Genomic DNA, 64,457 nt, shown 5'->3' on the forward strand with positions numbered 1-64,457 from the left:
ATGAGGGAATCTGGTTTGTTGTCTGATCGCTGTGGATCCATTTGTGTAAAACGTGTTTGTCACTTGAATGGTTGGTGTGCCCGGAGTATGGTCTAAAAGGGTTGTACCTAGTCTCTTAATGAGGCATAGAGTGTTTTGGGCATAAAGTGCAACAAACCAATCAGAGTTGTATCTCTCATTCCTTTTAAAGGCCAGTTGCGTTCGCACCAAAACTAAACTTTTCTCTAGCGAGGAAACGGATCTGCTTGTCCAATGACACCTGCTTGGCCGTCATTATTGCAAATAGTTGATTTTTAGTTGACACGTGATTTCAGCAGTTTGACACGCAATCCGAATCTTGAATTGATACGCTGATTCATAAAGCTCCGAAGCTTCACAAAGCTTCTTCTTCTTCTTTCGGCTTTTCCCTTCAGGGGTCGCCACAGCGAATAATCTGCCTCCATCTAGTCCTATCTTCTGTATCCTCTTCTCTCAGACAGACTACCTTCATGTCCTCCTTCAATACATCCATAAACCTCCTCTTTAGTCTTTCTCTTGACCTCCTGCCTGGCAGCTCTAACCTCAGCACCCTTTTACCGATATATTCACTCTCCATCCTCTGAACATGTCCATACCAAGCCTGCAGTATCCCTCTCAGAAACGAAAGCTTTCGCGCCTCGATCGCCCCCAGGTGACCGGTCCCAGTATAGCCGCCCCTCTGTGTTTTCTAATAGATGTGAGGCTAACTAAACAATAAAATTACACTTCCCAAAGTTAGTTTATGTCATTGAAGGCAGTTATCATCACGATGATTTAATTTCTAGTGTTCGTTTTTAAAATAAGTTTAGTTTTAGTTAGTTATTTGATCCTATAAAACTGGGGGGGGGGGGTGACGTCATGATTGACAGCTGAGATTGACATCTTCTCTGAGTGAAGTTGTCACTGACCCAGCCAACATTGATATGTGGGGCCCATATGGGTTATACCTGGGCAGCATGGGTTCTATGTGGGCATGGGCTACAAATGGGCAATTTATGTGGGGCCCATGTGTGTTTCATAATGTGGGACCCATATGGGTTTGAACATATGGGACATTCATGGGTTCTATGTGGGCATGGGCTACAAATGGGCAATTTATGTGGGGCCCATGTGTTTTTCACAATGTGGGTCCCATATGGGTGTGAACATATGGGACCTTCATGGGTTCTATGTGGGCATGGGCGGCAAATGGGCAATTTATGTGGGTCCCATGTGTGTTTCATAATGTGGGACCCATATGGGTTTGAACATATGGGACCTTCATGGGTTCTATGTGGGCATGGGCTACAAATGGGCAATTTATGTGGGGCCCATGTGTGTTTCATAATGTGGGTCCCATATGGGTTTGAACATATGGGACCTTCATGGGTTCTATGTGGGCATGGGCGGCAAATGGGCAATTTATGTGGGTCCCATGTGTGTTTCATAATGTGGGACCCATATGGGTTTGAACATATGGGACCTTCATGGGTTCTATGTGGGCATGGGCTACAAATGGGCAATTTATGTGGGGCCCATGTGTGTTTCATAATGTGGGACCCATATGGGTTTGAACATATGGGACCTTCATGGGTTCTATGTGGGCATGGGCTACAAATGGGCAATTTATGTGGGGCCCATGTGTTTTTCACAATGTGGGTCCCATATGGGTGTGAACATATGGGACCTTCATGGGTTCTATGTGGGCATGGGCGGCAAATGGGCAATTTATGTGGGGCCCATGTGTGTTTCATAATGTGGGTCCCATATGGGTTTGAACATATGGGACCTTCATGGGTTCTATGTGGGCATGGGCGGCAAATGGGCAATTTATGTGGGGCCCATATGTGTTCCATAATGTGGGACCCATATGGGTTTGAACATATGGGACCTTCATGGGTTCTATGTGGGCATGGGGGGCAAATGGGCAATTTATGTGGGGCCCATATGTGTTCCATAATGTGGGACCCATATGGGTTTGAACATATGGGACCTTCATTGGTTCTATGTGGGCATGGGCTACAAATGGGCAATTTATGTGGGGCCCATGTGTGTTTCATAATGTGGGTCCCATATGGGTTTGAACATATGGGACCTTTGTGGGTTCTATGTGGGCATGGGCGGCAAATGGGCAATTTATGTGGGGCCCATATGTGTTCCATAATGTGGGTCCCATATGGGTTTGAACATATGGGACCTTCATGGGTTCTATGTGGGCATTGGCTGCAAATGGGCAATTTATGTGGGGCCCATGTGTGTTTCATAATGTGGGACCCATATGGGTTTGAACATATGGGACCTTCATGGGTTCTATGTGGGCATTGGCTGCAAATGGGCAATTTATGTGGGGCCCATGTGTGTTTCATAATGTGAATCCGTATGAGATTGTATGCAGCATGCAGGCCTTTTATCAATTATTTTAAATAAAAACAGTAATTGAATTCTAATACAAGCAACCCACCAACCCCCCTCCCCAAATACTTTTTTTTGTTTTGTTTTATTTTTTTATTTATTTTCCATTTTCTTTGTTTTCTTCCATATATTATTACAATGTCAAAATCTAGTGCTAAATCAGGATTTGTATAAAAGTGTAAACATTTGTATTGGAATGTTTTTGTTTCTGTGCCAATTAAAAAAAATAAAGAGAATGTATAAAATAAAATAAAAAGTTTTTTTAAACATTTAAAATATTTTAAATTAACATTTGTGAATTATCAATATTAAAATGTTACCCTGCCTATGCAAAAATGCATTTTTCTTTTGCTTTACCAGGGACAACGCCCTTTTTTCAAACTCAATCGGTCTCACGGCCATGGGACCTATACTGTACACTCTCGTTCTGACAACTCCGCTTGACAAAGTAGTCCTGTATCACAATTTTAGTTAGATTTTTTTCCCACATAATATCATATCGTATAATATCATATGTCATTGATCTCGGCTGAAAGTATGCGTACATTTTAATTTATAACTGTAACGATTTTAAATATTCGAACAAAAAGAATTCCCGCGCTGGCGCGTGGATACAATCTCTTCTAAGCGCAGTGGTGCGGCAGCGGCAGCGGCAGCCTGGAGGAGTTTCAGTCTTCAGCAGCAGAAGTCGAGACAGATCGGAAAAGCAGGTAATATGCATTTATTTTTTTGAAATTGTTGAATTATCCACGGTTTCAAGTATTGAGAACACTGTTTTGAACGTTTAAATTACCTTTACAATGATATAGCCTTGAATATTATGATGTTATATTGTTTTTTGGCCGCGTAAGTAATCGCTAAAAATGTAACGTTATAACTGTTAAAGGCAAACGTTTGTTGACGGTAAGGTGTAGTTTTGTTCTTGCCAGCCTTTAAAGTAAGATATTATTGTTCATTTATGCTCCACGTAACGTTACACATTTTGTGACCAACGTTAGCCGCTATTTTTACCTGAGTGGAAACTGGATTTCCTCACAATTAGTAATAACCGCGTTTGAATGGTAAAATACTTAGTTTTTAAAGGGATAATCCACTGTTTTTCATACTAAACTGTTATTCCCTTAACTAAGACAGTTAATACAGTGCATGCACTTAATCGCTCAAAAACTCTCTCTCACACACACACACGTTTGTTTTTGTGAAAAGTGGGGACATGGCCAATGTCCTCATATTTCACCCTCTCCTTGTAATAACTTACCTGTGTCATACCAATGTCATTATACACATTTGTGTCCTGATATTTCACAAAAACAAGCACAGTCACAAACACACACACACACACACACACTCTCATTCACTCTCATTCACTCACTCACAAACTCACACACACACACACACACACACACACACACACACACACACACACACACACACACACACACGCGTTTGTTTTTGTGAAAAGTGGCACATGGGTAATGTCCTCATATTTCACCCTCTCCTGTGTGAAATACCCATGTCATTATACACATTTGTGTCCTCATATTTCACAAAAACAAACACACTCACACACACTGACACACACTCACTCTCACTCACACACACACACACACACACACACACAAACTCACTTACACACACACTCACAAACTCACTCACACACACACACACACACACACACACACACACACACACACACACACACACACACTCTCTCACTCAGACTCACACACACACACTCACACACACACACACTAGAGGATGACACGGGAGTGGATTTTCACTCCTGTCCCATCCCACTCCCAGACCAAAGTTTAAAAAAAAATCCTATCCTGCTCCTGGTAAATTGACTCCCGCTCCAGTAACGCTCCCATATATATTTTTCTTCAATTAGTGTTTAGTTAATACATAGAATTTGCTAATACATAGCAAATAAAAGAGTACATCGTTCACAACATGTCTACAATACGTAAATGAAAGGTTAAGATTTTTCTCTTTTTTATATATTTGGGTTTTATGTTTATAAAAAAAAAAAATGTTTAGAAGTCCACGACCCCATCTTAAACAGGGGTGTCAATAATTTTAGAGGGCACTGTATGTACACCTCACAAGGACACAGTACAAGGTAAAAGTATGTAACTGGACATTTCAGATGATTATATGTGTAAGCTTTTGTTTTATAGGTGGTCTGAAGAAGAATGCGATGACCAAGACTGCGAACCAGAAAGACATAGAAATGGCACTCTCAAAATGGTCCACGGGGGCTAGAGGCAGGGGCGGAACGAGAGCAAGCAGGTCACAGCAGTCTTCAGGACTGTGATCAGTTTTGTGTCCATCCATTAAAATTCTTGAGACCAAACATTGTAATACTGTATTGTAAGTTAAACTGTTTTGTCGTTGAGGTTTTAAAGGGATAGTTCACCCAAAAATGAAAATTTGACATTTATCTGCTTACCCAAGGTGTAGGTGTGTTTGCTTCTTCAGTAGAACACAAATGAAGATTTTTAACTCCAACTGTTGCTGTGTGCCAGTCATATAAATATGTCAACAGGGTCTAATTCTATTAAATAAATAAAAAACATGCACAGACAACTTTAAATTAAAACTCATTGATGTCTTAAGACACGAATCGATCGGTTTGTGCGATAAACCAAACAGTATTTATTTATATAATTTTTTACCTAAAATACAACACCATGCCCAACAGCCCTGAAATTAAGGTCAATGTATATAATCTAGTCTAGAGACATCACTTCCTGTGTGTGAGGTCTCTACATGATCTGGCGTAGTTTACACAAACACCAGAAGTGAGTGACATATAAGGGCTGTTGGGCATGGTGTTGTATTTGAGGTTAAAAAAACTATATAAATACTGTTAGGTTTATCGCACAAACCGATCGTTTTGTGTCTTAAGACATCAATGTGGTTTAATTTGAAGTTGTCTGCATGTTTTTTATTTATTTAAAGGGTTAGTTCACTTAAAAAGTAAATGTCTGTCATTAACTCCTCTCCCTAATGTCGCTCCACACCCGTAAGACCTCCGTTCATCTTCACACACAGGTTAAGATATTTTAGATTTAGTCCGAGAGCGTATGCAAGTGTATGCACACTATACTGTCCATGTCCAGAAAGGGAATAAAAACATCATCACAGTAGTCCATATGAGACATCAGTGGGTTAATTAGAGTCTCTTGAAGCATCCAAAATACATTTGGGTCCAAAAATAACAAAAACTATGACTTTATTCAGCATTGGCTTCTCTTCCGCGTTTGTTTTTAAAGCTCAAATGAAGATTCAAAAGGTCATGAATGAGCGGATTGACTCATGATTTGGATCGCGTGTCAAACTACTGAAATCACGTGACATTGGCGATCCGAATCATGAATCAATCCGCTCATTCATGACCTTTTGAATCTTTATTTGAGTAGATCGTTCTCTGGGATGCGTTTTCATAAAAATCGAATGTAAAGAGTTTTATCTCTAAAAACAGATTAGCTTATAACACTAGTCTATGGGGCACCGGGTAGTGAAATTAAATCGCTCGTTAATACCACTAACAAGGCTCAAAATAGCCTCACACTAACACGGTAGCATAATGAGGGTCCTACACGCAAGTCGAAGCATTGAGAACTTTGTAAGAGTACAAACAGATTAAAGCCGCACTTGGTAACTTTTGCTCTCAGGGTCCCCCTACAGTTGGGAAAAAATAATGTTCTCAACTACTGCTGTAAGCTCTGTCATTCTACAACAGGGGATGCCATTGCGCGTGCATTTGTTGACATGACAACCCTGATAGCCCTGAACTAGTGATGCGCGGGTCGTCTCATAACCTGTGGACCCCGGGTGCGGGGCGGGTTGTAAAAATATATACAGTGGTGCGGGGCGGGCCAAATAATTTCATAAAAAACATTGTGAAATGTAATAACATAGACATTTTTATTTTTATTTTTTTATCTTCTCTGTTGTGTTCAGTGTTTTCTTCCGGAAACAACGGACCATATGAGATTCACAGTCACAGTTCATCACTTAGCAGAGCTCTCGTGGCTCGACTGGTCGAGATTGTTTTCCAAGATGGTGCCTGTCCGTGATCGCGAAAGGCACTATGTTTATAAAGTATCTTCTTATTAAACTGTTTGTACTCTTACAAAGTTCTCAATGCTTCGGTTTGCATGTAGGGACCCTCATTATGCTGCTGTGTTAGTGTGAGGATATTTTGAGCCTTGTTAGCGGTATTAACTAGCCATTTAATTTCACCACCCTGTGCCCCATAGACTAGCGTTATAAGCTAATCTGTTTTAGAGATAAAACTCTTTACATTCGATTTCCATGAAAACGCATCCCAAAGAACGATCTACTCCGTAACCATCTGTTAATTACCCCTAGGTTCATTTCTCACCGGAGTTGTCCTTTAATGACATCAATTTCATTTTTGGGTGAACTAACCCTTTAATAGAATTAGACCCTGTTGACATATTTATATGACTGACACACACCAACAGTTGGAGTTAAAAATCTTCATTTGTGTTCTACTGAAGATGCAAACACACCTACACCTTGGATGGCCTGGGGGTAAGCAGATAAATGTCAAATTTTCATTTTTGGGTGAACTATTCCTTTAAGTGTTTCTTTTTTTAAAAGATTGTTCACCCAAAGTATTAAAATCTTTTCTCTCTCTTCTGTTGATTTAAACCAGTGGTGTCAAACTCAACTTGATATTTATCTGTTCCATAACTTTGGTTATGTAAAACGAGCTGTTGTGAGAGAATCACCCTGTTTTAAAATAAACTGGTAATGTTGGTGTTTGACACTTTACAAAAACTTTTATTGAAAAGTATATGAATTATAATGAAATAAAATGAATATGAATTAAAATAAAGAACTTGATATACTGAACTTTTACATGTATTTCTTTTTTTTATTAATTTTTGTAGATGAGTGACCAGTTTAATAGTCAAGCAGATGAATATTGTGCGCCAATGTATGATTATGAATGTTGCCTATTTAGGCCCCACTTAGATTCTATGTGACATTTATATGGGTTAATTTGTCCGCGGGTTCTATGTGGACCCTGTATGAATTAGCCCATATAAATGTCATAAGTGAGACCAATATGGGTCTTATATGTGTTGCTCATTTGGGCCCCACATTAGTCCCCATATGGGATTCATATGGGATAATTTAGATGGGGCCCACATGGAACCCATGGACAAACCCATGTATGCCCCATGTTTACTGCCCATATGGGGCCCACATTAGCCCCAGTCAGGCCCCATATGGGATTCATATGGGATAATTTAGATGGGGCCCACATGGAACCCATGGACAAACCCATGTTTGCCCCATGTTTACTGCCCATATGGGGCCCACATTAGCCCCAGTCAGGCCCCACATGGGATAATTTAGATGGGGCCCACATGGAACCCATGTTTACTGCCCATATGGGGCCCACATTAGCCCCAGTCAGGACCCATATGGGATTCATATGGGATAATTTAGATGGGGCCCACATGGAACCCATGGACAAACCCATGTTTGCCCCATGTTTACTGCCCATATGGGGCCCACATTAGCCCCAGTCAGGCCCCACATGGGATAATTTAGATGGGGCCCACATGGAACCCATGTTTACTGCCCATATGGGGCCCACATTAGCCCCAGTCAGGACCCATATGGGATTCATATGGGATAATTTAGATGGGGCCCACATGGAACCCATGGACAAACCCATGTATGCCCCATGTTTACTGCCCATATGGGGCCCACATTAGCCCCAGTCAGGCCCCACATGGGATAATTTAGATGGGGCCCACATGGAACCCATGTTTACTGCCCATATGGGGCCCACATTAGCCCCAGCCAGGACCCATATGGGATAATTTAGATGGGGCCCACATGGAACCCATGGACAAACCCATGTATGCCCCATGTTTACTGCCCATATGGGGCCCACATTAGCCCCAGTCAGGCCCCACATGGGATAATTTAGATGGGGCCCACATGGAACCCATGTTTACTGCCCATATGGGGCCCACATTAGCCCCAGTCAGGACCCATATGGGATTCATATGGGATAATATAGATGGGGCCCACATGGAACCCATGGACAAACCCATGTAGGCCCCATGTTTACTGCCCATATGGGGCCCACATGGGCCCCATGATAGAATGTTGGCTGGGGAGGCACTAACAGACTTTTTTGGGAGCATTGGAGCTTTGGAATTTCTACATTTCCATAACTGTTTAATTCACACCAACATAATTAATTGTTCTGCATCTGTGAGAGTGTGGGCGGGCTTTTGATATCGCAGCGGTACTTCCTGCTCTACTTCCTGCTTTCTACTGCGCAACTTCGGTCCCGAAATCGCTACTGCACAGACTCAGTCCCAAGATGTCAGCGCCGTGCAGGCTGCCTGAAAGCTTCAAATCTGGCAAGCAGAAACGGATGAGTCGACCATATTTTTTTACGGTCTATGGTCTAAACCATCTCAACCTGGCCTCTCTAACCTTGTCTCCAAAACATCTTACATGTGATGTCCCTCTGATGTACTCATTACTTATCCTATCCATCCTCGTCGCTCCCAAAGAGAACCTCAACATCTTCAGCTCCGCTAACTCTAGCTCTTCCTCACGAGGCTTCACATAACACAAAAAGTGCCCATCACTATATAAGTCGTTATTTTGTTTTCTTTGGCGCACAAAAACTATTCTCGTCGCTTCATAAAATTATTGTAGAACCACTGTAGTGAGAGGTGTTTTTTAACAAGGTCTTTAGTGCCTTTTGGGGCTCTTGAAAGAGGAAATGTCATTGCTGACAATGGAGGCCTTTCTGAGCCATTGGATTTCAACTATTTATTTTTTCCGAAGATTAGTAATTAATAAAATAATTTTTAGGTGTACTAACCCTTTAGCTCTAGTTTTAGCAATGTCTAGTATTTAATGTTTGAGTGGTTTTGTTCTTCTGTCTTGTTTCTACCCTGTTGTGTTGTCTGTTTATGTCTCTGTGTGTTTGTCCTGTCTTGCCCAGCCTTATAGACTCCACTGACTGCTGGTCGGGCTTCTAAATCCTGTGCCCAGGTCTCCTGTCTAAGTCCTCAAGCCGTCAAGTGCTAGGAACACATTCAATTCACTGCACTTCACACACATCTAAAAACAACTTGAGATTTACTTTAGTTAATATTACTTGCATATCCAGGGGCCTTAGTGTCAGGTACATCAAGAAGGCTGTGGGATGATACAGTAAATACAATGAAAACCATTTAGTCAGTTCTTCCCTTTTATCAGTTCTTCCCCCAGTGTTGTTTGAGTAAACACAGATGTCCATAACAGCTGATGAGCTTATAGCTGCCATGTTTTCCTATAAGAGATTGCCATAGGCTATTCATTGTAGTACAAAGGGTGAATGTATGACTACATGAATGAATCTCTGTTTCCATTCCAGTAATTCAACTAACAAAATCATGCACCTGAAACTTAAGTGCTCATGAGTGCTGTTTGCATCCTCCTCACTGCAGCCTGCCACTCATTAACTGTGAGTGGATACACCTACTCTACAGTACTGAGCTCATTACTGGCCATATTTCTTGCTTGTTTGATGTATTGTGGAAAGGTGGACATCCGCAAATGTCCAGTGCTAAATGAAAGAGACATGTTCTCATCTATATTATTTTACACTAAAAATGTTAGGTTGTTTTAACCCATGTTTGGGTCAAATATGGACAAACACAACCACTGGTTTAAATGAACCTATAGGTTCAAACTATTTAAAGCAGCACTAGGTAACTTTTCAACCTTTTCAACCTTATTTTCACGACTCTTGTGATGATATATCGACTTAGAATAGGTTGAATGACATGTCTGCCATAGCCTGGCGGGGTCTGTATCGTTTTTAATCATACTTTTAAACTACGGGTTTCCGGTAGTAACCCGAGAACAAAAAGAACTACAAAATTCGAAATTGCTTTACGGCAATATGCGTCACTTCCTCCAACATTCGGATGTGCCAACGTACGTCACTTCCTTACATTCGGACGTGCGAGCCCAACTATCGTTACGTCACGATAGTGACGAACCCACCAACATACGTCACTTCCTTACATTCGGACTTGCGAGCCCAACTATCGTTTGTTTGTCGGATGTTATAGTCATGTCCGAAGCCGCACAAAAAAATAAGAAAGCAAAGGTTTTGTTGGAAGAAAGCAATAAGAGGAAATGAAAATTGTCACTAAATTTAAAGGCAGGATTAAAGGCAGGACGAGGATGAAAATTGGGCCAGCGTTTGCTCGTTGGCATGAGCTGAAGGAGGCGTGCCCGAATGATGCTGACTTGGCTGTCATGCTTGCTATGGTTATTACCTACCACTCAAACATTGAATTGATAGATTCTGTAAAACGGTAACCAATAGACTAGGCTACTATAATGACGCTGGCTTGTAAAGGTGAGCATCGCGATCATTTGGCATTTGAAAAAAATAAAACCCATGAAATTATATTCATATGACATGCTGAAACATATGCCACTGTACCTGGGATGAAGACATTTCACACGCGACACAAGCAAAACGACTGCATGTGAACTCCTCCTGCGGTGTTCAGGGTAACTGTTAGTGATGCGCGGGTCCCACTTTTATGAAATTATTTGGCCCACCCTGCACCACTATTTTTTTTTTTTTTAAACCCGCCCCGCACCCGCGACCATTAAATAGACATACGGGGTCCGCGGGTTATGAGACGACCCGCTCATCACTAGTTCAGGGCTAACATGGTTGTCAGGTCAACAAATGTGCGCATCCCCTGATGGAGGATGACAGAGTTTACGGCAGTAGAAGAGGACAATATTTTTTCCCAGCTGTAGGGGGACCCTGAGAGCAAAAGTTACCTATACTAGTGCTGCTTTAAGCCAACAACTGGGTTTACCCACATTTGACCCAGCATTGTTTAAAATTTATAAGGATGTTTAAAACAACTAAAACATCACTCAGGTGGGAGTAATTCCAGTACAATGTTTTATGCATCGCTCAAGTGTAACAATGTGCACACACCCACATACTTGCTCATTTGGCAGGTGTTTTTAGCCCCTGCTACTGTTCATTTGTTTAACATCTGATGTAGGTGGGCTGTGATATTTTCCTGGGCTGATAGTAATGAAACTGCTAACTTATTTTTCTCTGTGCTAATTTGCTAGATCCATCCCCTAACCTGATTCCAAAACGTTTCATTTCCTCTGCATGTCTTAAACAGGTCAAATAAATGTAAATGATTCACTGTAGCTAGTGATTTATCAGCAAATATTTTGTGGGCTTTTTAATCTGTACATTCTATTATATTTGGGGAAAACGTGTTCAAAACATGCAGTCATTTAAATCTGAAGTATTGTATAAAAACATATTTTTATACAGAAGATTGTAAGGTGATGTAAGTCATCTTTTTTGAAATTCCATGCATAAAGTCTCTCTATTTTTTGAGATATCACTGAAATAAGCGCTCAGAGAAATTACACCTGTTTCTGTGACAGCGCTAGATTTTGTAAACAGCAAAATGTTGTGCTTGTGTTTTTTTTTTTTTTAGCCAATCTAAAATCAAGCCAAACAGAAGCGCTCTTTGCTTGTTAAGCATTTTGCATTCGGGTTTAGTGATCTCACGTTTGTAAGATAGAGGGCTGTGGTTGAAATTAATTAGCTACAAGTCACACTAAAATGTATAAATGTGCAGTCTAGATAACAATATATTGAGGCAATGGTCACCTGCTAACAAGTGGTGCTTTGTTAATTGACAACACTGAACCTGTGCATACTGAGAATGTCTGTTTTGCTTGCAATCGATCTACAGATATTTTTATTATATTATATAAGCTTTACCAGTACTTTTGGAGGCTTCAAAAACGTGAAATGTACTTCCTGTGCCTTTTAAGTGGCATTGAGATGAATGATAAAATAACAAATAGCTTTCTCCATGTATTGCAGACCTCCTTGAATCTATTGTATATGGGAGAGCATTTTGGTTGCCAAGGGAGACTGTGCACTGTATTTCCAACCTTGAGAGCATGGTCTTTGAGAACAAAAATACAATATACTGTGTTGGCATGATTCCTTCTGTGCTATACTGTCTATTCAAGAGAGAGAAAACATGAATTCCTCTGCTTTTTCAAATATCGTTTCCATTTCAAAGTAAAAGCAAAACACAAGCTGAAAATGACATTTGACTCCACAGCTGTGAATAATCACTGAAAAGGCAAATCATTAGGAGAGTGAAACAATTGATTGTTGTACTAAGAAAAAGCCTTGAGCCCCTAGAATCAATTCTAACAGCACCACACTGAAAACGGTAATCAACAAGAGAAATCTATTAAATATGGTGTGCAAAACAACAAAATGATATCTACAAGTTCCATCTGGGATACATTGCAAATATTTATCTCAGGCACTGCTGTGAGTGTGGGCAGGCCTTATTGAGGGCCCTTATTGTTTCATAGTCATGCGTCATTATGTTGTAGCAGTAGGCAGTGGACTTCAGGGCTTGGTACAGGCAGAGTGGGGATGGATGGACAGAAGCTTGCTTGACAAAGCTTTGGACTTGACCCAACACCAGCTGCCAGCTTCCAAACGCCCCAATGCCTGTGACAGCCTGTGGCATTTGATATCAACCACTCTGATTTTGGCTTTCCAAATTGTACTTGGTTGGTGTAAAGACTCAGATAATTATTGTAAACAGCAAAACATTTTTGCCAATCAAAAATCAAGCCACACAGACACCCTCTTTGCTAGTTAATAATTTTGCATTCAGGTTTAACAATAAAAATCATATTTGTTAGATAGAGGGCTGTGGTAGAAATTGACTACAAGTCACACTAAAATGTATGGATTCATTGCAGTCTAGAAAGCAATATATTGAGGCAATGGTCATCTGCTAAAAAATGGGGCTTTGGTAATTGACAACACTGAAATGAACCTGTGCATTCTGAGAATATGCGTTTGCTTGCAATAAATCAACAAATCTATCATTATATTAGATGCTTTACCAGTACTTTTGGAGGCTTAAAAAATGTGAAATGTACTTCTTGTTCATTGAGTGGCATTGAGATGAAGGATAAAATAACAAACAGCTTTTTCCGTTTATTGCAGACCTCCTTGAATCTTGTATACGTGAGAGCATTTTGGTTGCTAAGGAAGACTGTACATCCTGTACTGTGCACTGTACTTCCAACCTTGATAGCATGGTCTTAGAGAACAAAAAAACAATATACTGTGTTGGCATCATTCCTTCTTTGCAATACGGACAGACAGACGGATGGACGGATGGATGGATGGATGGATGGATGGATGGATGGATGGATGGATGGATGGATGGATGGATGGATGGATGGATGGATGGATGGACAGAAGCTTGCTTGATAAAACTTTGGACTTTACCCAGCACAAGCTGCCCTCTTCGAAATGTACCAACAAAAAAAAATGCCCCAAATGCCTGTACCTTCACTATTTTGGACTATTATTTAGGTTAATGTTGTCATTGATGCGGTCATTGATGCGTGTTCCTTTGATATCAATATTAAATCCACAGATAGTTTGTAGGCCCTCTCAAAAATCTAATATATATCTGTTCTGCAGTCCGTAACTTTTTCTGGGTGAAAAATTGTCTCTTTACCTTAGACCAATTCATAACGGTAAGCTTGTAATAATGTGTTGTTATTTGAGTGGAAATAGGAGCATGTCTTTGCGTCACATCACGTCTGTATACATACAAAAAGAGTCTCGTCTAGTAGGTTATATCGCATGTGAGGATGCTGCAGGTGGCGGATCATTTATAACCTTTTCTCACAGCAGCTGGAATAACTGAACTGCACGGTTCGATTTAATCCCCATTGGTAGCGTGATTTATTGTAGTGCTTTTTTCACATTTGGTCAGATCAAAAGTGGCAGATATGTTACTTATTCAGGTGGCATTTTCAAAACATTCAAAGCATGGTGACTGATAGCCACACGTATTCCACAAAACATCCGATTCATCCATGCTGCATGAGGAGCTGGCACGGCCACGTGAAGATGTTTTTTTTTTTTTTTTTTTTAAATATGTCTGAAGAAAAAAAAATCAGATTCAGAATATTTGCAGGAACATGTCTCAATGCCTGTGGTGGACCTATAACAGACTCTTTCAAATGGCAAAAAAAAACATGACAAATCCCACCTGCTCTTTACTATGTTTACTTAAGGATCATGTTGTCAATGTTGACCTTGGGGAGGATTTCACTTTAGATGGCTGAGCTTTCTATCTAAAATCTCATGATCCCTTTTAGCATTGCTCAACATAAATCAAAGTGTTCTTTTACTCGGCTGAGAGACAGTACTTTTGCTTAAAGATGAGGTCAAGCCCACAGAGGATAGCTTCCTTGCTCCAGAATGTGATGAAAATGCAAATCTCAGTTTTTAATTATGTATACGGGTAACATATTTAAAACTAGCATATCTGACATAGTATCCTCAATTCATACATGAAACGAATCCCCAAATGAGTCTTCCATAAACTTTTCAAAATAATATATTTAGAATAGCCAAATCCAGTGCATAATAAAGCTACTGTAGCATAACATGGTGTAAAATAATTAGCACCTTCATATGACATCATCAAAAGATAATTACTTCCCCAAGCCTCTATGGGCCCTGTTTATTTTTATAGCATCCATTTGTATATTCTACAAAACGGTAGCAAAAAACGAGTTAATTATTCCCAGGATGTCCTTAGCAAACAAAGCCTTGTATAGTACCTTAAAACGAAGAACAGGTTGCGTTAACCAACCAACCAAAACTTACAGTTACTGGTTTATTTTTTTAAGTTCTGCTGGGATAAAACTATTCAAGGTCAAACTAACTCTTCCCATTCTCAGGAGCTACAACCGGATGTGCTGAAATGTTATAGTTTTATTCTGACAAGCCCTTCTAGAATGACAATCAGATATAGTGAGCTGATCTTTGACTCTTTGAGCTGTCAGATTGTAGAGTACAATGATCTTATCTGGAGACTACAGGATGATTCTCAGACCATTGCCGTCATATTCTGCTATGGGAAGACATTCCTTTATCTTCCTCCTAGCCATGGTGGATTCAAACCCTACATTTTAAACAGAGCCATTTATCATACAACTCCGTCACAAAGAGCTTCCAGACGAGAACAAAGGATTCATATTCCATGCAATGCAACCTTTGATGTTGATGTCGCCTCATAGATGAATTGCACCAGCCCTCTGTATGAGAGTTATTTCCTACTTATTTTAAAGACTTTTAAATGAGCGTCCACATCCGCAAACATATTACTTTTTTTTGGTCAACTTTTAGCAATATTTCATTATTAGAATCTTCGAGGAATTATATTAAGCAGCAGTGTCTCAGAAGCTGAAATGTGATCTCATTAAAGTGCGTGTATCCTTAGATCGCAAAGTGCGATTCTACCACACGTACAACTTACGTTTTCATACAAACTAAAATGTCCAATACTAACGTATTGACAGTAGACTAGGTAAACACAGGCTGATCTGCCGGCGATTTGATTTCGCCCTGCAGCTCAGTCTGGTAACCTGTACATTTATTTCTACTGCTTCTGATACACTTTTGCAGGAACCAATCACAGACTGGCTTATCCACCTGACGCGCTATTGCCAGGTTTAACACAATGATGATGGATAGAGATGGGTCATTGCTAAGTGGCAACCTCCCCCAGTTTCTCTTGAAGCCAATACGACAATTGACCAAGACATCACAACAGTATTAGACGTTTTTCTAAGTGGCAAAAGCCGACGCATTCCTATGGCAACGCTAGTAAATTGCTTGGAATTCAGTTAAAGCTACACTGTGTGATATTTTCCCCCATATAGCGGTGAAAAGGTATATGACCATCCAGCGAATATTAGTTTCTGTTCCTCTCAATTCCGATTTCGTTTTAACTCCTACGGTGGCCGATTTAGTCCAAGATTAACAAGGCTTCCAGTTCGACCTCGTCCATGGGTGCCATCGAGTGTTAAAACGCGAAAGGTGAAGCTTGAGTTTACGGGTATGTCCCTCTTTGGCTAATGTACTTTCAGGATGGAGGAGCAACATGGCGACCGGCATTCGAACCCCTCACCCGTATGTATTTTCAATTGCATATTATAAACTTATGAGAATACTTTATTACTTGAAAGAAGTAAACATACATTAATGAGCACATTATATATATATATATATATATATATATATATATTTTTTTTTTTTTTTTTTTTTTTTTTTTTTTTTTTTGAAAGAAATAAGTGTTTTTAGCTAAGAATAAACTAAAAAAAGTTACACAGTGTAGCTTTAACATGATTATTGAGGGACTGATTAACTAATTCAGGAGATAGCAATACATGAAATGCCTAACCTTTGTCTAGTAGATACAGCGTTAGTCTACTACCATCATTTTTAAATGAGCCTCAGCCTACCATTGAGTAGTTATTTTAGTGACTATTGCTGTTTGACTTATATGTTAGGCTCTGGTAGTTGGTCTATTTCCCTGTTATCTAAAAAGGCCGTCTTCTGTAGCTCAGATCGGATGGCACACACGTGAAAATTATGAAAATTATAGCATGCTGTAGACTAGCGTTACTCCGCTAACGTTAGGCATTCACTTAAACTAAACTTGCGGTGATGATGAAAGAAACCAATGTGTTCAGGGGTACACAAATCAATCATCCATCAGTCTACAACTATGTTTTGCTTTTCCTGTTTCTTCCATTGGCATTTGATCAGTAGCCTACATGACACTAGAAGTTCTGTCGCTTCCTTGTATAATACTTTTACTTCAGGCAGTGACTGGCAATGAGTTCGATCTTCAAAAGAGACCCTAAGTTTACTAATATTAGTTTTGAATTTCCCCAGCTGAAGATAACTATGCTCTGATATGATTTTGTTGATGGACCGTTGAATACTACGTTTGACGATGTCCACTTGCTTTAATCTCCTCACCCACAGGATACATGCTGTTTTTATTTGCAACAGTATGCAGTTTTAAAGGGATAGTTCTCAAAAAGGAAAATTAGCCTATGATTTACTCACCCTCAAGTCATCCTAGGTGTATATGACCTTCTTCTTTCAGACAAATAAAATTTGAGTTGGCTTAAAAAAGTCCTGGCTAATCCAAGCGTTATATTGGCAGGGATTGTTGCTCTGTGATTAAAGTCCATGAAAATGCATCTATCCGTCAAATAATGTGCTCCACACAGCTCCAGAAGGTTAATAAATGCCTTTAAAAGTGAATTGATGCGTTTGTGTAAGAAAAAAATCCATATTTAAAACTTTATAAAGTAACCTTTCGGCCGATCGCCTTCCGTATTCAGTTTAAAAGTGCCTCTGCAGTTCAAAGGCTTACGCTACCAGGTACGCTCATCAGACGTTGCGTACGCATCTTGAACTCCGAGAAGGCACTTTCAACACTTTTTCACGGAAGGCGATCGGCCGGAACTTTAATTAAAAAAGTTTTAAATATGGATATTTTTCTTACACAAACGCAATGATTTGCTTCGGAAGGCCTTTATTAACCTCCCAGAGCCATGTGGAGCAGGTTATTTGACGGACAGGTGCATTTTCATGGACTTCAAAAACAGAGCAACAATTTAGCAGTTCTCCAAATGTACCAAATATGTACCGTATGTTTTGTCTCTTTGAAAATTAAGTATTAATATCTATGTAATTAATCCTTAAATGCATGAATGTTTTGTCAATCATTATTACACATTCGAGTCTTTAAAGGTGCAACTTTTCGTCCACTGGAGGGCGCCTATTCTAAACAGCTCGCGAGTACCAGGACTTTTATTATGATGAGACGGGACACAGTCGTACTTCCGCTTTTTCCGGTGAGGTAAAAACAGCTATTTTTATCATATCTGATGCATTTAAGGGGCCAAGGGCTTCGGTCATCCGTCCACTCTCTTACCTGAACTGAAATGAAGTAGTGGGCTGTACTTTCCACACGATTGACATCAGGTTGGCTTGTCATTATGTTGCCCGCATACCGCCTCCCATGGCCGAGACTGGTATTATACGATACCTGTCGGGCCGGGGCTAGTAATGCTACTGCTAATTAAGGTTGATATCTCTACAGCACTATAACTTGACATTTTTTTAATGACATCATTGCCCTTATTTCTTCTCAATCTTTTGATGCGTGTAGGTCATTTTTTGGATATTTTTACCTCAATTTTTACAGATGCCACCTTTAACGACCCGGATCTTTATCTAACGGATGGATCTCTACCTGTCGCGATATTAAAACTCCTGATATTAGAGTAACAATTAAAGAAGGACAAAATAAAGCATATTTTGTCATCTTTTGGAGCCTGGAAGGGTTCAGTTTAAACAGATGTTTGATCCCATCATCACTGTCCTCGTCAAAGCTCATTTCCCAGTACATTCAGCAAGCATCTAGCTCATATTCACTATCAAACATATTCTCAAAACTATCATTTTCAGTGTCTTCAAATCAGTATTTTGATCACTGACAGGTTCTTGACCAGATCCGCCATCAAGTGACAGTTGGGTTAGGTGATGATTCTTCCTATTGTTTTTGTTTTTGGCCTGCTCTAACTATGAGTGGAATGTCACTTCATCATTGTGTCACAGACATTGCCAGCTTGTGGAATAAAGTTTAATTGAATCTTTGACTGAATAAATGCCATTATTGTTGTGCAGATAAAATATACTTACACTTTAAGACATCTCTGGTCATTAGCGACCCTATGCAATGTTTATTAAAAAATGAATGGGAAAACAGGCATTCTTTTATTTTTATTATTTATTTGTTATATTGTTTATAATGTATTGATTGGGGAATACTAGGAAGGTTGGTGTGTAACTTTAAAAAAATGAATGAGGAGGAGGGTAGCGAATGATATCCCGGGTCACTAAAGACCCGAGGTATGTGTTTAAGGGTTAAATGCATCTTTGCAGTCAACAAAGGAGCACAAAGCCTGGAACATCCACGGTATAAGAACCATGCAGATGATAACATGGACAGTTGCTGTCATCTCTCTTTGACTGTCGTCATGGAAACTGATCAACTGGGTATCTGAGGCCAGGTGAAGTGTCTGCTTGCCTCCAGCGAGCCATCTGAAAAATGACAAAACATGCGCAACAGATGTTTTACATCCATCCTTCTCTGACAAACGCTCTAGTTAGAAATCAAAAGATAATCAATTATAATAAGTAGACTTTGCTTAAGATGACTGATTTTCAAACTTCCATCTGCTGGAATGTTATAATAAATGGATATAATAAGACATTAATGAATAAAAAGCAGTTTCTCATTGCTGATTTTTTCTTTGAATGTATTATCATAATATTGTTTGTCTTTTAGAAGAACAGAAAATTAAATCACTTTGATGCACCAGGTTTGACATCACGGATGCTGGAAAAAAAGACATTAGTTATTGAATGCCGTAAACAAATGCAATGTGCCATCAACCTAATTTTCAGTCCTAATGTTCTTCACTCAAAGTTATTGTATAAGACGCAGCCATATAGACTATTTTTATATTTCTTTGTGTGTCTTTCTGGAGTGCTATGGAAAGGTATGGAATAGAGCTGTGCAAAGATTTATCAAAGATTCTCCTTCTGTATTCCAAAGAAGATGAGAAGAAGACAGCATGGATCTGAAATACTTTGGTGAGTAAAAAAATGGCAGAACTTTCTTTTTGTTGTTGCATCAAATTACTTTTTAATAAGTAGTGTTCAAAAGGTTATTTTCTAAATGTAATAGGTTACAGGTTACAAGTATAAAGGGTCATGAATTGAGAAATCAACTTTCCCTTGAGCTTTTGATATATATATAAAAGGTCATGGTAATATAAGAATATCCTGTAAGTTTCAGAGCTGAAAACGTCCTTGTTAGTCAAAGAAAAGCTTTTATTGACAGTTGGCTCAGCAAACGAGAGATCTCAGAATGTGCCAGGCTGTGATGTCAGAGTGTGGCGAAACACCGCCTCTACAGAATAAGGCCCTGTCCAGAATAGCACACTTCATGTACACTTTCGGTCTTGTTGACTAAAAATGGCCGCTGCGAGCGCATGTCCGTTAAGTCCACGAGACCGTAAGGTGTTCCATTCATCATTTTCGGTTTTAGAAGGGTGCTCATGATGCGCACTTCAGCTGAGCCCACAAGCTGAAGTCAAGCGCCACAAGTCAAGCGGCAGTCAAACCGGATTTACGTCATGAAACTGTAGACTTAGAGGAAGTCTGTGAGGGTTTAGGGTGCCATTTGGGACAGGGCATTTGAACAATGCATGATTCTGTAGCCCTGCCCACCGTCTTGTGGCTGAGATGATAAATAACATAGGCCTTCCTGGAGCTAAACCTGATCGAACTTTCAAGCAATAAGCATGCCGCATAAGCGTCATTCAGATTCTAATATTATCAATGCATGGATGAACTTTTTTTTTAATGAACATCCAGCTCACTTAGGTAAGCCATTGCGTGTTTGTTTATTTGTTCATTCATTTCACCAAAGATTCGTTTGTAAACAAGGGACTGGATTGCAGACAGGATGAGATTACATGAATGAATAAAGCAACACACTTGTGTGAGTAAAATATTTTTTTTATACGTGATAGTATTGCATTGTTACAGATTTGATCATGCTTTGATTTGTCTCACTCTGCAGTGAGGCTTGTGTGTGTGTGTCTTAGTTGATGCACAGTTTGCGGTTATTTCAACAGATTGGGTGGACCAAGTAATAAAAAAAAGCATTCCAATTAATGCTCGTGAGAGATAAATAATTATGTTTGTTTGATAAAGACATTTTATCAAACAACCAAATCGTTCCAGTTGCTGTTTCCACACGTGCTTTCAAAACAATCCCTCACATGTACTCGCGGGAGAGCCGAAGCTCATTAAATATGCAAAGCTTATCCAGTGCCATTTACTTCCAAGTCTTCAGTGCGGCACACCCATAAAAACGAGTGTTAAGGAGAGAGCCTGAAATTAAGAAAAAAATAGCCTGTTACTTATTCATTATGATGTTTTTGAATGTAAAAACCATGCAGACGTCATAAGTTAACCTCAGACAACAGCATAAAAAAGCCAGTTTATGATACATTTAAAATGTAAGTAGTGTAACTATTTCAATTACTTTATTAAAGTAATGTAACTGATTACATTCGATTAATTTTCTAAATTTAACAAATGTTTTAAGTGTTAATAATTTTCAAATATTTAAACCAGAATTTTAAATATTTAAACATCACCTGAATTCATTTAATTTTAAAGCATAACCATCACAAAATCAGACTTAAACAGAACTTTAATCAGACTACTTTTACTTTGAGATTGTTCTGAGGTTACAATTTTGGTCAGAATTTTTGGCACCCCTGGTAAATATGATCAAACATGACTATGATCAGACATGACATGAAAAATAGCAAAAATCGAACCTTTCATTGAAGTAAAATAATTGTAAGTAGGGGAAATCACATCATGAAATAAATGTTTTTCTCCAAAACATGTTGACCACAATTATTAGCACAATTATTAGTAATTTGAATTTAATTTTCAGAGTAAAATACCTCTGAAGTATATTCTCATTAATATTTACAATATTATTTTTGCTCACAGGTTGACTAGGAACATTAAATTGTCCAGCTATGACTTCTTGTTCCAAAGGAGTATACATATGAGGAACACAAAGGCTAAATTCCCTTAATCATCATCACAATGAGTAAAACCAAAGAATATAGTTCTGATGTGCAGTAAAATATTATTGAGCTTCACAAAATTAAAAAGTGGCTGTAGCAAATATAGCTAATGCATTGAAAATCCCCATTTCCACCATCAGCGCAATAAAGAAGTTCTAATCAACTAAAGATGTTAAGACTCTGCCTGGAAGAGGTTGTGTGTCTATATCATCTTAATGTACATTGAGGGGGAGAGTTTGAGTGGCCAAAGACTCTCCAAGGATCACAGCTGTATGGTTTCAGAGTTTGAGTTTTGGGACAGAAAGCCTAAAAAATTTATCAAACAACCCCTTATCAAAACATCTCCACATGGCTGTTTGGGAGTGTTTCAATCAAAATTCTCCTCGCTCATCTAAAAACACACTTCAGCATATTTAGTTGTCAGACACGACTGGAACTTCAAACGGGACCTGGTTCTATGGTCAGATGAAACAAAACAAAAAAGCTTTTGGCAGCAAACCCACCAGATGAGTTTAGTGCAAACAGGGATAAAAAAAAAAGTACCCCGCCTAAGGTTAAATAAACCGCTGGATCTTTAATGCTGTGGGCCTATATGTTTGCTGGAGGTCCTGGACATCTGTTTCAGATACATGGAATCATGGATTCTATACCAACAGATAAAAAATCTAAATCTTATGGCAATATAAAAATTTATATTTTTTTATCTGTATAACAGATTACACCATTACATGTAAGTTACTCCTAAACACAGTTGATAAGGCAAACAACTTTGTTGTCAATTTTGGTTGATTGCAGAAGAATGTGCTTTTTGTCCACTATAAATGTTAAAGGTGCAGTGTGTAAATTTTAGCTGCATCTAAGCGGTGAGGTTGTGATGGAACATCCCTTCCTTTTTGAAGCACATATACTCATTTTCCACCAAGCCAAAGCCTAGTTTCAAATGGGTTATTTGGATTTTGACGCCCAAAGCTTCAGCTTTGAACCAGAAAAAAATCCTTGTGTATTTTGCATGCTGAATGTAATATATATATATATATATATATATATATATATATATATATATATATATATATATATATATATATATATATATATATATATATATATATATATATATATATATATATATATATATATATATGTATTCCCTTCCTTTGAAATCAGATAACTGTGATTTCTTGTTGCATCGCTGCATTAATAGGAAGAATATTTCAATAATATTTCAAATATCAGCATCAGGGGCTGGGTTACCATGACCAAAAAGATGGACACAAACTTGTGACCGCCATTTTAGCAGAAATCGAGCTAATAGCTGCTTGATTGTAATTCGATTGTAATAACTCGACTGCGAGCGGCACGAATGCGTTGGATTCGCTGTTTTGATGCCGATAAGATCACAAAGCCTGTGTTGATTGAAGGCTTGTTCGAAATGCATCGGCCACTAATAGTGGAGTGGAACGCTGCACAGTTCTTAGAAGGCTCATCAGTTGAACTCCGAACACTAACTCTGAACCGGCACTAGCACTATATACTAGCACCCGGTTCATGCTGGTGGAGAAGGGCTAATAGAGAATCTATGGCGGTCAACAAAGGAAAAATGTCCACACCCGGAAACTTATTACTTTTTTTGGTCAACTTTTTGCAACATTTCATTGTTAGAGTCTTCGAGGAATGATATTCAGCAGCAGTGTCGCAGAAAAGGTACACATCTTTGCTGTCAACAAAGCCTGGAACTCATTTAAAAAAAAGCAAGTCACTCAGCCTCAATGACTTTAATTCTGGTTTCTGTGCACAAAGAAGAAATGGGGAAAATGGGCATATTTGAATGACTCATCAATGACTTTTTAAGGAGAGAGAGAGAGAGAGAGAGAGAGAGAGAGAGAGAGAGAGAGAGAGAGAGAGAGAGAGAGAGAGAGAGAGAGAGAGAGACTAAACAGGAAGTCTCACATAACCAACAGAACCGTTTGATGGGGAGAAATGCAGATGAATCAGTTTTCAGGCTGCATTGTGAAGGGGTCAGGGCTGTATTAATTAAATTCACCTAAGGACCGGGTCGTTTTTCTTAGCAGAATGGGAGATATTTCTATACTCTCAGTTTCTTCAAATAAGAAAACAGACAAGTCTGAAGTCTCAATTTATGCAAAAATATTCCATTATAGAAAGAAGCTACTCAGGCCATGCCATAGGCTGCCTCAGCTTCAAAGAGCAGCCACAGTGAGACTACTTTACGGGGAGTGCAAAGACCCATTACATTACATGCTAGCAGTGGGTGCCTTTAGATTACCACAGCCTGTGAAGGAATTAGGATACCGATAAGACTGCTAGCAATGCGGGCAGGGACACACACACTGCCGTCTATTCTCTTTTATCTATTGTACTCTCTTACGTAATGCCTGGGTGATGCTTTTTACTCACGGGTTACTCTGAGCTGAAAGAAAACAGCCAGTGAGTAAGAGATACAGCTTCACTTCATCTCTGACGTCGGGTGATGACGTCATTATCGCACAAGATATTTATAGTAACTGCAGCCTAACTCTTGGGACACCGGATGGGGGACATGTTTACCCTATGAAATAAATGAGGTGAAGTACAAATTTATCTCCCATAAATTATTGGAATTATGCTTACGTGCCTCAATGCAAATGCAGAGATTAAAAATGAGACTATTAGTTTTTCTGACAGATCATTTCTAAATAACATCATGTTTTGGTGTCCTCAACTGAATTGGCTCACATCAGATTCTCAATTTTTTATATTTAATATTATGGTAATATAATTAATTTTTGATACATGATACACGTTTTTATTTATCTATCAGAACCTTTAAAGTAAATTGGGTTCTGAAAAAAAGAAGCAAAAACGCTGTCTCATATTATGATCTTTCACATATGCCAATACTTTTGAATTATTATTATTATTATTATTATTATTATTATTATTATTATTATTATTATTATTATTATTATTATTATTATTTATAGAGTAATATTGATTTTGTTCATCCATATTTAATTTGAACTAGCATAAAACATTTTGTTTTAATTGTTTTAATTCAATTTGAATTTGTTTTAATTCAATGCCATGAGAACAAGGCTATTACATGGGTCATTCCTGGGATTCAGTAATATTTCAGTCCCCTAGATTTTTGAAAGTGGTGATTCACCAAAATGAAATGTTAAAAGCTTTTTACAATACTTTGGTACGTCCTTTATAATGAACACAGATAATTATTGCATTTAAAAAAAATGTTATCATTAAAAAGAATCTTATGTCTGTCTTACAGCAAGCATTTTGTCATGTCCCTGAGGTTATTCTCTGAAATTGTACTTGGAAAAGAATTAATAAAATGTGCACAGTGTCTATCATTTTCGGCAATAATGCAAGTATTTATTTGTATTCTTTGCTTTTGATAAAAAACTACTTATAAAGTTACGTCCCTCAGTCTGAACTCAACCCCGTCACGCCAACCATTCTTCGCCCATAATAATTTAGACTCCACCCATATGTGACATCATTTACAGGAATTTGCATCATTTAGCTCTCTTCAACAGCATGGTGTGGAAGAAGGTGAGTGATATCACACTTTTTATTCATTTTTGTAGGTGTATTATAGTCAGGGAGGGTACTGTCAAGCTTAACAACTCAACCCCATCACATTCAATTTTTCAAACTGCTATTTTAATCCATAAAAATCTATTATATACTTATCTCATTGGCTGCCATTTGGCCCACTCTTCTACACCACATTAAGAGCAGTGGCCATTTTGAGCAAAAAAACTCAAACCCGTCACATATGTCATTATTTCGGGGTTGTAAACTTTGTGACAGGGTTGAGTTATTCACTTAATTTAATCATGATTTAAATTTAAAAAATAAATTTCAGTAAATATATTATTACCAAAATCATAACTTGTATTTTTGTTATAGATCAGATATTTCATGTAATGTGTCCTGTCCACTTAAACTTCAACAGGCATCCTAGTCAGAAATGGCAACCACATCAACAGCAGAGAGGCAAAGGCAGTTTCGTGCATGCAGAGAATAAATATGGATAGGTTTTTTCTTTACATTTGTTAAGGTATTTTATGCAAATGTTCATAAAGTAACTATTTTAAAATGTTGTAATTGTTAAGTGTATGCAACAATCCTTTTTTATGTTGAGTTTTTGTGTTAACATGGCATTTTCTTTTTTAATGACCCACTGATTTTTACTTAGACTCACCTAAAGGATTATTAGGACCTGTTCAATTTCTCATTAACGCAATTATCCAATCAACCAATCACATGGCAGTTGCTTTAATGCATTTAGGGGTGTGGTCCTGGTCAAGACAATCTCCTGAACTCCAAACTGAATGTCAGAATGAGAAAGAAAGGTGATTTAAGCAATTTTGAGCGTGGCATGGTGGTTGGTGCAAGACGGGTCGGTCTGAGTATTTCACAATCTGCTCAGTTACTGGGATTTTCACACACAACCATAGGGTTTATAAAGAGTGGTGTGAAAAGGGAAAACCATCCAGTATGCATCAGTCCTGTGTGCGAAAATGCTTTGTTGATGCTAAAAGTCAGAGGAGAATGGGCCGACTGATTCAAGCTGATAGAAGAGCAACTTTGACTGAAATAACCACTCGTTACAACCGAGGTATGCAGCAAAGCATTTGTGAAGCCACAACACACACAACCTTAAGGCGGATGGGCTACAACAGCAGAAGACCCCACCGGGTACCACTCAACTCCACTACAAATAGGAAAAAGAGGCTACAATTTGCACAAGCTCACCAATATTGGACATTTGAAGACTGGAAAAATGTTGCCTGGTCTGATGAGTCTCGATTTCTGTTGAGACATTCAGATGGTAGAGTCAGAATTTGGCGTAAACAAACGAGAACATGGATCCATCATGCCTTGTTACCACTGTACAGGCTGGTGGTGGTGGTGTAATGGTGTGGGGGATGTTTTCTTGGCACACTTTAGGCCCCTTAGTGCCAATTGGGCATCGTTTAAATGCCACAGCCTACCTGAGCGTCCATTCCTTTATGGCCACCATGTCCCCATCCTCTGATGGCTACTTCCAGCAGGATAATGCACCATGTCACAAAGCTTGAATCATTTAAAATTGGTTTCTTGAACATGATAATGAGTTGACTGTACTAAAATGGCCGCCACAGTCCCCAGATCTCAACCCAATAGAGCATCTTTGGGATGTGGTGGAACGGGAGCTTCGTGCCCTTGATGTGCATCCCACAAATCTCCATCAACTGCAAGATGCTATCCTATCAATATGGGCCAACATTTCTAAAGAATGCTTTCAGCAGCTTGTTGAATCAATGCCACGTATAATTAAGACAGTTCTGAAGGCGGAAGGGTCAAACACAGTATTGGTGAGTGTATGTTATTATGAACTTTAATCTGCTGCAGTTTTGTTTTATGTTCCAGCACTGAGGAATGTTTTAGACACTGGTGAATGTACCATATTGAGTCCATTTGATAAAGGGTTCTGTTTGTTAATTTTATTTTGTTTTTTCTTACCAAAAATATTTGAAAGTTACTAACAACCTGCAGTAGTTTTCTTTGTTTAAATTCTCACTGCAATAAAGTAAAACCTAAAAAAACTAAATATGACTGTCTTTATTACATGGATGCCTAAAATAAAAGTGTTTTGTTTGAGTCTCAAAGAAGGATTTTCCTATTACACAAATACAAATTAAATAGGCAAATGTGTCCTTTCAACACTGTTACAGTATTCAACCCCATCACAGTATTGTCAACCCTGTCACATTAATATTTTTGCAAAATAAAATAAATATGACAATTAAAAAATAAAGCATTTCTTGCTGACTACCACCCGACATGTTACGGGCTAACACAGCACAATTGTGGTTTTAGTTAAAGATCTAAATTAAACTTTTTCTTACTAAAATAAAGAGACCACGGTCAAACAGTTTGGATATTTGTAACTTCCATCACTTAAAAATGTGAAAATTATCATAAATGTTACATTTAAAGTCATTGAATTGGTATGAGGGACACATGAGCAGTAGTAGGTGGATGTTTGTTTTATAACAAGTTTTGTGTAAAATCCTGTTGAAACTAATTCGATTTTGTCCGTTACGGGGTTGAGAATAAAAGATGTACAAATCTGAAAAAAACTAAAAATAATAACAACTCTTTAATGCCTGAGATGGGAATATATGATTTTTGAAGGTTTAATATGTGCCTAATAATGTGGGGTATTTAGAAATGTAATTATATGTAGTTCAAAAAATAAAAAAGTCCAAGTTGAAATATTACCGAATCCCAGGAATGACCCATACATTATCACATAACTGCCAGGAAATGAAAGGGAAAAAAACATAAATGCCACTGCTTTCAAGCATTACATTTTTTTTAAAAGTTTGTTCCAGAAGATTTACATAATTTAAAGTAATTTATAAAATGTGAAAACAATTGGTTTGCACCAGGTTTGCTCAGAGCCCATTTCTGTTTCTTTCTACACATTTTTTGTGCAAGCTTAGGCTTGTGTATTTTTCTAATAAACTGAATAACTGTATGATAGGTTGTTCTTTGCATTCCAAATGTCATTCAGAGTATAAAAAAAGCATATCAAAGTATAAAACTAATTTTAGAAAGTTTAGAGTTCAGCTACATTGTTGTCATAATGACGTAGGCTAGTGAGGGACGCGTGCGTAAGGAGCGCAGCTATCCTTCAGGAAGGGAGGAACTACAAGCAGACTATATTAAACATGCGCGCAATCCTCTTGTCTACAATTGTTTAAGAGAAACAACAATAATATCCATTAAGAGGATGGTTGCATGTGTTCTGTCCATAATAAATGCCTAGACGACGAGTAATTTCACCGTAGAAATAAGAGAAATATAAAATGGCTAGCAGGTGAGTCGTGCCGATTTCACTTTTACAGCGATTTCTTTCAATCAAGTGAAAAAAGAAAATGCCTTTGTAAAGTTGGGTCCGGCTCGCAAAGAGTATATTACACGTCGCATTAGGTCCATTCTGTGTATCTGGAGACTTCGGGGAAGGATATTCTAAAGCGAAAATATTTCCTGCAGAGTTGCGTCTTACAAATTCCTAACGCGCCTGCGCTAGGCTTGCAAAGCATCCTGGGATGTGTAGTGTTTGCTATTGAGGGCTTTTGAAGCTTGATACTTCAAAAAGTAAATCAAATACGATTTAATATGAAATGCATACAACTCTTTTTAAAGACGACTATAAAAAAGAACATCAAATTGTTACAGAAAAAGAATCCCACACAAATAAAGTGATTGCTTTGCACTAATGTTTGTTTTTTAAATGTTTCAAGCTGAAATTGGACATGCTGTGAACACAATGTCAAAAAAAGAAGATTCAGGAGGAAACAAACGGTAGGTATTATGTCTTTTTATTTGTTTTTTGTAATTTTCTACTACACATTTGTAATGCAATATAAAATATATTGTACATTCAAATGGTCTTTAGTGCAAAATAAACCCTCACATGAGCATGATTATTGAGATGACTTATTCGTCTTTCCCCAGTTCCCATCAAACTGAACTTTACGCAGAGGTCCCTGCGACATGCCTGCCTATTGTCTATTCCCCTGAGTACAACATCACCTTCATGGGTCTGGAAAAGCTGCATCCCTTTGACGCTGGCAAATGGGGCAAGGTCATTCGCTTCTTGAAAGGTGTGCAGCATCACTGCAGGTGCAGTTTGCCAGAGAGGCACTCTGACCAGTGTGTAAGGTGATCTATGAAATGCGATACAAATGAATTGGCGAATCAAAGAGCTACAAGTCAGTGCAGGAATGGAGGGTGGAGGGAAGTGTATACTGTAGGTGAAGGGATGTAGAGAAGGATAGAGAGAGGAGCAATCAGTGAGGCAGAGATAATGAGGGAAGCTGAACTCCCCTCGGGAACAGGAGCAAGAGGATGTTGGCTCTTCTGCTGCTGCAAGGTCAGGGGCAAAGTGTAACTCTGGCAGCTCTTCAGATAAACTAGTCAGCAGCGCAAGCTCTTTTTCCTCATTAGTTCACTTAATGGCACAGAATGTCTACACTTCCTAGAAAATTTGCTGAGCTTCCACTGCTCACAGTGTATTTTTATTCAAGTGTCAGATATTCATGTTCACATTCATTTTGCTTTCATATGATGCATTGATTTGTTTCCAGAAGAGCAGTTCATCACGGATGAGATCATCGTTCCAGCCCGGGAGGCCAGCGAGGCGGATCTTCTTGTGGTTCACACCGCACGTTACCTGAACAGACTCAAGGTAGAGATGCAGTGTTTGCTCTGTCCATGCCCTGGCCTGTGTTTTCACCTTTTCCTGGCACCCATAATTCCATATACTGATGGCAAAAGGTTACTATAAGCAATACAAATCATAACAATTATAAAAGCAGCATTCTGATTTTCTAATTGGTTCGTCCTTTACCTCAAACTGGCTGGCAATAACTGTAAATGTACTTACTGTAGACCTTCTATGAGATCAGTGCCAAAAGAAGAATCAATTTGAATCTATTATAGTCCCATTGTGACTGTTTGGACATTCCTTACTTTATCAAAAAGACATCTAGACTTCCTATTTCATCTCACCAGCAATGAGCCAGTGATGCACAGGGGAAGTGTACAATAGCAAATTGCACTGGATTACTCAGAGCAGGCCTTTATTTCATTCCAAATCAATCAGTTCGCAGTCTGCAAAGATTGCAGTCTGCCAAGAGTCTCTAACGCACCCATGAGTCAGCTGCCCCATCATGCAGTCTGCGTGGCGAGGATGATTTAAAGGAGCAGGTCACACATAAATGAAAATTCTGTAATTATTTGCTCATCCTGGCGTTGTTCCAAACCCGTGTGCTGCATAATAATCAACTCAACCAAAAACGACTCTGTGAATAACAACTGAAGTAAACTTTTCAGTTTTGTGTGTTAAACTGTTTTTTAACACACGTTAAATGTATAACGCACAACATTATATAATTACAACACTTCAGTGATAGACTACTAAGATTGTGAGTACCTTTTACTGAAGAGTCATTTGTTAACTAATTGGATTACACGATGAATGCTGCACTAACTGGTTTAAAAGAGTCATTTGTTCATGAATTGATCCACGATTGGGCTGTATGTTTGGATTCACTCAAAAAATGAAATGTGTCATTGTTGGTGAGTTTGTCTACACTGGTTGCGCTGCACATTTTGATTGACTAAAATATCAGACTCAAAAGAGTCACATGGTCGTACGACTACACTGGTTGCACTGTATTTTGGTTCACTAAAAATGATGAAAAGTCATTTTTCAAAGTACACCAGTTAAAAAGTGCACACTCACTTGACAACTGAAAAAAAATATTTTTGCACCATATGGCCTTTTTTTATCATATCCATTTCAACTGAGACTGCACGCTTGGACAACATTGAACTTTATTATTGCCTTGGGGCTGTGGATTCAGTGCCGGTGTGTTGCTGCTGAAAAAAGGATACAGGAACATAGATTCGAGATTGTTCAAATGAAAATCATGATTAATCGGAAAATCACTATTTGTATCCATCCCTAGCAAGAAACAATGGTGTAATATTTCGTGCCATTTTAAGACGTGTGCAATATGAATCACTTATGGGTGAGTAAATAATTTTAGTTTTAGGTAAACCTTTTTTCCTTTAAGTTCATGGGCGTTTGTGCCCTTGAATGGTCGTATATGAATCTATTATTTATTGATGCATGTGTTGCTTCAGTGGTCGCTTACTGTAGCTGAATCCCGCTGCTCTCTGCTCACTTATGAAGGCTTATCGTACAACTACCTGGTCACCCTTTAAATCGGCTCTATGTATGTATTCTCTCTTTCCTTTAATGCATGCAGAACGCTATCTTGGAGGGCTCCAGAGAGGTATCTGAGTTCTACTGTGACCGAATCTTTTGTACCTGCTTTACAATTTTTCACTTTGTAATGTGCATTAGTATAGTCTATTTATCTTGCTTTAACATTTTGCCACCAGTTTGCATTTCCACTAAATTACCACCGGTATTTTCCCATCTAGGAGCTAAATTTGAAACCTGATTGACTGTACAATCCACCATCAGCCCCTCTTTGAAATTGCATTCTGTTTTGAGTTCTGATATTTAAAGGATTTTTTTATTTTATTTGTTACAATAAGAAGAAATTATTAATTATATTTTCATTATAATTAAGTCATAATTATAATTAGACTCTGTTATCAGGATTGTTTACCTAATGTGTATGTGATTTCTTCTACTCTCAGTGGTCTCTGGTAGTTGCCACCATCACAGAAATCCCACCTGTCCTGTTCCTGCCCAACTTCCTGGTACAGCGCAAAGTTCTGAAACCTTTGCGAACGCAAACGGGAGGAACCATCATGGTAGGTTTCAAATGTCTATTTCACCCAAAAATGTGAGTATGGAGATTAAAACATACTTTAGGTAGGGAATTTATATACATATTGAACTATGAATGCTAATCTAGCTTTGTACAGTGATAAGATGTGTGGATTCAGATTTATTCAACAGTTTCATATCATAATTCTGCATTGTTATGTCTCCTGGCAAACCCTCTTGGCCTCAGGAGATTTAGATTGCTGACCTCATTTGTTCAGACAGTCACACTTTTCCTGTGAGATCCATAACAAATACTGTATTTTTTTTATTATAAATTTTATGTACTAAAAACAGACAACGTTGTAAAAACGATCCTGAGAAAATGACTAAAAAGCCTGTATTATGCATACCAGGCTAGTAGTTGGCGTTGTCACTTTAGCCGTATTCGCACAGGATTAGTATTATCTGGGGACCTCGTGTGATTTTCGTGTGGCAAATTTACTGACTTCTCTCCTGGATATAATGTCAAGGCTTTGCGTAACAAGAAACACATATAATTTTGTGCCCTTTATCATTTACATTTAAAAAAAAAAAAGCTAATAGCTCAAGCTTTACGCTTGATTTATTTATAATACGTTACCTCAAATTCTGATGTGAATACCCTCCCTTGGTTGTGCACTATTTTGGATTGGCTATTTCTTGGAAATGTCTTGTCGTTACAGGTCTGACTTTATGATATATCATAAACAGAAGAATGTTCTTTACCGCATACTTTTATACATGTCATCCACCTCCATCTATTTACTCTTTTTGTTTTCGCTATTCTGATGGCTTTTAGCTTGCTCTTTCCAGCACCCAAAATACTATCTCAGAACACTGGAACGCAGCCTAATTTTTTCTGTAAAAGATCGAACAACATAAGGGTAAGTAATTAATGGCAGAATTTTAATTTTTGGGTGAATTAACCCTTTAAGATCACAGGCAACATTTGTAATTATTACAAATGTCTAGAGGTCACCAGGTAATACTTATCCCATGAATAGGAATTTTGTCAAGAAAACCCCTGCAAACACATAATACGCATATGTGAACATGTAATACACATGCGCGTGACTTCATTGTTTTTTTTTTTTACAAATTTATGTTTTTGTTGTTTACATGGATACGGTAAAGGCATTGCTTTCAAAATCTTGTGCTTTGGAACCCATTTTCAAAATGCTGTTGTCATGTAAATTAACAGCCAAAACACATTTTTAAATTTTCAGTAGAAAACGGTGTCGTGTAAACTCCCGTAGATGATCCAAATGAGATTTTTTTTCTTGACATTTTTAGTGAAAAAGGTGCTTGAAAAAAAAGTTACTGCACTGTGTGAGACTTGTTCTGCTTTAATAGAACAAGGATCAGTGGGTCTATTATGATCAGCAAAAGAATAAAATCCACCTGTAGGACATCAAAAGGAATTTAAAAAAAATATTCCAGCGTTTTAAAGTTTTATAGCTTCCCAAGTGACTTATTTTATTGTCCAGCAAGACATTTTAACAATGCAATACAAAAGAGGTGCGATAGATTACAAATCGCTACAAATCGAATAAGAAAATCCTTTATCCAGTATATCTTATGTGATCCCGAAGGTCTTCAAATTCTACAAGATCTAACAGGGTATTATTCCTAATGCTGTGTTTAGGTTGTAAGCGAAAAGCACAAAGAAATTCTAAAAGACATGCTGCTTTAGGATATTTTTTTTGTACAATGGCAGGTGTTACACTGCTCAGAGAAATTAATGCAGTGAGTCATCATCTTGCTCAAGCTCTCCATGGAGTATTGTTCAAAGTTTTACTAGAAAATAGGAACATTTGGTGACAGAAAGTTGTTTGTGAGGGCCTAGTTTGGGCCTCTCATTGGCATAAGTTGAAATAACCTGGGGAGGAACAGCCGGTAGGAAAGGCTCTGAACATCTGTGATAGAGACGCTCAGAGGAGTTTCTCACAGGTAGCACAACCACATTAACAGCCTCTTTTGAAGCTATCATAGAAACAGACACATTACTGGCTGCTTTCTGCTTGTGAGGTAAGCAAAAGGCTGAGAGTGCTACTTTAATTCCTAATGAGTTTTCAGTGTTTTATTTCTCAGAGGAAGTTTCTGTTTTTGGATCTTAATAACCGGCTTGGTTGTTTGTGCATTTGAGCCCATAACAGTTTTCTCTGTAGGAAAGACTTTCTGATGTTGTATTTAAATATTTTATTTGCTCAAATTTAGGCATTAAGTACACAATGAGAACACAACTGAGAATTTCTACCTCTTCCAAGACCATTTGGTATCTCTACCAAGACAAAAAAAAAAAAGTGTATCACAGTATTTATCTATAGTATTTAAAAACATCATAACTAATAAGTAATAGGCTATTTTCTACACTGGTTTTGAGGCTCTCTCCTGAACGCTGGGTTTTGATAGGCGTGCCACACTGGAGACTTAGAAGTAAATGGCCACGGCTAGGATTGGATACGATTTGCATATTTAATGAGCTTCTGCTCCCTTCACTTGAGTGAAGGATTGTTTTAAAAGCGGCCGGAATAATTCACTGATGGGGCTCATCTCAAAATCTATTTATCAAAAAAACACTTTGATTTATCTCTCATCCACCCGCGATTGGTTTACACTCACCTAAAGGATTTTTAGGAACACCTGTCCTGGTCAACACAATCTCCTGAACTCCAAACTGAATGTCAGAATGGGAAAGAAAGGTGATTTAAGCAATTTTGAGCGTGGCATGGTTGTTGGTGCCAGACGGGTTGGTCTGAGTATTTTACAATCTGCTCAGTTACTGGGATTTTCTCACACAACCATTTCTAGGGTTTACAAAGAATGGTGTGAAAAGGGAAAAACATCCAGTATGCGGCAGTCCTGTGGGCGAAAATGCATTGTTGATACTAGAGGTCAGAGGAGAAAGGCCTGAATGATTCAAGCTGATAGAAGAGCAACTTTGACTGATATAACCACTTGTTACAACCGAGGTATGCAGCAAAGCATTTGTGAAGCCACAAAACACACAACCGTGAGGTGGGTGGGCTACAACAGCAGAAGACCCCACCGGGTACCACTCCTCTCCACTACAAATAGGAAAAAGAGGCTTAAATTTGCACAAGCTTACAAAAATTGGACAATTGAAGACTGGAAAAATGTTGCCTGGTCTGATGAGTCTCGATTTCTGTTGAGACATTCAGATGGTAGAGTCAGAATTTGGCGTAAACAGAATGAGAACATGGATCCATCATGCCTTGTTACCACTGTGCAGGCTGGTGGTGGTGTAATGGTGTGGGGGATGTTTTCTTGGCACACTTTTTGGCACCATAGTGCCAATTGGGCATTGTTTAAATGCCACGGCCTACCTGAGCATTGTTTCTGACCATGTCCATCCCTTTATGACCACCATGTCCCCATCCTCTGATGGCTACTTCCAGCAGGATAATGCACCATGTCACAAAGCTTGAATCATTTCAAATTGGTTTCTTGAACATAAAAATGAGTTCACTGTACTAAAATGGACCCCACAGTCACCAGATTTCAACTCAATAGAGCATCTTTGGGATGTGGTGGAACGGGAGCTTCCTGTCCTGTATGTGCATCACACAAATCAACTGCAAAATGCTATCCTATCAGTATGGGCCAACATTTCTAAAGAATGCTTTCTTGAACTTTTTTGAATCAATGCCACATAGAATTAAGGCAATTCTGAAGGCAAAAGGGGTCAAACACAGTATTATTATTTTTTACTTAGTAGTAGTAAAAAAAGTTGTATTTTTACTTGGCCCATCTGATAGGTGGATATAAGCGCAAACCATACACACACACACACACACACACACACACACACACACATGAGCACACTCTTCAAACATAAAGGAGATCAAGAAATTAATGCTATTTCACTATTTAAAATTCACCGGCCTGCCGACATATCCCGGGACGTTGTGCTTTAGGAGCCCTGGGAGTCTTAACCCGAATCACAATGAACCAACAAATAAGGGATTCCAGCCTGTGACAGCGTTCTGGTATGCTCTGTTAGACACGTCACATACAAATAATCAGTACGATCTGTAACAATGCAATACTATTGCATATAAAAACATGTTTTACTCACATAAGTGTGCTGCACCATTCCTGTCGTATCCAATGTAGAAGGCACAGCATTAAATCTCAATATGTCTGCAAATCTAGTGTCAACCTGTGTCTTGTTTACAAACGATTATCTTGCTATCTTCGGCGTGTTTATTGCTTGGTAACGCAATCAGTTTAGCTCTGAGTTGGTGGGCGGGGCTTCAGAAGCAGCGTACACATAGAGGTGGCGTTTCGCCCTTTCAATACCTCATTAATTTGAAAGCCTCATTTTCTGGGCCTGGTGTCTATACAAGCTTTTCTTTTACTAACAAGAATGTTTTAGCTCTGAAACTTACAGGATATTCTTATATTACCATGCCCTTTTATATATCAAAGGCTCAAGAGAAAAGAGATTTCTCAATTCATCACCCCTTTAAACATTTGTCGTATAATGTTAATTACCCCTAAAATTCATTTTGACTCACCACTCCCTTTCTTTTAAAAAGTGAAAATTGAGGTTAGACTGCGGCAATTAACAAATTATAAGGGATAAGGGAGCCTTATATTTATATCTAAGAATTTACATTAATTATTCTGTTAACTCGTGTATTATTTGAGCTGTAAAGGTATTTAAATCATATTTTTTACTGTTGTGTTTTTTAAGCTGTTTTGTTGTCTTGGAAATGGAGTTGTACAATTTAATATAAATTGGCAATAATGGTACAAACTGAGAGTACAAAGTAATATTACAAAAACTTTTAATGCAGTATTTTATTCTTTACAGATTTTATTGTTTACCAAAACTTCTATTGTAACTGCCTTACTGTAAACACGATTTTTGCTTTATTTAGCTAAATGGCTGGACAAGTGGAAATTACCAATCGATATAAATGCTGTTGATTGAGCTGAAGCCGGGATATTCCTTTAAGGCATGTCGTTGTCAATCTTCCACCAGCAGTACCATCTTGAGGACGTCCTTCCCTGGTGCGACTTTCTATCGTCCCTGTTATTCCAGCAATGTAAAAGACTGCAGTAAATTACATTGCGGTATGCCAGGTGTTCTCCACAGTGCATCTGCGCTCTGACAGACCGCACTGCGCGGCAGACGAACTCGCTATGAGTGTGCTCCACACGTCCCTCTCAGCCCGAGAACATAATTATACCTCCCATTGAGCCCTTCTCTCGGCCTGCTAATTGACTGCCATTTCAGTCAGCAGTCGACAGGCTGGATGGAGCTGTAGTTCTGGTTCGGGGAACATGGGAGTATGTGCGGGCCGTCCCCGTCTTAGGTAGTGCGCAAGGAAGTTCAAGGTTAGACAACATCCACTGTGTAATTGTGGGCGTTTGGGAGGAATTATCATAATGGGCAGGCAGACTCGTATCATTAATCTCTCCTCTGTTGTAGTGGATTTGTTTATTATCAGTCTTAATGTGATGATTATGAATGAGATCGGATGTGCAGTTGTGGCACATTGTTTTGCTTTAATAGAACTACTTCAGTTACAATAGTGCAGTCGAAAATGATTTTAGAGATGCTGAATGTGGCAGTGGATGTTTATATAAATTGATGCTTTTCACACAGAGCGGTCGTGATGTCATTTAGTTTGTTCGGCTAAAAATAGCATTTATTGCATTGAAGAGGATCCATTTGGTGTATCACATATCAAGGCTCAAAATAAGGCCAGTGTGAATGAATGATTTCTAATTGTGAATTATAAGGCATGACGAAAGATTGAAAGGCATTGCTAGTACGCACATTTTTTTCACTACATACTGATACACTGCTTAGGGATCGAGAGAGTGAAATAAAACACAAGTGGATTTGCCAAAGTGCCCAAGTGACGTGATAGACTTTGCATCAGTTCAAATGTGATAGTGATAAATAAATCGGTAATGTTTCATCATATTCCAGCAACAGTCTGAACAACAGCTGACAGTGAAGACTGGAGTAGTGATGCTGAAAATGTAGCAATAATTACTTTTTTTAAACATTAAAATATAAAAAAGTTATTTTTAATTGTAATGATATTTCCAAATATTACTGTTTTACTCATTTTGAACAACTAAACGTGGTTTTGATTAAAAAAAAAAGAAGAAAAAAAATTATTCCAAACTTTTGTCTGGTAGCGCCTGTGTGTGTATGTATATATATATATATATATATATATATATATATATATATATATATATATATATATATATATATATATATATATATATATATATATATATATATATATATATATATATATATATATATATATATATATATATATATATATATATATATATATATATATATATATATATATATATATATATATATATATATACACACACAGCAGCTGAACTAAATCTGATCTACTGGCCCAAAAATCCATCTTTTATTGACTCTTATATAGACTTTTTCCATGTTGCAGTTTCTGTTTCGTTGAGAGCACTGGTTGATTTGAATAAAATATTAATCATGAGTAAATTTATATGCACTCTGGTTCCTGAATTGATTGAAACGATTGCAGACTCAAACTTTTGATGCAGTTTTACTGATGGATCTCCTATCAGTAGAAACCCCAAAGAGAGGGAGAGCAAGAGAAAGTTAAAAAGGAAAGATAGAGCTGAGTTGAGCTTAGCTGTGCCTCCCAGGAACAGCTCAGGGCTCCCGGCTCACTGATAACCTTCTCCTTATGCAAAGCCATGCACTGGCTGCAGCCAGGGGATTGAGCTCAAGAGCAGTGTGTGTGTGTGTGTGTGTACATGCATGTGTGGAGCTCTCTTCTTCTTCACGATTGACTGAAAGTAGCTTTGAATGCACTCAGAGGAGAGTGTTTTAGTTGTATATCAATTCTAGATGCAGTTAAACTTGTCTAAAATTATAATTAGTCACTGTCTCAACATGTCCGTAATAGACAAGCTACACCAATCAGAAATAATATTGCATAATTTCTCCTATTTTACATAGCATTGCTTTTATTCGTAAAAGGTCTTTAATGGATTAAAAAACAGTCTCACCAGGAAAAATTCAAGAATTGCTGTGAAATATCAAGTTGAAACAGTTGCATTTTAAATGTTCTTTGGTCAGCAAGATTCTTTTTTTGTTTTTGTTTTTAATTTTATGTGTGTGTGTATATATATATATATATATATATATATATATATATATATATATATATATATATATATATATATTGTCAGTCAAAATAAACTAATAAATGTATCACTGCAAATACTAAGTCCTGTACCAAGTACTCAGAGCTTCTAAAGGCTCATGGAGGCAATTAGATTACTTGTGACAAGAAGAAATGATAAAAGAAAACGGGATCCCGTCTCATTTTGAAAGAAGAGTGAAAAGCTGATTATTATTTCAACAAAGCGGCACCAAGTTTTCTTTTTATTGCAAACCTCATTGAAATGCGCTACTCTTGGGAGATGGTCTTATCTGTGATAGACAAATGGATAACCCTTGCTGTGATGGAAACACCATTTTAAAGCCATTTCCTGTTATTCCACTGTCATTAAATGTGTACGATAGATTTGATTTTCACTGTGTTAATGTGATAATAACAGAAATAGAGCAGAACTAAAATAAGTGAACGAGGAAAAGAATATAAGCGGAAACCATTAACAACCAAAACAAATGACTAAAATGAGTGTGTTTAAATATTAGAAATGTGCAAGCTCTGTAAAAATCCACACTAAACCCCTCTTAAGCCATTAGTAGACTATATATGCACAGAACTTCTGTGTGAAGTTGAAAGGATTTGTAATCAGAATTGAAAGAAGTTCAGATAATGTTGTATCCTCCCTCAGCTTTAGCGCCAAGTTGCTCTGCTTTTGATTTATCTGGCACATGAACAGATTTCTGTTTTTCTGTTAATTTATTGATGACTGGAAAGGGGAAAAATGCTAGCTGGAAAATGAGACCATGAAAGTAAAGTGTTCTTTCTCTCTCTCTCTCTCTCTTTATACCTAGGCTGGAAAGCTGGCAATGGATCGAGGATGGGCAATAAATGTGGGTGAGTTCTCTTTCTAATGCTCCCAATCATCTCTCGAAAAACAATTGCAGTGAGAATAAGTGCATCTTACTGTGGCTTATGGATTTGCTGCGCTCTCTGCATATTTGATTCCATCTCAGGCATAATATTGATCATTTAAAATAGTAATTCTCAAATGTCCTAATATTGCCTATTCACTACAAGTTCCCTCTAATTTTTCATCATTGAACTAACGCATCTCTTTGAGTGCAAGCTTAAATATTGTCTAAAGCACTATTTGCACGGGATTAGTATTATCTAGGGACCTCTGTGATTTAGAAATTACTCCCCCACATCTGAGTTTTGCGTGGCGCATTCGCACGGGATAAGCAAAGCCTGTGATTTTACTCGAATTTACTGACTTCTCCCGGATATGATGTCAAGACTTCATTATAGATATAGCTGTATGAAATCATAAACAGGCATCGATATCGTTTTGATTATTTTATAGTAATGAATAAACATAATTTCGTTCAGTTAGCGAACAGATGCCATAAACTTGAGCTCAGACCAGCGGCAGGAGTCAGATTTCATTCATCACGAGTGAGAAGCTGACAATATACGGCGGAAGATTCAGTTTCAAAACTAAATGTAAAAGCGCCCATTTAAACAAGCTTGTCATTGTACTGTAGGCTACTGTTCTGTTCTGTTTTTCATTAAGAACAGTATTGATGTTAATATTAAACACACCATTCAATCAGTTTACTCCCAAATTGATACTCATTCTAAAGTGAAAGTATAATCCGTGCGGGCACGGCTGCACGGGAATTCATAACGGTGCGCATTATGAATGTAGACTTTATTCTTCGTGACAGATAAAGATAGAAATGCTCACAGGAAGAAAAAAAACTTGAAAAATGAAATACGATCCGACTAATCCTGGCCAAATCACAGAGATGTCGATTCGCACGGGACTACTATTATCACAGGACCTCGGTGTTCGGCGAAATATGGTAGGTAACTTGTGGGGGAATTTTTACTTTACAAATTACAGACATGACCGATTCACACGGGATTAAGATCACAGACATTCTCTGCAATTATTACAAATCACCAGAGTCCCTAGATAATACTAGTCCCGTGTGAATGGGGCATTAGTGACAATGTCCATTTTACAAATGTTTTATAAATGTATTTCATTTTTTAAATTGCTGTTGTGTACCATTGGTCCTAGACTGGTAGTATGTGTTTGAGAACCCGTGATTTATAGAAATTAGTGAAAAGGGAACATCTTTTTAATATTAAAGGCATAGTTTACCCAAAACTGAACATGACCCCATGATTTTCCTTAATCCCTCAAGCCATCCTAGGTGTATATGACATACTTTCAGACTAATACAATCTGAGTTATGTAAAAAATAAAATAAAATAAAAAGTCTGGACTCTCCCAAGCTTTATAATGGCAGTGAATGGCAGCCCATCCGTATGAATTACTTTTATAATGGATGGATGCACTTTTTTGGTCTACGAATTTTTGGCTGCCACTCACTGCCATTATAAATCTTGGATTAGCCAGGCCATTTTTTAATACAACTCTGACTGTATTCGTCTGAAAAAAATTATGTCCTTATATGGGATAGTTTGGGGGTGAACTATCCCTTGAAGATGTAACAGTGTAGTCCTTTTGGTAACTTCATTGAAATATTCCCCAAGTATGGCTATGTATCAGTGCATTCACTGCTCAATTCTCCTCTTTGTTTCTAAAGAAAGCGGGGGGAAAGCGTGGCTCCTGCTAGCTCAGCCATTTCCCTCGCGCCATTGAGAAACAGAGCTGCTCTTTGCCTCTGCATTGCTAAGCATTAATAGACAACGGATGACTGTTCATTCAAATGCATGCGTTGTTCCTCAAAGGGTGTTGCACAGTAATTGAAAGGTGTGAATCAGCAAGCGGGGTCGTGTGAATAAGCAATAAATGCTAATCAGCAACTGGCCCGCTCCTGTAGAGGAGCTTCCGGAGTGCGGAGTTATTTAATGAGGCTAAATGTGGCGGGTCATGGAAGGACAGATTGGATCTGTTGCCTGAATGTATAAATATGATCCTAATTAAAAGCTGGTTTCTCAATCACCCACATTTTGAGGGAACCATCAAATGGAAATCTTCTGGTGGCATTGGAAAACAGGCACCATTTTTATACAGCGTTCACTGAATTGAGCTGTTTAAAGGCCCTTTTCTGCTTCTCTTGCAGGAGGAGGCTTCCACCACTGCTCCAGTGACAAAGGAGGAGGTTTTTGTGCCTATGCTGACATCACACTAGCAATCAAGGTGAAATATCTGCACCAAAACAATAGCGATTGCTAGAGAATGGGGCTCTATCATGAGCAATCGATTAGTCATATACAGCAGTTGAAAATCATATGAATGAATTATGAATAATATGAAACTGTTGTTGACTAAAAAAGAAAAAAAATTCCAATGAGCAATGCCAATACATAATATTGTTGAAGTTGAATGAAAAGTTTATTAAAAAATATTATTTAAAGTTCATAAATATATTTATATTTTATTTAATAAAAAAAAAAATCAAATCCCTTTTTAAAAACCTCTATTTTTAACCCCTTGACTGTCATGTCCCACCAGCAAGGACGCCTACTTTTATTTCACTATATTACAATGAAATCCTAATCTAATAATGACAAACTATACAGTATATATCGTTGGAAACGTCTAAGACTCCTAAATAGATATTTTACCATATTGTAGAGTTTTACTTTAGTTTTCATGCTAAAGGTTCACAATAAAACATATTCTATTATTCATCTATAAAGATTTATAATTAAAAAAAATATATATAATATAAAATTCATCCTGTGAAAGCCGTTTTGAAATTGCGTTACCATGGAAACGCTACTCTATGTTCTTTTAGTGGGCTACTCCCCTCTTGACCGTTGTTATGTTTCATAAATTATAATCAAAACCTTTTCTAATCTTGACAAAACACATATCGTCGAAAAGGTCTTAAGTTTCCATATTTTGTGATAGAAGTGATATTTGGACAGAAATGCATACATTTGTTACAGCAAAATGCATTAAAACAATTTGATGGAATGTGTTACCCAGTGGCTGTTTTTGTATTATGCCTAAATAAAATCTCATTGAAACTTCAATTTTTGTGATATCAGCTTCAAATTTGGAACACAGCTTGGTTAGATTATTGCTTTGATTCTTAAAGTCATTTTAAAGTAAAACATATTCTGTAAATATATATATTTTATATAAAATAAGCAATATTTAGTACAGTACATTTGATTTACTTTTTCATACTTTCATTTTCACTTCAGCAATAATCTGTTAAGTGTCTTCTTTAAAACGAGACCAAACGTAGGTCTTAGCATTCTTGAATATAGGTCTGGATGGTGCATTTTCACATCCATTCTCAAAAAGGGGGGTGACAGTTATGCATAGTCAGCTGATTGTTTTTACACGAGGAGGTAAATAAGCTGATACCAATCACATTCAAACGATCATATGTAAGTGTAACTTTAACACTCTTATTTTAACACCCGCTGTAGTTTTAGAGCACTTTTGGGTAGTGGATTTGCTATCATTTTCAGTATAGTTGCTGTTTGGTCATTTTTAAAAAGTAATGTGAGTAAAGAGTAAAGAGAGTAAAGAGAGATTGGAAAATTTTACATTTCTCCATCCCAAACAATCCTTTCATTAAAAAAATCCTCCCACGAAAATCATGTTTGGATTCTATGTACCATCTTTTTACTGCAAGTCATTTATTGATTAATTTTTTTCCCACATGTTCATTCCACTCTCAGGCTGTTGCCATGTCATGAGATCCACAAACCTATTTGCAATTTGTTCCTCTGTCAGGCAGAACCTGAATTCCTCCCTTGTGTTTCCCTCTGCAGTTTCTCTTTGAGAGGGTGGAGGGAGTTGCCAGGGCCACCATCATTGATCTAGACGCCCATCAGGTGAGCAGTCCGTTTCCAACTCCACTCTGTCAGTCAATGGAATTGACGCTGCAGACGAGATAATACCCCCTTCTGGAGGTGAAATCAATAATTCTGCAGTCCGATTACTTGTATGCAACAGCTTTGACTCTTTTGCAGCAGAAATTAGCTTTCTTCTGTTGTCATGGTTCTGTTAGTGTTGGCTGTTGAGTGTGTCATTAAGATGGCATTTACTGCCCAGTACCCAATGATGGCAATACTTTTTTGGACTGTCAAGTGTGTTATGGCATCATACATGCTCGTATAGTGTAAGCTTTCTCTGTAGTTATTTTACCACCTCATAAGAGCGTTAAATAGTCGTATTTTATGTTTTATAATAACAATAGAATTTTCCATTAACAATAGAATAATAGGGTGTAATGAAAGTTGTTACAGTTCTGACACTTACAGAATGTTTACATATTAATCAATATCAATCTAAAATTTAAATTTGCATGATATGACCCCTTGGAAATCAGATATGAATAATTTAGAAGCCGGTCTTAGCAGCAGCAGAATATGTTATATCCAATGCAGTGATGAGATGGTAAATAATCCCGCAATTTACTTTATATTACAGGTTTTTATATAACAGACTACTATATTACCATTAACTGAAAGTGTAGACTGCAAATCAGCCATATGCCATTCACTGTTATCCTTAACATCATGATATTTACTTGGTCACAAGAGTATTTATAGGCTGACATACTACTAAAGTAACACAAAAGCAATTAAGCATGATTTTATTTTCACTGTGAACTAGCTTCTCTCCATGGACATTAGGAACAGTAAAGGTGAGCAGGAAATATTTAGTTTGATGCTGTGCTTACCTGAGTGAAAGAGAGCTGGATCAAGTGAAAGAGACAAGGAAGTGCTTGATGAGATGACAAAATGAAAAGAGAGCCGTCTTGCAACAAAAGACTGAGGTAAAGACTCAAATTAAGCAGCAGGGGCAGTATTCACAAAGCATCTTAAGTCTAAAAGTAGCTCCTAACTTACTGATTTAGGAGAAACTCTTAAAAATAATAGGTGTGCCAATCACTGTGGTCATAGTTAATAAGTGTGAGGAAATCATCTATAGCAACAAGGTCAACCCCGCCCTAAGCTTAAGACTTCTCTCTATTCCTTAGTAAAAGTTGCTCTTAGCATCTTTATGAATAGGTCTTAAGGGAAACCTCTTAGCTAAGAACTTTTACTGCCATTTAGGAGAACCCTTAGTGGAAGATAAAATGTTTTGTGAATACGGCCCCAGAGCTCTGAATGGGCAATCAGCTACAAAGAGTTCACGCTCATCACTTCTGAGAAAACCATTCATGGTGCCAAGGTTTTAGGTGCGTTTTTTTTTTTTTGTCCTTTTTTTCCTCCAATAATTTGAACGAAAAGCAAAATATATGTCACCAAGTGAATGTATACTAAGAAAATGTAAAAAAAAGGGTCAACAAACTGTGATGCACTGTGCATTCGGACTAGCCTGACGTGATCATACTCAATTCCAGGAAAGACCTCAATTAGATAGACCTACAACCAATCAGAGCAACGAAGTGACGCATAACGTTATTTGTCAAATGTCAACAGAACTCAACTGCACTGTGTTGCCAAGTCTGTGTTTTTCCGCGGGTTGTATTCCATGTCCGCGGGTTAAAGCAACCTCAATTATGTGATATATAGACCCATGAATGTTTCTGTTCAGGCACAATTACTCCTCTTTGGCTCAAGTCCAGACTGAACTGCCCGAGCTCAAATGTTGTGGGCGGGGCCGAGTTCGGCTGGTATCCAGGCTACATTCTGACACCTTTATGACCATCATTCCATGTTTTTATGAATGTTGATCAATTTAAGGATCAGTTTGATCAATGTAAGAAATCCTTTCTAAATAAGCTTCAGAATTCAACACGCATGCAGAGAATATCCCTCTTTACTTTATCTTTATCTTTATCCCTCATCCTTCCATTGCACTTTGTAACAATTTCTTGGTCCAGAATGCTTATTTCATTTCATTTTGATATTTTAATTTTTTTATTAAATTTTTTTGTTATTTTTTTATTTTATTTACCTTTAAATTACTATATTTTATCAAATATATAGTAATTTAAGCACATTCTTAACATTCTTTAAACTTAAAATAACTTAAAATAACTAACACATTTTAATGCATAACCCTTTTAATTCTAGCCTGGCTCTGTCCTTCTACGTACTTCAGCTCAATTTTAACTTTTCTTCAGTACTCCGTCCAGGATTGTGGTATATTCTCTGGTTTTCTCTGATCAAATTTGAACCTGTCCAGTCAGCAAACCGAGAGAGTGGCTGAGAACAATGACATTGAAGTCGTAAGCTAGTTTGAGATGACATACGTCACAACCAAACATCAGCGATTGGTTATGGCAGATCCAGAGTGGCTCTGGGCAGATCCAACAGTTGTAAACTTTAAAAGAGCACCCGCCTTCAATAAAGTCAACGCCTGTCAATAGAGAGTGGACAGACTCTCTGTACAAATGAAATTTATGAAAGTCTGGTAAGACCAGGCTATTTTTTATTCTGCTCAAAAACAAACAAAAAATCTTACATTAGGTGTCTAAAAAAAAATATATATATATATATATATATATAACATGATATTTCATAACTCTTGCCAATAGTAGCTCTTTATGGAGCAAATAAGCTGTTCCGCTAGGTCCTAAAGTCGGTTTGTAGACATTATAAAATACATTTTTGGTAAAACTTTAGCAGTTTTAGTTTGAATTTTGAGAACCTTTCAGTTTTTCTATGGCTACTAAAGCATTCCTCGTATTCCATTTAAAATTGACCCGCTAGGGAAGGATTTGTTACATCCACAAAATCCAGTAAATGATTACTTCTCAAATCCAGTAAGTGATTTTTTGTGTGTGTATTCATGGTTCAAGTGCAACAAAAGTAATTGGGTCATTGGATAACTCCGATGAACACTCAATTATTGTTGTTTTTTTTCACAAAATTTATTTTTTATTAATGAGTTTCGGGTCAAAATGACCCGAGAGAAGGATGAACCAGGAGAATCAACAAAGCAAACATAAACCAAAGACTATATAAGACCAAGAACTGAACAACATTCACAACATAGTTCAACATTCACAGAACTACACAAGACACAGGTGGGACTTATCAGTAAGAAAGGTATCAAACAGGAGGAATCAGAACACTGTAAAAAAAATCAGGTCTCCAATTGAAAATTTTCTAGTGACTGATCACATCTAAATTTTTCAGTTGGCCGAATTGAATTTCTATGAATTAAATTGCATCAGTTCACATAATTTCATTTCGGCCAACTGAAAAATTTAGATGGGATCAGTCACTAGAAAATTTTCAATTGGAGACATTTTTTATTTATTTTTTACAGCTAAAAGTACATTTACATGACAATGATGTACTAAAAACAGAAAAGTTAAGTACAGACAAAGTTAACATTGTCAAAACGATTGGATCGGTCAAAACACGCGGATCTGCCAAAACAACTGTATTATGCTGCCAGGCCAGTAGTTGGCGATGTTACTTTCTAAAGGAAAACTACGCTCCTACAGACTGAACACATAATATGCATACGCAGGATGTTACCATTAGTTTACATGGAGTTGAGGATGGTTTAGTTTTCAAAAACTTGCACTTTGAAACCCATTTTCAAAAGTTTTCAGTTATAAAACGCCGCTGTCATCTAAATGAATGGCCAAAAGACATAAAAAAGTTTTCTGTTTTTAGTTGAATATGGTGTCATTTAAATGGCTCCTTGGGAGAGAAAACGTGGGAAATAAAGGCACATGAACAAAAACAGAAAATCTGTCAGGCTAAACTTAAACTTTTAGAGTACATATTTATCATTCCGGCAACCACTAGTCTTAACATGTCATATCCTTCCTTCCTTAATTAGTGTTAATCAACATGTTTCCCTCTAATTTGCAGTTTATTGCACTTTCCTTCCTAATGAGTCACCTCCCCTGCTAATTAGCCCAGCCTATTAATTAAGTTCTCATGGACCCAGGAGCTTTTGTTCTGATAACTTTGGTGCTACAGTAGCACATAAAACTGTCATAAGCATTTTTAAGTGTGGCTTGATCGTAATTATAGTCTTTTGCTCATTGACTAAGCCAACAAGATCAGATCAATACTATTGCCAGGTGAATAATTCATGGAGGGCCACAAGCAGAACAAAGGTGGGAATCTTCATGTTGGCATATAAATGGGCCTGAAAGCGCTGTCTCAGCTGGGTTTAAAGACTGTGAAAATACTGAGAGGGGAGAAAGTGTCGTTGAAGCTGCAATTAAAGTCTTAAAATTATGACACGTGATGCCAGATGATGGTCTCTGGAGGTGACATCAGTTGCATATATGAATTCATAAGTGTGTGCTAACAACCAGGATTATCTCTACAATGAGAGAACAAATTGTTGGTCCCTTGTATGATGGCATATTAAGAATTAAAGTACTTAAAGTAGTTGTTAGCATCCTTGGAAAGTTTCATACCCAACTTAAAGAAATAATTCTTATTGTTTAATGAAATGCAGTAATGATTTACTCATGCATGTCATTTAAATAAAAAAAATGTATGTGCCCCCGTAATCTCAATAAATAGCTCCCTAATCCCCTTACAGTAACATCTCTTCTCAGATGATGTGTTTACAATTCGTTATGGACAAAATCAAGTCCCGCCCAACGGTTTCACTTATATGTCACAATAGAGGGTATGCATTGACGCCACTTTCCCGCCAAGACGGAGCAAAAGAGCTGCTGCTTAAATGGATTTAATGGGGGAAACTGCAAAAACGTGATTAAAACAAATGTTTGTCAGTTTCAACTAAAGGTTGGAATCGATATAGTTCATTACAACTAACCAAAGCTGTAGTGAGCCATAGATATTGACAAGCAGCCAGGAATCATGTTTTCTGACATCTGTATGAGCCTGATTTCTACACCGGGGAATGGATAAAGCAAATTTGCATGTGAACGCTTTTTATAACTGCAAATAGGTTGGTCTAAATCAGTGTGATCACTATATTAGTGTTTTATCGTCACGTCTAGCCCTAAAACTTGTATAGTTTTTGTCAGTGTTTGTTTAATATCGAATTTATGTAGCATATAAGCTGCTAAATATCTTAATTGATGAGTTGTCAATACAAGTAGGATTTTACCCCAAACTTCAACATATTGACAATCCCATCTATTTTTTTCACTGTGGGTGTATAATTTGCGAAGTATAGTTAGGTTGTTTTTACCACAGGCTTTATTTTACACAAAATCTATTATAAAATCCCATAGGAAGATCTCGAAGGAACTAGCGACAATGTCTTCTGACATTATCCCTGCACCACTCTATCAGGCTATATATTTTTCAGAAATAGTCTACTGTTCTTATCTTTGTGTAAAAGTTTTTAATGAGGAAAAAAGTATTTTTCAAAGTTGCTATTGGTGCATTATTGATCAGTGTAATTTTTTTTATATTTATGCTTTTTGACATTTTTATATTAATTAAAGAAGTGGCAGGACATTAAGAATCAGGCAATGTCACTAGTTGGATTCAGAGTAGGTTTGCTCTTATGCAGTGTTATTTTAGTGTTATTGATACACTATTATTTTAATTATAATATTGTTATTTATTTTGTATTATTATTGTATTAATATATACTGTAAGATTAATATTATTTGTATTCATATTATTTTTATAAATTGATTTAGCTTTTATTTTTATAGTTGTATTTTTCATTTTAATTATTTTGTGCTTTAGTCATTTTTATAAAAAACATTTATATATATAAATGATATGCTGATTTTTTGAGATAGGAATTTTGGGTTTTCATGAGCTGTATGCCAAAATCATCAGTATTAAAACAATAAAAGACCTGAAATTTTTCAGTTGGTGTGCAATGAATCTAAAATATATGAAAGTGTAATTTTTATCATTACATTATGGAAAATAATGAAATAACTTTTATCACGATATGGTAATTTTTTGAGAAGGACCTATATATATATATAGCTTTTTTATTTTTCCATTTTGAGTATGTTTTGATATTTAAACTTATCAGTTTTCAGTTGGCAAAATTTAATTTTCTAATTTTCATTTAAGTTTAATATATATATATATATATATATATATATATATATATATATATACATACATACATACATACATACATACATACATACATACATACATACATACATACATACATACATACATACATACATACATACATACATACATACATACATACATACATACATACATACATACATACATACATACATACATACATACATACATACATACATACATACATACATACATACATACATATATATATATATATATATATATATATATATATATATATATATATACTCTCTCTGACTTTAGAGTTGATGATAATTTAATGTCATCACACATTCAAACAGCATCCTTTACCAGCCCTCTGAACACATATCAAACTGAAGAGGGAAAATCTACATGAAAACAATAAAATGGTCCATCTGACAGTTTCAGCATGTGCATGTATTAGCAAAAAGCCTTTGAGTGTTCCAGCTGCGAGTTGATTGCATATTTGGTCTCTGATGCAGAAATACTATACCTTCCATCTTTTGCTCTTATGATAGTGTTGATTCATTCAATAATATTACCATTCAGTTCACCTCTACTCGATGACCATCAGTGGAACTTAAGGGTTTTTGCATGTTGAGTAATAACTTCTGTATATATTATTAATGTAAGCCGCCTGTTAGATTTCAGAGACTTGAAATTGCTACATGGATATCTTTTTGCCAGCAGCAAGGTTTTGCTGCTTGAGCACGCAGATGGTGCTGACAGGAGAATGTGAATGTGTCCCTAACGTGTGGTTCATAGTCTCGTAATTGGCTAACGGTCTGAGCACAGAGATGGGCTGTTTTGGAATAAGAGGTTGTAGTTGTGCACGAGTTGTGGGCCTTGCAGCAGTTTTAAATTAAAAGTGACAATAGCCAGACGCTGTACATGACAGATGAGGAGGATGGAATGAAGAGGGATGGAAATGTTATGTCTTCAGAACACAGAGCTCAACACTTAACATTTGAGGAGATCTCTCGCTGTCAGAAACAAAAGCAGTTGCTCTCACACTGGACACATGTATTAGACTGCATTAGAGTATTGTTGACAAGCAGTTTTGAGATTTTTGAGAGTTGACACAAAATGGGTGGAATAGTGTTGTAAAATACATATTTTGTGCTATTTTTTTTTAAACTTTTGTTGATGGAGAGTTTAGAGAGAGGACAGGAGTTTGTAGACAGAACACACTGGAATACACTGCAAACATAATTGTATTTTTCCAAAACAAGGTGGGTATGCTACAGGGGTATAAATATGCACCCACTGGTGCTCATTGGATAAATGAGAGGTAAACGGCAGATGATGAAAAACAAAATTCCAAGGTAAACTAAAAAGCATTTAATGCCCTGGGCTAATTCATTAAAACATTAAAAAGGTTCAACACGTTTAAACTACAATGCCTTCTTCCTACAATGCCTAAATATTAGCAATTAGCGAATCATCTAAAAAGGTAGTTAACTAACCCAACACACACACACCCCATACCCCGATACCCTTAAATAGGGCACTATTTGAGGGGACAGCCTTTTGTTGGGGTGTCCGAAACCATAGTGGACATTATTGAGTGCACTCATTCGATCCCACATTGCAACGCAATAACGAGTATACAGCCGATGTACACACAATACCTGTCTGAAATGAGGCATGGTTAATTTAAAAAAGTTTTTAATGCGCTGGGCTGCATTACTATATTGGCTGAATCCAAAATCGCCCCCGATACCCTCAAAAATGGCATTATTTGAGGGGACAGCCTTTTGTAGTTGAGTCCTAAACCATAGTGAATGTTATCGGGTGCACTCATTCTATCGCCCCGTAAACCCTCAATCACTATTCCCTACGTTGGTCCACTAATACAGTTCACTTGAAGGAGTGAATGAAAACGAGGCAGTGAATTCACATTTTGTTTTGTTTTTTCCATATTTTTTGTTTCATTTATTTGAAGCTAAATTATTTTACCTGTGATGCTTTCTAGTGAAAATATGAATATTTGTTCTGTTTGGATCAATTGAATGGATATTTCATTGGTATTTCGATGCAAAATCATTTGTTGTCTGAAGTTGTGCAGAAAGCAGTTGTGGGAATGGGTACTGGGGGTTATTTTGATTTGATTCGTTATGTTTTGTTTTGTTTTGAGGATGTATAAAAAGATATGTAATGAATATGGCGACAAAATGTTTTTTTTTTTTTTTGCAGTATTTAAGCAGGAATTTGCACCCATAGAATTCTGGAAGGCACTGAAGATTTCCACAGCATTTAAAACATAGTCATTCACAAATAATTGCTTGCATGCTCATTTATGGAATATTCTGGCTAATTTAATTTCAGCTCATTCACATTTGACCTTGTTGGAATTTATAATTATTCGGATATTCTTCCAAAACCAGTGCTAAAATTGCATTAAGCCCTAAATATTTCACTCAGAAAAAAAATGGGCAAAAACCTTTAAGGGTACATATTGCAACCCTAAGGTACTAATATGCATATTTTAAGGGTGAAAAGGTTACAAAGATGTCCTTTTAAGGGTACTGCCCCGTTGACAAGCTGTTGTACCCCTAAAGGTACAATTTTACACACATTTTCTGAGTGTTCCTATGTCAGCAAATTTATATATAAACCCCTAGACCACATCTTTGTTTTAATACAGTGAAGTGAAACCAGCAGCAGCGTTATTCTTAGCTCACTGATAGTCTTAGTTTTAGTATTTGTTAGTGGAAATAGCAGGAATCTATGTAATATGAATATCTGCTCTTTGATGCATATTGCAGGGAAATGGCCACGAACGGGATTTCCTGGAAGACAGACGCGTTTACATAATGGATGTCTATAATCGCCACATCTATCCAGGAGATGGATATGCAAAGAGTGAGTTAATGTGCATTTGAGTGTGTAAATGGGGATTTGAAGTGATCCTGATTATGTAAAGATATCCTGTCCCACAGTGATAGGAGAAGCTGAAACGGATCATGGTTATCTGACTGATTTAGCCTGGACATGCTCTTTATTTGCATATCTATAAAAATTCACACATACACACTCTCACAAATAATGGAATACTGTAACAGGTGAAAGGAAATCTGGGAAGAAGGTAAAGTACATTTGCTCTCCTACAGGGGGCAGTGTCCTGCAACCCTCATGATTAATATGATCTGTTGACTCACTGCCTTTATGTGGTTGAATGTTCTCATCATCCACATTTCTCATTAACTTAACCCTTATCCATACTGGCATGGCCAATTAAAAGGGATGGCAGGGCAGTTGACAGAATATATTTGTTTTTCTACCTTTTTATAGGTAGTTTCCTCACACTCTTACAGTATTTTGTCAACCCCTGGTTTACTGTATACTTTATGCATTTATTTATTTATTAATTGTACAAAATATATCCTATCATTTAACTCCCATTTTTTTGGCTTACAATAAGATGGTATTTACTATTCAAAATTCTAATTGGTTGATGTCATTGTCATATTTGCATACTGAATTGTGATTGGTCTTCTTTTTCTGCCTCACATACACTGATATTTCCTTTAGCAAATGTTTTGATTGATATGTTGGATCTCAAAGAAACAGCCCACACCACGCTTCAAATGGCACCGATATGGTCACATTATAATCTTAGTCAATTAACGCACCCGTTATCTGCGCTGTTCTAACTTGCTCTGTCAAACATTTGAGTAGAAGTGACAGAAAAATTGCTGTTCTGTTAAGCTCCAGTGCACACTGAGCGACAACTTGTCAAACCTGAGATGATTTCATTAAAGCATTTACATAACGTAACCAGCTAAACATAAGGTTTTATAAAAGTATAATGTTCTGACTTAAACTTCCCCTCGCTCTATTGAAGGCACGTCCTGGCTTCCCATGATAAGTTTCACATGGCCTCGTTTTCCTTCAAAGTTTCATTAGTTTCTTTCTGAGCCATTTCCCCTCTGTGACTTGTATGTTCAAAAGAGAACGTACCTCAGTTTTCTGACTCTGTGTATATGAAGTCCTCTCATCTGCCTGTAAAGGCACAAGAGACTAATTGGGTCTTGAAAGCGTCGTAGAAAGCAAGGTATTGTGCTCTTTTTGCCTTTAAACCAGGCTTAAATAAATGAAAGAACACCTTACATTAGTTTTTATTTGGGGATGGAAAAAAAGACAGAAATCCTTATTTAAATATTATTTTCAGAAAATGGGCACAATTTAAAGGACTAGTTTGCCCTAAAATGAATAATTTAGTCTATGACTGTTATTTTGTGCAATATTTATTGCATGCTGTTTTTTTGGAACTTGACAGCTCCTTCACTTTCATTATATTGAAAAGAGCAGCTTAGACATTTTTTGAAGAATGTTTTGGGACCACATTAGGACGAGTAAATAAAAAAACAAACCCTTGTTTCTGCTGTTTCGTTAGCTTCTTTGTTTTCAAGTAGCACACAACTCTGCCGTCATTATGTTAAGCCCCGCCCATCGACTCTATACACGATGTGATTGGCCTAACCAGAGTTTGGTTTTTCCAGCTCGCAAGCCAACGGAGAGTTGCTAGACTACCCTGGCTGCAAATTAGATTTGCTGCCGCTAGGGTGCGTCTCGATTTCTCGGCTACTTTAGGTTATTTTGTCCATTATTAGAGTGTATCTGCTCTGAATTGCTGTTATCTAATCTGTTTGCTGACATTTTACCTCTGTCTTTATCTGCTGTTAAGGCGGTGAAAGTTTAATTTGTTCTTCGTTTCTGACTTCAGGGGCGATTAAACGAAAAGTTGAGCTGGACTGGGGCACAGAAGACATGGAGTATCTACAGAAGGTGGAGCTCCATTCGGAAGGAGCACTGAACGAAGTAAGGCCTGACATTATCATATATAATGCAGGCACAGACATCCTTGACGGAGACGCTCTCGGAGGTCTGGCTATATCCCCGCAGGTACAGCTGTCATTCATTCTTCCTTCCAGTCTTCCATATCAGATCTCAAACGCACTTTTTCGGCAGGGTTTTCTAGCTTGGTCAATACACTCTTGTATCAATTATTGAGGCTTTTCTTTACAGTATGAACATACAGAAGCACTGAAGAATGTCTTAATTTTGTAGATTTGGAGGAAGATTAGAGGAAAGACCTTTATTAAAATAATATATCATATACTGTATTAATGGTGACTGTTTAATATGCCTACACAGGAGGTTACCCTGTGCCAATTTGACGTCTAATAAGTCAAATTATAGCAGCAATTTTCTTTACTTTTTGTAAAAATTATTATTTTACATTGTGATTTTTTAAGACATTACATTATTCCAGTAAAATATCTAATAATCTATAAAATCTAATTTTGTTTAAGATATTAATATTTGGGTGGCACTTTACAATATTGTCCCATTAGTACATTTTTAATGCATTAACTTCCAATGAGCGTATTTATTCATCCTTAGCATTAATTATTAAAATTATTAATAAAAATACAACAGTTTATTGTTAGTTTATGTTAGTTCAGGTCCATGTTAAATAATGTAATTTTAACAAATTGAAACTTGTTGTAGTGTTACAAAAATTCTAAAAATCTCAAATTATATACATTTTATTTTTTTTATTTTTTTGTTATACCAATTTTTTGGCATATAATTATTTTTTTCCCAAATGTATGCTTAAAAATCCATCTGTCTGGGCAGGGTTTGTTGCCACTCTGTCTGAACTTCTTCAAACTATTTTCCAAGTATAAAATAGCCCAGTCAAACTTATTATACTTAACTCTGAAGAGAGAGACCAAATATTAGTTTAGTTGATTGGACCAAGTCAACTCCTCCTCACATAATAACTATGCTGTTTTCTTTTCATTTATAATGAATTTCAAATAGATAATTTGCTAAAAATGACTGATTACACATGTAACCATACTAAAAACTTTCACCCCTTTCACACCCTCTTTCAGGGTATCGTAAAGAGAGATGAGATCATCTTCAGGGCAGCCCGGCGACGAGGGATACCCATCCTTATGGTGACGTCAGGGGGCTACCAAAAGAAGACCGCCCGCATCATTGCTGACTCCATCCTGAATCTGCACAGACAGGGTTTGATCGGTGAAGAGGCTATTGAGGGTGCGGGACCCTCACATGTGCCGCTTATGATGACCAAATCCGCGTTGGCTGCCATTTAATCTCCCCAGAGCTTGGACTTTGTCAAGTGTGTCAAAAACACGCTGTTAATTTACTTAATGCAAAAAACTAATATATCATGTTCTGTGGTTTGGTGGTTTGGACCGAGATCGACTCAGGATAGTTTTTGTAGTTCATCATTTTGAACTATTTAAATTGTGTTTTTGTGGTGAAATTTGGAAATTGGGTGATATTTTCCATTTCCCCCTAATTTCTTAAGGGTGTTTTATGCAATGCCTGTTTGCACATTCATTTTTTTGAGGAATAGTTCACACAAAAATAAATTCTGTCATCATTTGCTCACCCCTCATTACTAATCCACTTCATTATATGGTAATGCATGTTTCTCATTTTGTGTTTCACTGAAGAATGACAGAATTTATTGTTGGGTGAAATACTATTCCTTTAAACCTTTTTAATTGGTGCCCACAGATAAGGGCATTGGAAGTAAATTGATTTCTTATCAAAAAATCGAAGGAAATCCCCAGTTTGAGATGTACAAGAAGAATTTACCAAATAATTTTATTGAGTGATTTGTGGCAGCTCTCTCTTACACTGAATTAGATTTATTAAATTGTGGCATTATGAATCAATTTTGGATTCATTACAGATTCCTCATTGCGTTGACCTGCTCGGCTACGCCTTAAATTATTCTGTGACATTAAATGGAAGTTGCTCTTAGAGACGTGCTTTTGTGACCGATTGGTTGGAGCAGCGCGCAGGAATTCTCATTTGTGTGCATCAGCAGGTGGACCACTGTCAGTCTGAGTGCTTTCGATCATATTACGCCTGGCAGGCTTTTGAAATATCTTCAGGCTGAGGCCGGGGCTCTCTCTATTAGGAAATGAAACTTTTCATTGGAAAGTCTGAGAAGACACTGCAGTTGGTTCCTAGTGACAGGTTCAAAGCCGTGATCTTGTCTGACTCAATTTAGCAAAATAGGTCCTATCATCTAGAGAATAAATAGGAGATGATGACTGTTTTCTTCAGATTTTTAATTCTAGTGTGAAATAAAGGTTTTAGTTTTATATTTATTCTGTTGTTTTATTTTTTAGACATCAAGTGTAGAATGATCTACATTTTGTACTCACTGAGTTTATTACTTCAGATTTGTCATTTGATTTGTCACTATTCGAATATTAAGCTTTTGAGTTTATTTGATGATATGGTTCATCCAGAAATGATTCATCATTTATCTTTTCCAAATATGTTTGACTTTTTTCTTGTGGAACACACAAAGTATTGAGCCTCTAAAGGGACATGGGGATGGAAAAAAATATATGATATGGTAAAAAAAACAAATATTTACACAGTGTAAAAATTATACAGAAAAAAAAAATATTTAAATTATTTAGAAAAAAAGTTACCTGGTTGCCTTAAAATTTTGAGTTCATTAAAATTAAAAATTTTCAGTTAATACAATGAACATTTTTTGAGATTCGACAGCCTTTATTAAAATATTATTAAAAGATTTTGTAAGCATTTTGGGTAATTATGTGTGTGTTATTTCGAATGACATAGTGAAACATGCCAAATTGTGCTATTTTCATGATTTATCACATTTTTTATGTGGTTCAGATACAAAAATATTTTGAGTTTCTATTTATTAAACTAATTTCCTTCATTGTATCAACTCAAATTTTTAATTTCAGTAAACTTAAAATTTGAAGGCAACCAGGTTACTTACTTTTTTAAGTTAAACCAACAAAAACCACCACAAATTTGCTTTTGCGTTCTCTTGCAAAACTGGTGATGGAAATAATGAGGAAAAACTATTTTTCTAGGGAAGCGCTAAAGTTTTGCAACAAAGTAAAGTTTCTAGGGGGAAACACATTTTGTGAGCGAACGCAAAGCATTGAAATATAATTTCTCGTCATATTTTTTTCCCCAACACAACCTCTAGTCACTATCCATTCTTTGTATAGAATAGAACAGCATAAATGTTACATTTCTGCAGAAAAAAACATTAGGGTTGGTAAATGATGACTTAATTTTTGAATGAAGTATCACTTTATTTAGTTATATTTCAAGCTCTAGGTCGGTATTTAGAAGATTGTCTTCGTAGGGCGAGTTATGAGTAATAAACTTTGTGTAAGGCACTTATACTCAGGTTGCAGGGATAATGCTCATTGCTCTGTTCTGTTGTGTGAAAGACGCAGAAACTAATTTCACCAACCTTGTTCATGTGGTGATTAATAAAGATTTACTGGTGTTAGTAGACCCTCCAGACCTTTCTGCACTTAGAGCACAGAATAATATAAAAACATTGCTCTGTTTGTCCGGGCATCAACCAATAGCATGATTTTGAGATGGGATTATATTTTTGTGTGGCTAATGGCAGATGGGGAATGTTGATGGCGCAAGTGGTACAGAAACTACACAAAACCTTTAAGCATGTAATTGTCCAAATCTACTGAAATATGATTTTTGTGATTTGTATTTGTTTACATTGATACTTCCTGTTCAACATATCCCGGTTTGAGATTTTAAATAGTAGGTTATAAAAGATAAGAGAGAAGAACACTAATTTGGTGTTTACTCTTTTGGGAATGGCAAAATATGAGAGTTATGAATTTTTTTTAAGCCTTGGTTTGAGGTTATGAGTCTGAAATTGCACTCGGGAGCTGGAGGGATCTTGGTAATGGACACTAATGAGTATAGTAGGGCTCTTTTCGTCACTTTCCTTTCTTTTCCTTTTTAATGAAAGCCGTCAAAAGGATGCGTGTGGAGGTCACTTGAAAGACGTGAACCCTTTAAGTCTAGCCAGCAATTTAATGGATCCGTACATGAAAAGGACCACCGTGGTCCTGCTTGAACAAATGACTTGGCTTACTAATGAGTATTTCATGTGTATAGATCTAAATGGTTTGGTTAATTAACATTGCATAATAGTGATTTTTCTGTATGTACACTAGACATTTAATGTGCTTGTGATTTTTTGCACTTTATGAAACATGCCTATTCATTTGGATTGATTTGAAATGACTTACAAATGAATTAGCACTCTTATTTAACTCAGTTGTATTGTAAACCTGTGTTTCATGCATAGAAATACTTCAGCACTTGGGTAAAATACAGTACATTTATACATAAATCAATAGAGATGGTGCTTAATAACATCTAACAAATGTGCCAAATGTTTTCATGTTGGGTTCGTTGTGTTCTGTTGTATTTGGCACTTTTTGTTTAATACCATTTTCATGTAAGAACAAGGAAATAAATCAAGTCTAACAATGCAATTACAGAAGACCTCATGTTTATTGTATACCATATCTGTTAACACTTCATATGATTTATATGACTTTTTTTTCCATCAGCATGACATCTTGAAACACCTGCTGGTTTATTGTTCGAAATCCTCGCCACAACCGTAGAAGATTAATGTTAAAAGCAAGTGCTGAGCGGCAGGACATATTTGCTGTATTATTCATCATCTCTACTTTAAGTCTCTTTGTTAGCGTGTTTGTTTTGCAGTGCCGTTTATGTTGACGATTCAGTATGTGTGTTCCCAGGGAATCGAACCCACGGCCTTGGCGTTGCGAGTGGCATTTGAGCTGGATGCACATGACGTGGATATTCTTTCAGATGAGGTGAACGATTTGCAACCTTTGTTCCATTTGATACATCTTTTTTTCCAACCTAAAAGCCAAAAGCTACACCCACCGCTCTGAGCTTTCCGGTGTGCCAGCTGTACATACGTCCCTCGCATACTCCACCCTGTTGATGTTGTCATGGGTTATTTCAGGAGGTGTCTATGACTCAGCAATCAAACGTCCAGAGTTCACTGACGTCATGCGAGGTGTCCACCTGAGAACTACAAAAGCGGCTCAGATGTCTTTATTTAGACACCCCATCGCCACCGTTTTACAGGCTCTCATTAAACGCTGCTATGCCCTGTTTACATAGTCTGAGGTAATGAGTATGGGTCCCTTGTTCCTTACTCTTCAGCCTGATTAAGGACTTTCTTGGGTACTTGTTCAGAGAGAGATGTTAAAGTGGTCCTTCTTGACTCATTTAGGCATGGCAATGGGGAAGCTATAAATTCTTGAGATTACTTTTTAAGTGCGAAAAACAAAAAATGTAATGTTCGATACTGAATATTTAATTTTGAGTGCAGACACATGTGTCTGTCTACATTTATGGATTTATTTAAATGCATTTTATTTGTGAACAAAGTTTACAGTTCCACCATTCAGTCACTCCTGGGTTGAACTTTATATAGTTGCTGATTTGGATTCAGCCTTGGAAACCTACAATCTACAATATCCCGTTAAGTCTCAGAGGGATGTTTACCTCCGTGTGAGGCGGTTTAACCTTGTATAAATGTACTCTCAAGAGGAAGTTTGACTGAAAGTAAGCAGGAAAGGATGTTTGATCTCAAGAATGTGTGGAGGACAATATCATATTATGTTGGTAAATAAAGCTCAATGAATTTTTCACCCTAAAATGAACATTCTATCTTTAATGAAACACAAAATTAGATATTTGGTGGAATGTCTGAGCTGTTCTTTTTCATGAGAGCAGATTTTTTTTCTGCCTTGCACAACATGAAATCAGATTGCCAAGTATGTTTACACACACACACAGGGAATTCGTCTTGGTGACAAAAGCTTCCAGTGCAGAAGAAAGAACAGACATTGTGCAGACATACAGGAAGATATCAGTCCAGATACACTGTATTACTAGTCTTCTGAAGTAATTCAACAGCCGTGTTAAATAAGTGTCGTATTTAGACACATTGCACCATGTTTATGTCATTGACTGATGCTCTGTTGCGTGACCAATCACACAATGGCAAGGATGAAAAACATGGCCACAAATGAAATTTGATAGCTAGGAAACATTATAATTCTACCTCAGCAACTACTGTCTACTGTGTTGATTTAGAAGACTTATTACAGTGTTTATGGTACTTTTATAGTGATTTTTGTTATGGTTAGAGCTTGGCAGTATAAATCACAGCCCACTTTCTTTGATGGTAAAATTAGACCCAATCCGAATTCTAATCCGAAAACCCCTACCCTATGCCTGGCCATTCTGTTTCTATTTATTTTTTATTTGTCAGGGACAATGCAGCGCACATTATTACATACATAATTATCATAGACAAGGGCCATAACAAAAATGACAAAAACTAACAAAATGTGTAGATGTGTTGCATAAAAGTATAGCCAATAGGCTAATTTGCAACCCCAGTCCCTGGTCAGGCCTTTCTTGCCTAACTACTTACAACTAAGATAGCTCAATGTCCACATATTTGATTTACTTTCAGCCAGTATTTCACCTTTCTATTCAATGTTTTCAGGTCTGTTTCTGTTTTTATTTCTGTTGGTAAATCATTCCAAAAATTGGTCCCTATCACTGAGAAACTTGACTGGCCAAAGGTGGTTTTGCGCCCCTCTGCTATGCAGTTGCCACCCACTGCTCTCCTATGGCAACTTTCCTTATGTTTATTTTTGCCACAAAAGGACAGAGTACAGTCAGAGTTAGATTATTTATACATTTAAAAATCAATTTAATAAAAACTGTCAAAATTTAAAAGCTTATACTTCTGTACAATCAAACAGTAATGCCACTTAATTTGTTTCTGATCCATTATTTTCAGTGCTTGTTTATGTAATGATATAATGGGTTTGACTGTCTGGGAAGCTTTGCCCCATACAGTAACGCCATACGATAAATGAGAGAGTATCATAGCATGAAAAAACAGTAAAGCTGCTTTGACAGGTATATGTTTCCTAATCATTCTAAAACAGTTTAGATTTGTCTGGACAGTCTTACATAGTTTATTAATATGTGCAGTGAATTTAAGTTGGGAGTCCAAAGTAATACCTAAAAATTTAAATTATTCTATGGCTTCTAGATCTATTTTAATAATACATTTAGCTTTTCCTCTAACTGAGAAGCACATAGATACAGTCTTTTTGACGTTAAGCGAGCGTTATTTGGATTTAAGAAAACTAGCACATTTTTAGTTCAATAACGTATGAGCTATCGAGTTTGATACAGAATGATACAGAACATACAAGACCGGTGAAGCCGCTTTTCCAACAGGCCAAACTGTTCTCCTTGTCCGTTCCATTCCGTGCCAATCCGAGCCGGCCGGTACGGATATGCTTTTGTTTTCTACTGTGTGGTGCTGATATAACTGAGCTCTTTAGGCCTAATACAAACGAGTCAGTTGTTGCCTTGGAGACGCAAGAGACTACATTATTAAAGGTCCGCTGAAATCAAAATCAAAGTGAAAAATTACGTTTTTTAGCTTTTAGTATGACTATGTTAACCTTAAAGTTATGAATAACCTGGTATGTTAAAACAATGACAAAATTTGCATTTAGGAGATATAAGCATTCAAAACTTTCAGTCTCTCACTTCCATTAAAACGAATTACAGATTTTGATGACATCATCGCAGACTTCACCTTCTCACCAGATCTTCTGTCCAATCAAATGCTCTCTAGAATCTAAAGCCCGCTCCCTACACTGCTGAAGCTGCGGCTGAAATCAGTCAGTTGTTCAACCATTTAATAATTTCTATATAGCGAAAAGCACACTATATATGCGATAGGAAACGATTCAGTGTAAATATGCTTTCAGTTGAGGCAAATTAAGTCTATTTTCACGTTAGTTTCGCGTACCGCAGCAACGCGCACACACCAACGGTTCTGTTAGACTACAGACACGAGAGCGCAGCGTGGATCATATGCGCAAGTCAGCGCAGACAACAAAACATATCGGACCCTGTTGAATTCTGCACAGAATGCTGCATTTTAAAGTGATATGTAGGAGATTATGATGATAAACGGTTAGAGGAAACTGGCTTTACCAAACAGAAAGGCTCAGGTCAAACTGTTTATTAACTAAACGCTATTGGTTGTTTCAACAAAGGGGAGGAACTGCAAACATCTGGAGCTGTTTCAGGGGAAATTATGTCAACACATCGAATAATGCTGCGTGTTTCAAAGCACTTCAGTGGGCTTTTAAGGATGGACAGATATTTTTTGTAACTGTTTTACAGTGTAAAAAAAAATCAGGTCTCCAATTGAAAATGTTCTAGTGACTGATCACATCTAAATTTTTCCGTTGGCCAAACTGAATTTCTGTGAATTGATGCAATTTAATTCACAGAAATTCAATTTGGCCAACGGAAAAATTTAGATGTGATCAGTCACTAGAAAATGTTCAAATTGAGACATGATTTTTTTTATTTATTATTATTTAATTACTAGTTCAAATCACTCAAATGGTTGTCAATGGAGAAACTGGAATTCAGACAACACATAAGTGATCAATCATGAGTGACAGCATCACTACATGTTTTCTAGCAGCACTGTAGTCAGTGTATGCATGGAAATTCATCATGCTCCTTTGCTCGTAGTGTGGTCCCAAAAAATCTTCGTTTGAAGAGTTATCTGGCCCTTCCCCTTACCCCTACTACTTGAGCCAAAAGTGAATCAAGACACCCCTACCCCTTCACGTGAACACAAAATAAAGAGGTAGGGGAAAGGGAAGAGCTAGGGGGTAGAAATGGGATTGGGCCTAAGTCTTCCAATAAAATCTTTAATTTTCAAATTAAAGAAAGGAAAGAAAATGATACTGGATTGGAATGCCATGATGGTCGACAACAAAATACTCAATTTTGGGGCATACTATTCTTTTAATAAAATCGATTTTGTGGTTAAAAATCTTACTGTCTGGTTCACAATACCAAGAGGAGAAATTGTAGTGGTTATGTTAAAGCTGCCAAAA

The 64,457-nt window shown here is 37.2% G+C and overlaps 1 protein-coding gene across 2 annotated transcripts; it reads left to right on the plus strand.

The window, feature by feature from the left end:
• Positions 1–28,742: 28,742 nt before the first annotated feature.
• hdac11 (histone deacetylase 11) lies at positions 28,743–59,948 on the plus strand. Of its 2 annotated transcripts, XM_067431285.1 has the most exons (12): positions 28,743–28,978; positions 29,406–29,466; positions 29,620–29,768; positions 30,252–30,352; positions 31,941–31,967; positions 32,341–32,457; positions 40,479–40,521; positions 42,726–42,802; positions 44,398–44,460; positions 53,349–53,445; positions 55,310–55,488; positions 56,487–59,948. In XM_067431285.1, exons 2-12 carry the CDS (start codon positions 29,432–29,434, stop codon positions 56,709–56,711), a joined length of 1,113 nt encoding a protein of 370 aa, XP_067287386.1. In that variant the 5' UTR covers positions 28,743–28,978; positions 29,406–29,431; the 3' UTR covers positions 56,712–59,948. The 2 variants fall into 2 exon arrangements, with proteins under 2 accessions (XP_067287386.1, XP_067287385.1); XM_067431284.1 differs by lacking the exon at positions 31,941–31,967 and having other exon boundaries at positions 28,745–28,978.
• Positions 59,949–64,457: the final 4,509 nt, after the last annotated feature.

This window comes from Pseudorasbora parva, chromosome 22 (genome assembly GCF_024679245.1).
Source record: "Pseudorasbora parva isolate DD20220531a chromosome 22, ASM2467924v1, whole genome shotgun sequence".
Taxonomy (NCBI): domain Eukaryota; kingdom Metazoa; phylum Chordata; class Actinopteri; order Cypriniformes; family Gobionidae; genus Pseudorasbora; species Pseudorasbora parva.

Bases quoted from the DNA above. Each gene is read 5' to 3' on its own strand.
- hdac11 (XM_067431285.1), top strand. From the start codon at position 29,432: ATGTCAAAAAAAGAAGATTCAGGAGGAAACAAACG. The intron at 29,769-30,251 runs GTGTGCAGCATC...ATTTGTTTCCAG, and splicing joins GGTCATTCGCTTCTTGAAAG to AAGAGCAGTTCATCACGGAT. The intron at 42,803-44,397 runs GTGAAATATCTG...TTCCCTCTGCAG, and splicing joins ACATCACACTAGCAATCAAG to TTTCTCTTTGAGAGGGTGGA.